Source organism: Haliotis asinina, chromosome 2 (genome assembly GCF_037392515.1).
Source record: "Haliotis asinina isolate JCU_RB_2024 chromosome 2, JCU_Hal_asi_v2, whole genome shotgun sequence".
Classification (NCBI taxonomy): Eukaryota; Metazoa; Mollusca; class Gastropoda; order Lepetellida; family Haliotidae; genus Haliotis; species Haliotis asinina.
Window position 1 is genome coordinate 47,981,199 of NC_090281.1, and position 59,710 is coordinate 48,040,908.

General features: G+C 40.4%; 2 protein-coding genes across 2 annotated transcripts in view; both read left to right on the plus strand.

Annotated features, from left to right (window-relative positions):
* Positions 1-9,249, plus strand: part of LOC137272596 (galanin receptor type 1-like) — a 9,371-nt gene extending 122 nt beyond the window's left edge. Inside the window, exons 1-3 of the mRNA XM_067804986.1 lie at positions 1-296; positions 6,260-6,377; positions 8,412-9,249. The exon at positions 1-296 is cut by the window's left edge and continues 122 nt beyond it. Coding sequence (XP_067661087.1) covers positions 1-296; positions 6,260-6,377; positions 8,412-9,249 — 1,252 coding nt within the window. The remainder of the gene's footprint in view (positions 297-6,259; positions 6,378-8,411) is intronic.
* A 25,988-nt stretch (positions 9,250-35,237) lies between these two features.
* LOC137271856 (polypeptide N-acetylgalactosaminyltransferase 5-like) lies at positions 35,238-42,648 on the plus strand. The gene is made up of 3 exons (XM_067804248.1): positions 35,238-35,389; positions 37,249-37,338; positions 41,682-42,648. Exons 1-3 carry the CDS (start codon positions 35,238-35,240, stop codon positions 42,646-42,648), a joined length of 1,209 nt encoding a protein of 402 aa, XP_067660349.1.
* Positions 42,649-59,710: the final 17,062 nt, after the last annotated feature.

The window sequence follows — 59,710 nt, forward strand, 5'->3', positions numbered from 1 at the left end:
CCTAAGCGCTTACAACGCCTCTGGAATCTATATTTTCAATGACAATGAAGACGAGCCTATGATATTTACTCCCGAGACAAGAATCGTTCCGGTGTTGTTTCTTATTATTTTTGTTGTGGGACTTATTGGTAATAGTTTGCTAGTGTACATCGTCGTCCGCCACGCCGCCATGCGCACTGTCACCAACTTGTACCTAGTGAACTTGTCTGTTGTGGATATTCTGTTTCTAGTAGCATGTGTTCCTCTCACCTCAGTTGCTTATGGAATTACCGACTGGCCGTTTGGAGATGGTTTATGTGAGTACTCTCTATGACATTCTATATTTCTTTTATATATGCATTCATTACTTATGGTAAAATGGTAAATTGCGTCCATATCAACAAAAAAAGTAACGATGCATTTGTCAAAGTGTTGTGCGCATGGATCCGTAAAAATCCAGGATAAAATTGTTCTTAAGCAACCCATGCTTGTCTCTGCGTGAATACACGGGTTTGAGTTGATTTTCAGCAACCCATGCTTGTCGTAAGAGACGCCTAACACGATCGGGTGGTCAGGCTCGCTGCCTTGGTTGACACATGTCATCGTATGCCATTTGAGTAGACCGATGCTTATCATGGTTAAGACTGTGTTGGTTGGTTGGTCGAGACTTGATTATTTACAGACCGCCGCCGTATAGCTGGAATAGTGCGTCAGTAAAGCACAAACAAACAAAACAAGCAAAACAAACAAAACCAGTGGCAATGAAACTGAATTCCATTAGACTACCCATAACTTTATGGTTCTTATTTTTAATGTCCAATCTCAACCAGCAAGAGAAGGCTGGCGATTTGTGTTCGTGAAGAGCTACACAAATTTCGTTATAAATCTTCTAGTTATTTTTTTCATAACCATTTTAATGTTTTAAACTATTAGAGCCAGTCCTGTTACGACTTCATAACGTAGATATAGTCGTTTTGATTTCTTAAGGATTTTAAATATACTGATATTAACTATATCAGATATATATCAGACATAAATAAATGAATATATTAGATATATCAGATATAAATAAATGAATATAGGTAAAGAGAGACTGGGCTGACCTTCATCAGAGTTAGCAGTATTTTTATATCATATTTGGGTATACATTTGAGAAAATGAAGACGGAAAAAAATATTTTATTTTGAATGAATTTTCAAGACGAGTGGGATTTAGCCTAGTGCGCACTGGTCTGGTTTTAAGATGACATGACACATGAGAGACTGTTTCGACCTGCCTGACGTAAATAGCACATGTCCTTGTTTTGGGTCATCTCTGTAACCAACCAAATATTTGTATAACCTTCTAACTTCCAGCTAGCGCTGCAATGATGTTTTTTTTAAAAAACAAAACAAAAAAAACAAAACAAAAAAACACAAAACAAAAAAAAAACAAACACGTAAAGTTCGTGGTCTTAATTATTGTGTTTTCAGTTTTAGCAAACTATGTTGTGCAAGCTACGCTGTCCCTGAATGTTCGGATAAACCGAATTAACTTTCAATACCCTCGTTACATACGGCATTGTACCGAGTATTTTCTTCCTCTAAGCCTCATACACTTAAACCTGCAAAGCAGTTGATGTTTGTAAGAAAATTAATGAAGGAACTTCTCAACTAATAATTGCAATCTGCTTCCCGCAGTGGCTGCGTGAGTTGTATGTTCCCCAAGGAGCTGAGAATAAAGCATAAAAAATCCGAGAGTGATAACATAGTGCCGTGAGTATATTTCGGAGTGGATTCGTTTTGTTGGTCGAGCAGTACTAGGTACACGCGACTCAAACGTGGCATTTCCTAAGCGAGGCCACACATCTCATGAATCTCATCAATATAAAAGGGCAGACAGTTTTCTGATTGTTTCTGATTGTTTGAGATTTATGCATAAGGAAAATGTCAAGTTTATTGGCGTGGATCGGCCAAAGAATTCCATAATGGTCATTTCCCATGCCGCCCACTACACAGTCTCTGTCGCACCAAGGGCTGACCACTGAGTCAAAACCAGAACCATGGCGAAGACGATAGTGATATCATCCAACCACGCCATTATGTCGCTGAAGACATTGTTTTTACCAAAGCTGAGCACCCTATGACATATTAGTATTCATAACCGTTCCAGGTCATCTTTCTTTGCGTGTTGCACTTAACTTTAATTATGGATTGTGTTCTTCCCTGATCGTGTACTGGCCATAATTTCGTAACAAGCTAAGGATCAAATCAATACCGTACTTTTAAAAGTTTTCCGTCTTATAACATTGTTCTGGTTTACTTCTATGTGGTGTCTGTTCTGGGCTGGCCCACTTCATTGGAGACGCAGTTTAATTGTACAGCGCTGCAGCAGAGATCATGATTATGTCCTTGCAGGCATTCAATCAATACATACGGAAGGCTGACACGTGATCGCGGAACATTTGCGAACGTGATGTGACGTCACAACTCCTGATATACACAACTGGGGCCCCGTTTCACAAAACTCTCGTAAGCCTAAGATCTCGTAACTTTTATCGTAGCATTTGCACCTCCTATGTTAAAGTATGCCTGGTACAAATGCTGCGAGAAAAGTAACGAGATCTTAGGCATACGAGAGAGAGAGAGAGCTGAATTTTCCAGAGGTTTCTGGATTCACGATTTTTTGTCACAATAATCGTCTTATGTAAAATTTGATTAAAAATTGTCCACGACAGGATAAAACCCTGTCAACGTCTGAAAACGTAGAGCTCTAAGATCGGTTGGTAGGCTGGTTGTTGGTCGGTTGGTCGATCGGTCGGTCGGTCGGTCGGTCGGTCGGTCCGGTTGGTTGGTCGGTCGGTTGGTTGGTTGGTTGGTCGGTTGGTTTGTTAGTTTGTTGGTTGGTCGGTTGTTGTTTAACGCCTCACTCAGCAATTTTCCAGCTATATGGCTGCGGTCTGTTAATAATCCAGTGATCAACATCATGAGCATCAATTTCCCCAGTTGGGATACGATGACGTGGCAAGCAGGTCAGCGAGCCTGGCCGTCCTATCCCGTTAGTCGCCTCTTGTGACAAAAACATGGGTTGGAGAGGATTAATTCTAACCCGGATCTACACGGGTCCGAGCTCTACGAAGATTCCGTAAACGATCAACAATTGTCTTGGTGATGTGTCGGACTCAGGAGTGAGTTTAGTTTTGCTCTGCTTTCAGTAATATTCCTGCCATATCACGTCGAAGGACATCCGAAATGGACCTCACGCTTGTACCCATGTGGGGAATCGAAACTGGGCCTTCGGCGTGTCGAGCGAACGCATTGACCACTAGAGATAGAGATATGGTGTTTTCCTCTTAAAAGCGGAAGGTTGTTGACCGAGTAAACAGATAACGGCATAGAGTTGTGAGGAAAACGTCCTCATTTGATATAAACTAGTGGGCAAAACAAAAGTGAACACTCATATTAGTGATCGAAGCGAATCATTTTGGAACATGGTGAATCGACTGTCGTCAGTACAAAAAAACACTCGCTGCCAGTTTTGTTGCATTCAGCGACGCACAGCCTTTGCCCACTGTAACCAACGATGACGATGTTCCTCTTTCCCAGGCAGGGGACGTCGAGTTGTGATGCCTGCTGCAAGTAGAAGTCATAGCCCTGTACGTCGATTGATGACATGTCGTTAGACGTTAGATTCGTTGCTGCCGTTTCTATTGTCGTCATTAACCGCTTGCGCAGATGAAGAATACGCACATGGTGGTCTTCCTATGGGGTCCTCACACGTGGTCTGCCTGATTGTGGTCTGTCTTGAGTACTGCCAATCTGCCTGTAACGTTGGAACAGCCTGATGTTGGTACCACGTGAACAGTTTATTGGCCCTTGCAACGTGGCCGTGGTTGGCGCCCATCTGCCTCATACCTATGGTCCTGTCTCTCATGTGCTGTTAGCCGTGGCATACCTTCGGTGGTTTTCTGTCAGCTGAGATGTGTAGCCATCGTTTCGCTGCCTTTTAGTAACAGTTCTCGACAAACCATTATCAAAATCTCTGAGATGACGTTTTTACATTTTTCGCAAATTTCGAGTGCTTCTATACAGCCAGCATGTTGTGTTTGCGAGAATGATTAGCAAGTGTCTGGGCAGACCGTTTCGTCCAAATGGATTTTACTGACTTGGATAACTTAAACCATAACCAAAGATTCAAAATAAAAAGTGTTCACTTTCTTTTGCCCATGAGTTTAGTTTGTGTAGTGGTGTTTTCAAAAATATGTTTGCTACTTTACCATTTAGTACCCGCGTTTATCGATTTAACACATCAAACCCTGACGATCCCTAGAACCAACCAATCAGTCAGCCAATCACATGGCCAGTCATTTAAACAAACCAATCACTTACCCAGTCGCTTAATGGTCATTCCGACTTTGGACCCGGAAGTCCAGGCTGCCCCGAAAAGAAAGCCCAGTGTTTTAGGGGTTAGACTGGATGATATCGCATTGCAGTATTGTGGATCGTTGGTGAGAATATCACTCACAGGGTGGTCTAATAGTCACGACCGCCTCGATGGTGGTGTGGTTATATTTTAAGTTAAAAAGTGTGGGGCAAAGTGTGGAGTCTGAATATCCACCTCAGTTCGAGTGATCTCCTCTTTTGGGTGGTGCTAACAAGCTCAGGGTCCTCTCTGAGTTGTGCGATGATCTCGTAGGTGAGATCTGATTTGCCATGTTTTTCTTAGTTGAAATGGATCACAACAGGTTTGTCCCTGTTGTGCATAATGTCAGCGAAGTGTTCATTAAGCCTCGTTTTGAAGCATCTTTTTGTTTCCCCTACGTATTGTTTTTTTTTTTTTTTTTTTTTTTTTCATCTTTTGCAAGTGAGCAGATAGACCACATTTTTGTTGGTGCATCTGTATTGTCGTTTACGGTATTTGACACAAGACACTGTACTGTGGAAAGTGTCTGAACGGTTTATTACGATGCAGATTTTGCAGTTGTGTTTGTTGCATGGGTCGTCATGGAATGTGACTACCCGGCCGCTGATCTGTGGCGTATTTTTGGTGTATTCTAAGTTGGGCTATATTATAAGCTGTTCACTGGTCGCGAGGGGGCAAGGGGCTCAAGTACCCTCGAGGTGTGTTTAAGTTCTCCGAGCCCCCCATAAACACACCTCGAGGGTACATGAGCCCATGGACCCCGAGAAACCAGTGAACAATGTATTTATCTTACCGAACACCTGAATTTTAATGTTGAACTGTTTGAAGCAGTTCTGTTGAATGCTAGACGAATCGCCATTTTGCAGACTACACAAGGTAAACATATTTAGAGTGATCTCCCTTCCATCGATTTTCAATCGCAAAACATCGGTAATTTCCGTGCTTGATGCGTGATTCAATGTTATTCGAGACAAACAAGTACTACCATGAGGCACCAGATGAGCTCGGAATTCCCAGCGGTGTGCATTGAAAATAATACACCGCCTGTATGGGGGGTACATCGAAAATAATAGAATAGTGCTTAGCCAGTCAGAAAGCGACATTCATGTGTGAGGTAAGATAAATTTCGATGTACCTGGCTGGGAATGCCGAACTCATTTGGAACTGATATTTGATAGTATTTCTTTATCGCGAATACCATTGAATCTCATATGAAATTACCGATATTTTGTGAAAGCAAATCGATAGAAGGAAGATGACCCAAATTCTATTTTTCCTGTCGCCTGCAAAATCTAGCGATACTTTGTTCACAGGTCCCTAGGGGCCTATGGGTCAAATTTGGAAGGTCCTTTTTACTGAACCTTGTAACATTGATCAAACAACTTTTACTGTATTTGAAATTTGCGTGACAAATAATAGAGCATCCTCAATGGCACTTATAACGCCGGAGCCCCTGTACATGCCAGTATGAGCGGAACGGGGACTCCTGAAACTTAGAGCCTTCATTATGCCATACAGACTAGTGGATGTATTTTCTGCAATGCTTGTTGTAAAGTATTTAATCACCCATAAGAGAAGCGCAATACATAGTTACTGAACACGATTTTGTGTCGCCGTTAGCAATAGTCCAGCAATATCGCGACTGTCGACACTAGAAATGGAAATGGACTTCACACACTGTACCCATGTTGAGAATCGAACCCGGGGCGTTGGCGCGACGAGCGGCTAAACACTCGCCCCTGAAGACGATACACTGAGACGTAAATAATAGTATTAATTTGGCCTCCGCGTGTTGATATGTTTCATCAAATGCACGGAGTAAACGTTTCCACTGTGTTTATAAATCCAGGGGTTACTATTTTTTATTTCTTTATTTCAGGTAAATTTGTCAACTACACCATGGGTGTCTGTCTTGCCGTCAGTGTGATGACCTTGGCTGCTACTGGCCTTGACCGCTACTATGCTATTATACACCCTGTGAGGTCAAGGACGTTTAGGTTCGTATATGAATATACATCTTTTCTCAATCATTTGTCACAGAAACATGACATCAAGCTTTGTGTATGGATTGTAGAATAAGGGATGGCTGGTTGTGGCTGGACCCTTTGAGTACCATGCATAGCTTCAACCCGAAACTGTTTCAGAGCTTTCCTTTTACATAAAGGAGATACGTTATAATTGTATCGGTAATAAAGTCACACCCACATGTGAACACACGCAAGCCCAAACTTATACACAAACACAAACGCATGCGCGCACGCATACACACGCAGACAAACACACAGACACACAGACACACAGTCACTTTCTTGTTGCGTGAGTGCTGACATTATTATTCACAAATATTTAACTATTCTACGGACATAATTCGGCGCCTAAACATAGAATGATTGGGTGCTGAATGGCTTTACGAACTGGTTATTCGATAGTATATAAACCATTTTGTCTACTGCTGACATAGATGGGACTAAGGGATGGACACTGGTATTTCTATCCAAAGTTTGTACGTGAGATCTGAATAATGATCACAGTTAACCAGGAAATGCAATTCGTCTTAAACAGCTTTGCTACTACAGCGAGTACAAATCCTTTCATGATAGCGAGAATGTTGTGTTTGTTTATCCGTGAAACATTCAATACAACTGTAATATCTTTATAAAACGGTGTAAGCCTACATTCATGAACTGATGAATGGCGCCGTTGCTTCCGTTTATACGTAAGGATGGCGTATAGACTGCGCGAAAGATTCATGGTAAGGAGGTTAACAGCAGAATGCACGTGCAAGTTGAGATATCCATATACAGTGGCAATGATTCTATACGTCAATCAAAAGTAAGCCCACAGTTTGTCACGTGGGAATATGCTAAACGCGTGACATTCAGAAGTTTCATCGTTCAATCAAATTAGATTCTGCATATTTAATTAACACATTAACATTGTAATAATGTATTTATATACCGTACAACAAATGCAAGTTTCGAATAAATGAAATCTCATAAAAATGAGTATTCATAGTTATGCCTTCTATTTAAAAACTTAACAAAAACCAGAGTTTCGTTTCTTTTACTGTTCAGTAAACACATCTCAGATGTAAGTGGTATGTTTACGACTAAAACGACTAAAACCTGAAGAGAATGTCTCCCGCGAAGTAAATTCGATATCAAATGCGTAATGCAATGAATGTGTACTATTTGAACTCAGCCCTTCAACTATAAGAATACAGCCAACAACTCCTGACGCCCCCACGTGTTCTCTAGTGAAGTTTGTATGCGTTATGTGTGGTACTTAAATCCATAACCCCTGCTTGTAAACACGAACGCCATTCATATAATCTGCTTACGACAAACTCTGGTTGTTGTTGAGACTCTGTCCTCGTATACTACAGGGAGTTGGATCTGACGGTCTCAACACTCACTGTGTTCTGTTGTCCTAATTCATTATTTTCAGTGAGCCATTCATATGACGTTCACCGATATTTTGCCTTTACGACATCGGTTCCCAATTGCGCAGATCGATACTCATGTTGTTGATCTCTGGATTGTCTGGTCCAGACTCGATTATGTTCAGACCGCCGCCACATAGCTGGAATATTGCTGAGTGAGGCGTAAAACTAAACTCACTCACTCACTCACTCATTGCTTTATCGGCGCACATCGAGACTGGTTTTCTCTGGCATTACCTCCTGTTAAGGACAGAAATCCAATGAAATGTTATACCATAGATATTGCAACTATGCATGAATTTCCCAGATAACCTCCTTTACAATTCATATACCAAATCCTGATATATGCAGAAGGCTTGTATACTCAGAGGGCGAGTGAATGTGGTTGTACCCCGTATTTAGCAACGTCCGGCAATATACGACGAGCAACCCCTGTAAGTCACACAACGTACTCACATGGGAATCGAACACGGATTGTGGGGTAGGCAAGCGAACACCTTAACCATTACAGTATCCTACCTGGAAGAGCGTACTTAAGTCCCTAGTAATGTGTATCCCTCTAAGATTGTTATTTCTCTTTCTGTTTCAGAACCTCAAAGCGAGCAATGGCGATAATGCTGGGTATCTGGGTGGCTTCAGTTCTCATCATGGTGCCACGAGCATTCCTATACGGACTCAGTGAACTGTGGCACTTCCACGACATGAGGATGTTCTGTAATCGCCACCAGGGGGCTCATGACCAGATCTGGATAATCCGGAGGAAAGTAGACTCCGTCTTGATGTTCCTGACTATGTTCCTGCTGCCGCAACTGATTCTGAGTTTCTGCCACTGCAGGATCGTTCGGAAACTCTGGACAAGCGTCAGACCAGGGTCAAGGCCGAACGACATTTCCCTGACTGCGCTCAGGGCAAGGAGGAAGATAGCTAAAATAATATTTGCAATTACTGTAGCTTTTGGTGTTGGTTGGTTGCCAATCCATATTGTGAGACTTCACGAAGACTTCATTGGCTCGGGAAACAAAATAATTTTTAAAGACAGGGAAGTATTTGCCCTTTGTTTTTCATATGGAGCAAATGCAATTAACCCAATAATATATTGTTTGTTAAGTGGAAACTTTAGGTACCATTTTAAGATGGCAATAATGTGCAAGAGGCACCCGAGTAGAAGGGTGAGGAGATTTCTGTCAACTTCACAGCGTCACATGCAGGAAATAAGGAACTTTGACGCCAATCCTTCAGGAAGGTCTAACAGACACAGAGACCCAACCATGCCATGTTGTCGAAATGACCACTTGTCCCCTATTGTTCATAGTCACAGAAGGAGTCGAACCCAGACCATGACCCGTATCGGACTGGATGGATGTTATGTTCAACAACCTCTGTTTGGCGTGTCGTTCCAGCGAATGGATTTACCATCTGTTGTTTAAAGTACATCATTATTTTGAAAATGTATATCAACCACTGGAGAACTGGTGCTTTTATATATAGCACCTTGGCAGTTGGGCGGGGATGTGTCTGCCGTGGAATATTGAGAATGCAATGAATATTACAAATGAAACACATAGTTCTCAAGAACAATCTTGTGAATGGTCCACAATTACAATCTGACTTGGGTGGTTTGGAAGGATTTTATTTACTTTATTTTTTAAAGATAAACTTGATTCTACTGTACCACATGACCTTCTCTAGTCACGATCATACTTTCGGAACTTAAAGGGACGAGTATAATTATGTTCCCTCCCGCTTACCAAAATCGGGTATGTTTTGAGCCAAAGGCTGGAATGCAGCGAGTGAGTGAGTGTGTTTAGTTTTATGCCATACTCAACAATATTCCAGCGTACTCAGCTATATGACAGCAATCAATAAATAGTCGAGCCTGGATCTGACATTCCAGTGATTAACAGCATGAACATCGGATCTACTCAACTGGGATACGATGACATGTACCAACCAAGTCAGTGAACCTGACCACATCGTACGCATGCATGTGTATGATTCCCAAACACATCTCAAAGGATTTCCCGTATCCGGCATAGTAAACAGCTTCAAACTGCTTATATTTGGTTAGCATATATCCAGTAGTCACAGTCGAATTAGTATACTTTCGAAACTTATGGCAAACGATAACCTCGCGTTGAAAAGGGACCGTCCGATTAATAAACCCGTGTAAAAATAAATATAAAATACCGAAAATTTGGGGGCTAGGCGACCATGTCATGTCATGGTTTATTTGTCTGCAATATCAATGAATCGAGAGACACTTAAATTGCTTAGATTAGAAACACAAAGATTAATCGAGTCTTGTAACATATGTCATATTTGTGATAACACTTTCATAGTAATGTGCAAATTGTAGTACTGTTTTGGTTGAGTCCCATCGAAACCCTTTGTATGCTGGCGATTAGGTGCCTGACTCTGAGGGGGTTCGAATCCCGGATGGGACTCAACTAAAAAAGCACTAGAATTTACATTTACTAAGAAAGTGTTATCCCAAATAGGGCATATGTTACATTTGGCCACTCCCTAAATGGCAGTGTGTAATCATAATGGAGCCTTAGAATGGTAATTGTGCTGAAGTACCAGAAGATCAAAGAGATAATTGGTTGGACACAACATACGACTTAACTTCAGTGGTGCCCCTTTGTACGTACAGTTTCTCGTGCGGTCATCCACTGGTTTGTATGGGACGGACTCGAACATCTTCATCTGCCTTGAAGATGATTACAGCTTACAGCGACCTCCAAGCCATCAGCAAATGTGAGAGACATTGTTTTGTCGTGATATACATTCCGAATACCCGTATGTAGACAAACAGTACATTCACCAATGAGTGGAATAATTTGTGTTTGTGACAGAGGATTGGGAACAACAATTTTGTGATGTTCATTGTGCATTATTCTGTTGTACCGAACGTTGAATATTGTTTTGTGTCGAACGGTAATAAAACATTGTCACCCATTGTATAGCAAGGCGCTATTGACTAACTAAGTGCCCATCACACATGGACCACTTGTCCCCTATTGTTCATAGTCATAGAAGGAGGCAGGGGTATGGAGTGTCATCCTGATTAGTGGAGTGTTGGTGGTCCGATCCCCGGCGACATTATAGCAAAGGGCGTTAAAAGATCCTGGTTCTTATTACACTGCCTGTTTCACGTCATATAGAGGATGATACAGGGCTGACTCTGAAACATTTTGGAGTTACTGAGTGAGTTAATCACATCAAAACTGCAACACTTCCATTGTGTGCCATTGTTGCTATGTAGCAGTTAACAGTGTTGTTGTTTCAGCGCTGCTATGTTACAGAAAATACTGATGCTCCATGTAACTCTGTTGCTAGGCTTCGTGAGATACTGCTGCTACATCCGTTCCTTTTGCTAGGTTACATGAGAGACTACTTCTGTTTTGTTGCTGTTGCTAGGCTACATGTTGCTAGGCGACACAAAAAACATTAGTATTGCTGGGATACAAGGGTGACTTCTTCTACATGTGTCACTGTTGCTAGGTTACATGAGACACCTCTGATACAAGTGTCAGTATTACTAGGCAACAAGGGACACATGTCGTACTTGTGTCACTGTTGCTAGGTTACATGAGACACCTCTGATACAAGAGTCAGTATTACTAGGCAACAAGGGACACATGTCGTACTTGTGTCACTGTTACTAGGCTGCGTAAGACACTACTGTCACATGTGTTGCTGAAGTACATGAGACACTGTTGTTTCCAGTATTTAAATAACATTTTTTATTTAGCTCCTTTTCGTTCGTATGATACCAAATCATTAGCTCGTTTAATGAAAAAGGTTTTAACACGGAAGGTCTATTAGTATCAGCTATTTACACCACAAGGTCATAGTGAGCCTTAAACAATCCTAATTTTCAGACCTAAGAAAGTATTCACTTGCTAAATCATTTTAGACTTGAGTGGGGCGCCAATTAAATGTATTTCCAAGAGTTTTGGAGATTCCAAAGGGTCTCCTCAAGCGGTTTGTTTGACATTTGTATTTTAGAATGTCCTCCCCGTTACATACAAGCCACTTCACCCCATCGCACTCACTGACTCGGGTCATTAGTCCACTTACATTCATACCACACACTGGCAACAACAGAACTTTCTGAGAACTGCCAGCGTTAAGAGCGCTCGCTCTGATTTACTCTCCTTTATCCCATCTCGAGCGGTATCCCATATCAAATACGCTGATTCGTTCCACCTGCGGAAAAAGAACCACAATTCAAGTGTGGAAGTGCTCTCTGTTGTGTAAAGCGGTGAAGTCAAATAGACCTAAACTGATGGAGACCTAGGTCAGCACGTTCTTGCTTGAGGCAGGAAATAATATCCCCGTGTTGATATACCAGCTGTAAATAAAACGAAATAATGTTAATGTAAGCTGTCTCAGGACTTTACAAAACGAAAGTTGATTATAGCACACAGGTTTCTGTTCCATGCGCTTAACAAGAAATAAAATCTAAGGATACTTTTGCCTTACCCAAACCTTCTGAATTTGCGCACCAACTTTTCAACATGGCTACCATGCCTCGCCTTCCAGAGATACAATCATTCATAGGGGGAATTATTGGAGAAATGGTTTTCTACAAACGCTTGGAGACGTTTCATTCACACAAACAGCACGTGTGGTGTCGGCGCGGAATGCGGGTGGCCACTAGCGTTGAAAATTAATCAAACAAACAAATAAATAAAACGCACTTCTCATTCTTTCGGAAGAACACGTCAGCTTGGATTCGGAACCGGGGATCCGGTAATACCAAGGGACGCAACGCTGAACATCCAACCGGGTGTATGACAACGGGCAACGTTCACGCTGATTCTTTTAGAAAGTGTACATATCTTTTATATTGGTTTATTTTCAACTAAAAATTAAATGTTGGCATGAGGAAAACAACCTGAAGTTACATTTATGTTTGTTGTATTACTGAAATATTGCTTCTAGTGGCGTAAAACGAAACGTGCTCACTCCACAACACAAAGACATGCCCTGGGGGCTTACAGTATGATGGACATTATCATACATAAACCAGACTTTGTACAGACAAACCGGGAATAATTCAAACATTAGATATAAAGCGAAACACTACTATTAGATACTGCAAAAAGAAAATAACGCTGATGCGGATTAGATGCATGTTACTGAAAAAGGTAATTTTAAGGTGTCTAAATTAGATAAAGTTTAGCTATAGTCTAGCAATATCACGACGGGGGATACCAGAAATGGGCTTTAAACATTCTACCCCTCTGAGGATTCGAAACTGAATCTTCGGTGTAACGAGCGAACGCTTCACCAAGGAGGCCACTCCACCGCCTCTTAGATTCAGAACAAACGACGAAGACAAACACGCTTACACAACTTTTTACAGCTCTCATCGGTGATATCGATGAACAATGTTTCCCAAGTCTAGTCATGTGAAAAGTAAATAAAAACAAAAAAGGAAAACAAACAAATATAGTATATATTATCTGCGAAACTTTATCAACTAACCATATTTCTCTATGTTAATTATTTCACACTGTATACGGATGATTGTAAAAAAATATCATACTGCAAACTGATCAACACATTGCCGTTACATTAAGAAGCGACATTGTATCTAAATGGGTATTTTTTTGTTTTTTTCTGTAGTTGAGGGAGCTTAGTGGTTATACAACACAAAGTCTGTGCAGAATGACAGCTGCGATTGGGTGATTTTGGGTAAGAATGTTCTTGTGTTGTTTAAATGTACATCCAGTAACTTAACTGACCATATTTTTTTTACAGCGCGGCCGTGTCTTACGGATGACTTTAACTGAATTTGACGACAGGTATTTTCAAGCAATGGACATTTGGTGCGGAACTGAGGTTGGTCTGCTTTGCTTCCTCACTAGGAAAAGGATCCGACTGAGGCGTTGATATTTTATATTTTTATAGCTTCTTTCAGGCCACATTATGCACGTATGTACATGTAACAGGTGTTGATATCATAGTTATGTTTTTTAAAAATATAACGTTAATATAGACGTCAACGGAAAAAATAGTTGGTTTTGTGTAGCTTTGAACTATAGACATAATATCGTATTGAATTATATGGACTTGCAATTGCACGTGCCTCTATGTCACGTTGCCAGAGACCACTATGAGAAAATATGGCTTTGTGTTTTCAGTCGTTTGCTAAATCCACATTATTAGCAAGTACCAAGCATAACACAGACATTTATCACCTCATTGTCATAATGGGATGTTTTCCTAACGACTGATCACACTTCAACTGGTAAATACTTCATCGTTAACGAGTCATTCGTATACAATAACGGGCACAGTTCAACAACGATGTCGTCTTGATAAGTGGATAATTTAATGTCCTATAAACATAAACGGTCATGGTATGTAAAAGTGGTTTTCATTATCCTGTGAACACATGTAAACACGAGTTCTCTCAACTTGATTCGAGGAAGTTATACTTAAAAGCAAAATCTCCTTATGGAAAAGGGATATTTTCATTATCCCATAATGTTTAACTCGTGAAAGATTATTTGGACGATGAACAGATGGAAACATATGTTTTAAAGTTTGGAGGTAAATTAACAAGCAGTATTTACCAAATCAAACTATTATTTTATCTGAATATTTCTCAGAAATTCATGGAATATCGGTATTTTCTGTTCAGAAGATATATTTGCTTTTCGGACAGTTTCTTCTGGAACAAGAGCCTCGACACATCTCTGCAGATTTATGAAAACGGAGCGTTTGGTTATAAAGTCCTGGAGGAGACAGCTGAAAAATCTGTCTCCCCAGTACTGATTTGGTTTGACACTATTTTTAGTTAGTATGATGTCTGGGGCTCATGAAAAGGCGTGTAATACTCTCAGATTGTGGTATCAGTTTTTTTCACAGGCCGTTTTGTGTGGTGGGTGTCTGTGAGCATTTTCATGACATTCGGTTTGCTGCCCGACAACATCACAAAGTTAATCATGGATAGTTTTACCACTACAATCTGATCACTTTCATTTTGACTTTTGTGTATTGCTAAAGGATGTATAAATTTTTGACATATTTTTGCTTTTGAAAATAATCAAAATGACCGCCATTTTGAATTGTCGTGTGTTACCTTCTCGTCAATTAAATTCACATAAAAATTAACACTGAATGTGTCCATTTACATCCGATGTTGATACTTTTGATGTTTTTTTACACTTGTCTCTTCATGAATGGTGGCTCGGGCACAAAACAAATAATTTTGTATGGTCATGTCGAGGTAATATATCGTTTTACAGCTTATTCTTTGAGACAAGTGATTTTGTCGATTCTCCGACTCTTCATGGACATGTGTGGTGGTGATTTATTTATTGAAAGTTTACATTATTCTTGTAAATAGAATCAGTTGTTTTTGTTTCTTCTAGAGTGACAACATGTTATTTGGAATTACTTCATAGTATCCAGAATTCAAAATGACTGCCAAGATGGCCGCCATTGTAGTTTTACTACTTATACATAGCAGAGGACTAAATTTGTACTGATATTTAAAACAAACAATTGATTTGATGTCGTATGTTTAACACAATATAGAAACAAAAATAAATTTCAATGTTATGGTTGATTAAAGCTCCTAAAATATTTAATGAAATAGCATTATCCAAAGTAATAGAAAGCTATGCTTCACGATCGATAACTGCGTCTAAGCTCTTGTTGTAGGTATTCAAATGGTCTGTCAGATAGCATTCAGAAGCTTCACTTTCTTTCATATCATGTTACATCATGTCAGCATTGGAGTCATCTACAAGCCAAAGCTGTTCGGGCAACAATCACCTGCCATACAAAAAGACATGTCTCTGTGCACAATATATCAGTTCATCTGCATTGACATAGGTCTCTCTGCTGGCATACTGACGTTATTGCATTTAGTCTATATCAGTTCAACCAATCCACGGGGAGCAGAATCTCTCTACATCAGAACACCAGAAAAGGGATAAGCTGACATCACAAATGCTCCAACCATGTCAACTGGTGAAGGAATATGACTGACCGGAGATACTGTTTCCAAACATGCTCTCGGTAGTTTACTTGCTCAATGTGATATTCTAGACTGTTGGATGTAGGTGGGAGCTTTTCATTTAATATCTTCTGTCATCTATAGACATCACTGGATTGTTTGGTACATACATTGAACTAAACGTCTGTGCGATGGGATCTGGTAATGTTGATAGGCTTTTTTGTATTTACGTTCTGGTTTGTGGATATTACAATACGCCTGTGTACTGATGTATTTTTGTTTTAATGTTAGAGATGTTTCCAGATGTGTTTCTGTGTTGGCAGTGTTTAGCAGTGTACGACAGTGTATGGCAAACCAAACACTCCTACAGAGCGATAAAGTCGGGCACATCCGATTTCCATGGACAAAAACCGTTCTTCTCGAGTTCACAACTTTCAAAAACAAAACAACAAAACAACCAAGTACAACTGGACGAGCTGTGCGGAATACGTTTTTAATGTCGTCATTCCCAACATGGAACGGTACTAAATCCTCGAACATAAACACCAACATTGTTGCCTCAGAATGTGTGTCTAAATTTACCCTGTTCAAATTTGAGATTTGAACACGGTCAAAGGTAACTGAAGCCCGACACGTAAAACCAGAGATAAAGACCCTGTTTTGAGAGAAAAAACTCTGGAACCGTGTTCCCTCAATGTATGCAACGCTACCTATTCTACTGGAGGGTTTACAGTAGTAGACACGCATGGTACATTGTCACAAAATAAAACATCCACATCCTGCTCCAGAAGAATCCTTGATCCACTTCTGTCCATGGAATGTCTTCTTGGCAGTCGTCCTGCCTCTGGGGAACTTCAGGGTCCATTTCCGCCCCCAGGACGATGGCATCCACTCTCCTGATAATAAAGGTAAACATATTTTACATCATTGGTACTGAGGGTATTAATGCAAACTATATGCCTAAACGAGAAAAAAGCTCAAACAGGAAACTAAAGTTGTGTGCAGTAGAGGTCATTGTAAACAAGGAGGTAATTCACGTTTGAAAAAACACAGCTGCTTTCGTGGGCGACTGTTCCACCAATAAAGGTACATAGTATTCTCTATCATTTACACTTCCCACACTCATTAAGACTGCATGAGTGTGCTTTTTGAACTTCTTTTAGCAATGTACCAGCTTTATCATGGTGGGAAAATACAAATCTATGCTTCGCACATCATTCCCATGTGGGAAATCAAAATAGGGTTGTTTAGAGCGTCACGAGCGTGATAACCACTCGGTTATCCCCATAGATTTAAATGCAAAACAAATATGTCGAATCGTGAAAAACAAAATTTAATCTAAATTTTAAACTGAAATATTTGAAATACTTTACCAGCAGGTGGCCGCAGAGTCGGCCAGTACACTGACTCTCAAAGTGACCATCCGGGACTTGCTTTGTCTCGAACTACCTACTGAAGGACGGAATGGTGGGTTAAAACTAAGTTATACTATCTATAGAAAGCGTCGTACAGGGCATGCACGAAGGGGGCCCTATCTACACTAACCCCTAAATCTACCAGTCAAGTGCAGTCAGCATTGGGTCTACTGGGGATGCTGAAAAGACTGGGGCCACAGAGTGTGCCAACCCTAAACTAGCTTGGTTGCTGTAACAACCGTCCTGACTGTACAGTCAGGCCCTAGCACCGAACCTACTCCAAGTACAGTCGGCAGGGGGCTACGCGGAGAGCGGACGTACAATGGAGCCACCATGAGACAAAAGCTCATCCCATCGGTCCCTTGGAACGCCAGTGTACTAAAGTCCAAGTGGAAGGGTTTAGAGTGACACAACACCAAATCCAGAGTGTGCCAGGGTTCCTGCGTCTGAAAGAAATGTGTCATCCATAAGCATTAGGAATCACATTTCTCTCGGATGTAGGTAGGTTTAACAACAGCGAGTAAGTGTGGTTTCTGCCGCTTTTGGCAATATTCCAACAACGAACCTCAGAAGTGGGCGTGAGGCATAGTATTTAAGTGGGGACTCGAACGTTGGCAATGAACATGGCGTGCCAACACTTCAACAACGAGGCTATACTACCACTCCGTTTACATGCAGAAACCAATGTCAACCTTTCCCATCTATACCTAAATGGCTGTATACTATCAGAGAATGAGTGTGTACTGTATATCAAACAAATATTCACGTAGACGCATATTTCTTCCAAACAGAATTGGAAACACCTGCCTGTCTGGTCCTCTGTCGCCCTTCTGAAGAATCCTTGAAGTCGCCCTACCTCTACAGGATTTCAAGACTTTCTGTCCCCACGACGAATATTTCACATCATTGTGGGTCGGTGCTCAGAGCACGTGCGGTACGTGATGAGCGTTAACATAGACCAACCCAACTTCTTCTCGGCGTCTTATTTAACGTTCATACCCGCCTGTAATACAAACGAAGAAAGTGATTTGGGACGGCTTTATATTTTAACTGTCCACAGGGTATAATGGCGGACAAACTCCTGATTGTCACCTAATTGTGTGAATGTAGTTGATGAGTTTCAGATGTCTTCAGTAAGGTAATTCCCATTGTCTAATGTTCTACATGTTCTAAAATGGGACAGAGTGATAACACACCCTAAACAAGATTGCCATATGACGAACGGAACCGCCGTACTTCAAACCTATTGGGGATGTGTACAGACATAATATAGTTAGACATCAGTTGCAATACGTTTGTGCACAGTTTCCACCAGGTCAATTCCGTTCGCAGACAGACGAAACTCGGCCGTGTTATGTTCTTAGTTACTTTGGTATTCTATGCAATATTCTCAAAACCAAATGAACTGTTCTTAAGAAGTTAGTACATTGTAGTACATTGCTACTCGGTTCTGAAAGAGCGCAATGGATTCTCATCAAGTACTACTCGTTCTGCTTTTATGTAGGTCTCACACTGGTCTTACTATGTCAACACTGTGTGCATTACTCTATGGCACGGTAGGGTATGCAGACATGCGTTTTTAACATGTCCTCCATTTGGGATACAAACATCTACCTGTGAAACATGAACAAATTTGCAGCTGTTAGCATGCTGAATGCTCATTTCCAGCAATTTGTACAGGAAGCAGAACAAGATTACAATGCGTTGGTAGAGCAAGAAAGGAGGAAACGAAGAAGAACTTGTTGGGTGAGAAACTAGCTTTAACCTGAGAGGCCAACAGCTGTGGAACAGTTCATCAACTGACACAGGATCTCCGCCTTGATGATCATGAGTCCTACAGTTTCTTTAGAATCACCCCACCCACGTTTGATGAAATTCTTGAATGCATCACCCCTTCTTTAAATAAGATGTCTTTCTTGGTCCATCCTCATGTTTCTGTGGAGGCATGGTGATGCCGAAAATTTCTCAAATAAGGGAGCACTATCAACATTAAAAGAGTGTTATATCAATACGTTTATGCATAAAAAGTGACCTGTAAAAATTTTATAGGGGGCAGCTGTACCCCTGCTTCCCCGACCCTGTATAGCTCTGCCTAGATGCAGTTATCGGCCTTGAAGCATAGTTTTCTAACACTTTGGGTAATGTTATTTCATCAACTATTTTAGGCAAATGACGCTTTCATAAACCAAACCATTGCATTTTGTTCTTTTTTTTCTATGCTGCACAGAACATTTGACATCAAATGAATTATTTGTTTACATATCAGTACAAACTTAGTCCTCTGCTATGTATAAGTAGTAAAAATACAATGGCGGCCATCTTGGCAGCCATTTTGAATTCTGGGTAATATGAAACAATTCCATATGACATGCTGTCACTCTAGATGTAAACAGGAAACAAAAACAACTGATTCTAGTTACAAGAATAACGTGAACTTTCAATAATACATCACCACCACACATTACAGGGACAGGGGATTTTGTCTCAAAGAATAAGCTGTAAAACGTTATTTTACTACATGGCCATACAAAGGTACTTGTTTTGTGCCCAAGCCACCACTCTAGAAGAGACTAGTTTAAAAAAAACAACATCAAAAGTATCAACATTGGATGTAAATGGACACATTCGGTGTAAATCAGTACTGGGGAGGCTACGACTAATATATATTATATCATACATCATACATATTATAAACATATCATTTATAAACATATCATACATATTAGAAGCATATATGCGAGCACGTCCAAAATACACGCCATACTTACTCAGCATATTCCGCTTGCAGATTGTAGTAAGTCGACATTCATAGCTATTCGTGTACATGCACTATAATTTAAGTAGTTCTGAATTTAAACAAGTTAGGCAATGTAGAGTAATAATTTATGTAAGGTACAGACCACACACTTCTTCTCTTAAGTATCGGTTCACCCATGACACCAAAGTCCCGGATTGATTCCTAAAATGAGAACATTGTGTGAAGTTCATTTCTGTAAGGTCTCTCAGTGGTACTGATATAGCGTTAAGCGCCGCTAAAACTCAATCAATCAATCAATCAATACCACCGTCAGCTATCTACGTTCAACACACACAATTTTTGTGTCGTTGCGTATCTCAAAACATATTCCTCACACAATAGTTAAATAATGCTACAATTCTTAAAATAACTCGATAAAGCTTAATATATAAAGAAGCGCAAATACGCTGGTATTAATAGATACGGCGTCCTCTCGCTAAATAGCATCTGTCGTTTTTTACTCGTCGTTATCAGGTAAAGTAAATGTAAACTGAGCTCATTGTCGGGTTTTGTGTATAAATGTTGAAAAGACTGTGGTCCTGAAACACTTCAGTGCGTTATGCTTCATAATTAGTTCAAAGTAAAAGAGAAAAAGTTTAAACCGCCTAAATCAAAGCCTGATTGATTGCGTGTCATTCTACCCCAATAGCGAGTGGCATCGATCACTGGTTTGTCTGACTCATCTTTCAATAATTACATGCTGAGTCATGTGGTTGGAGCTCTGGCGCTAAACAACAAACATAATCTCACAATGGGTCAAGGTCATTGTTTTAAGTATTCCCAAATTACATCAATACAACATAAAAGAAATCTCCATCTTTTCCGAAGAGCGGACATAAGTCATAAAGATAACCAATAACAAAATAACTCCCGTTTCTATTTCTACAAGTCACACAAATTCACTATATTGAACTGAAGCTTGCGACATCACACGATCGGAACTCACACACGGTGTCACTGGACCCCAGATGTCGTGGCGGATTATCTGCTGTGAAATCCTCTCTCTTCTGAATTGTTATAAACAGGCCACGCCAATTGTTCTAGTGAATTATTCGGCCGATCAATAAGAAAGCTTCGGATATTGCCCTCGGTTTACCCATGTGTCACAATACAATATACAATATAATATATAAAGATATGTGTGGCAGAGCTGCATCTGACGATATATCATTCAAATTTAATAAAAATAATTTCTTTACGAATTCCCATCAAGCGGAATCTCACCGCCGTCTCCAACAATCGTGAATAGAATCGTTTGTCATTGAGAGCGATTACCAAATTGTTATGTAAACGCATTACGCTTGAAAGAAAAAACCTCTACAACAAGTGACTGGAGATTGCCATGGTATTATGTTAGAAGCTTATAAAACCGAGTTAACTCTGAGTGTGTCTATATGGTCTTTGATGATACACAATCATAACTGACAATAACATTGACACGCATCTCAGTAGGAGCGCCCCGAGCGAGAAGGGCCTATGGCAGATAACGGTAAAGAGCGGTACAACGGTAGATATCATCTGGCACAGACTCAATGTCTCTGAGACACGCTATAGATTGACCTTCTGTGTCTGTGAGTTGGTTTTCATCGATATGAGGTCAGTGAGTTTAAAGTGCGTTTGATGTACCTTACTCGTATCTGTGGCCAGATCAACCTGTTTTGTATTTTTTCATATTTTTCAAACTTAAACGGAATAAATGTCGTTTTATGCAAATAAATAAATAAAATGTAAACAAATAAATAAAAGGAATGTATCAAAACAATGTGTTTATGAATAACTGATAGATACTGAAGCTGTTACACAAGATTATCAATCTGGGGGCAGTACGGTAGCTCAGCGCTTAAAAGGGTTGGCTTCTAACGCCGGAGACTCGGGGTACGATTCCCCACGTGGGTACAATGTCAGAAGTCCATTTTCTATTGTGATATTGCTGAAATGTTGCTAAAAGCGTAAAAACACACTCACTCACTAACTCACCGGATTGTCAGGTCGAGAAACGTAAACATGTACTTAATGACGCTTAAAGTAGTCGAATGAAGTTAAAATGACTTGTGCCATGATACTTATAAATATACTGCTATACGTTTACAACCTCTTAACCCTGTGTCTCGAGCAAATAACATAAATATCCGTGTGTGTGTGTGTGTGTGTGTGTGTGCGTGCGTGTGTGTGTGTGTGCGGGAGAGGGGTGGTCGTGGGGGGAGGGGGAGGGGGTGGGGGGCAGGACGATACTAGTGATAGGCTTCATACATTGCTTCACTCCTAAAAGAACATGGTGACGGTCATCCAAAATATTGGAGAAGGTCATTATTGAGCGAATTCCATTTAACCCATCCTTCCTGTCTTAAATCAACCGTTCCTAATTGAACTAATACAATAACATACAGGCATACGCGTTTGTGACTGTCAGCCCGATTCTGATATTCTAGTAGAAAAGGAAATGCCTACAACTAACAAACCCTTGTTCTACACTAACGTCTTGAAATAATGTCTTGAAAAAACACACATTACAGTAACAGCTGTAATACCGTTGAAAACAAGTATCTGCTCACGGTGCACTCTCAGTGTACAGTCGGCTCTGCTTTTAGCAGAGATTTCAAATGGACGTGGAAAGGGTATTGTTGTCTTCTATTCAAATAAATACACATGCAATCACCATTTATTTTGTGCAAGTTCTACACGGAACAACATGATATTTTGTCAAAACTGGGAAAAAGCGTGTTCAGTGGTCTTTTCAAATTTGAATTAGGAAAGAGAACAAAATACATTTGTTGTATACTAAGTAAAGAAGTAGTGAAACTTTTAGAAAATACTTTCATACAACCATGCTTAATAGCATTTGACGCATGTACTTGAGCCCTTCACAATCATAATTTTCTTGGGAATGCACACCCCACTACCTCTCGTCCGGGCGCAAAATGTTATTGGTTGTGGTTGCACTGAAAAGTAACCCAGTTGCACCCCTGGGTGCTTTCTTCAGTGTGAGATAGTGTCGTATGTACAATGCCAGACACCATGGTCGTCCAGCACTTTGGCATCCGAAGTACCGAACACCAGGTGGTCATTAAGAGGTAAGACCCATAACGCACACATTCCGTGGATAAAACTGCAAGCATCATGGATGGTATCCCTATGTTTGTACATTCAAATCCACTCCGCTTATTCCGGTACCTTCGTAATAACTTGTAGACGTATGTCCTAAGTACAAGTGTACCCAGACCAACACGTGCCGTGGAACATGCGCTCTGGTTGCAGTCAACTTAACCAAATCAGAACATCACCATAACAAGTTACTGACAGGAATTTGTCTTTCGCAGTATGTTATGTAAATCTTAACTAGGCAAATGAAAGTTATTGACAGGACTCACTTGGAAACACAGCAACCATTCACGGTGATACTGGTACAGACAGACAGACAGACAGACAGACAGACTGATGTATATGCCACAGTCATTTAATTCCGATACGTTATCATTTCTGCATAAAAATGTTCAAAGATAACCAGAGGACAGAAAATATGTTACAGTGATTGTTTGTACTTTAATCTTTACGCTTTTAGACATATTGTGCCCAACATCATCAAATGAATGGACAAGTGTAAGTACTCTACGTCATGATTTAAAACATGTTTTTTTGAACATATATCTGAGTTTTCAAAATGACAAGACAGATGGAGCTCTAAACTGTTCCTGGCGTTGAAGTAGGTTTGTCGTCGTTTTCACGTATTCTGTTTATGTCCTTCAGTAGGGCGAGTGAGCTTAGCAATATTCCAGCAATATCACAGCGGTGGAGACCATAAATAGGCTTTGCACACTGTACCCATGAGGAATCGAACCTCTCCAACAGAACAAAAACTTGGCCTTTGGCGGAAGGAATATCGTTTTTTCTTGCCCCTGCCCATCTGTTTTTTTAAAAAAAACAAGGGTAGAAAGGCAGATCTCCAGCCAGAACTGCTGTCTCTGCGCCACACATACAGTGTGCGGTTTCTTCGTGTGCCTTGATCCTTATGTCGTTTGGGTGCTTTAATCACTAATGTCATCTGAATGGTTTGTTTCTGTACCCTGATCCTAATGTCGTTTGAGTGCTTTAATCAACAGATCTCTTACTAACGTCATCTGAATGGTTTGTTTGCGTTCCCTGATCCTAATGTCATTTGCGTGCTTAAATTACGAGATCTCTTACTAATATTATCTGGATACGTTTTCTGTGCCCTGATCCTAATGTCAGTTGGGTGGCGTAATTACGAGATCTCTGAATGTTTCTAGGTTTCTTTTGTTTGTTTCTTTTGTGCGTCTGTGTCTGTGTCTACCTGCCTGCCTGTGTGTCTGTGTCTGTGTCTGTGTGTATGTGTGTGTCCTGACTGTTTGGGTGATCTCACGAGATCTCTTACTAATGTTATCTGGATGGTTTGTTTGTGTGCCCTTATCCTTCTGTCGCTTGGATCGTTTAATTACGAGATATCTTACTAATGGTAAATGTGTGGTTCATTGTGCAGCATGATTCGTATGTCGTCATAGTCTTTGAAGCACGAGGTCTCTTTCTAGTGTTGTCTGCATGATTCATTGTGTACTCTGATCCTAACCCCCAACCCCGATGTATGGTCCAGTCTATTGAAGTCAACTAAGGTATGTAGAGTTATGTCCCGTTGACACACCAGACACCAATAATATTTGGTCTGAATCCTACTTCAGCCCCATTGTCTTTCAACTGAAGCGGGCGTAAAATGACCGATAACAGTATTCCACGGTGCCGTTGCGTCAATGGTCAACAGAAAACACTTTCCGGAAAGGTTCATGTGATCAAGACTACATCGTTCAATGAATAATCGAATAGACCATGAATGCATTTCTAATTTTCACAGTTGTAGTTGGTATACAAGTTTATAAAACTCAGGTAAATCCTAAAGTCCATGACAGTTGTTGCAGTGTTTTTCATAATAATGATATGATGGAAGTTTACCGAAAAAGAAGGTTGGGATGTTACCAAGAATATATAATAATATTCACCTAGTCCCTTAGTCTGGCATACACACTATGAAACAAAATATCCCAAGAAATCCCACGTAAAATTAATGTAGAATATGTGGCAGCTAACAGGATTTCCACAGTTTCAATCTGAAAATGTGGAGAGTCCCAGGGTTCCGATTTATGATATCTTCTTATCAGTGCCGTAAACTCATCAAAAGTTCATCTGCGAGACATCTAAACAACTGGGCCCACTTGCACAAAACGATCTTACCTCAACGACTATACTAGAGAATGGGAGTTACAATCATTGTAGTGTCACGGTGTCACCCACCGTCAAGGGAATCTGGACGGAAAATGATCCAGTAAACGTTCCAAGAACAAAAACCCGACTGTGAGTTTAAAACATTTATTGAGTGCAGGGTACCACGCCAGCATAACAACAAGCTGCTAGATCAACAAGCATAGAATTAACTGGCCACAACAGCTCGCCTTAACAGACAAGGCCAGGGGTCGGCCCATAAATTGCTTAGTGCCCCCTACTGAGGGAGGACGTGGAATAAGTGTCGGACTGCAGCCTCTAACAGGGCGCGCAAGGGTCCAAAATAGAAATATTAATAGTAGTATCTTAGTAATAGTAACTAGCGTGACCAATAGACCGGACAGACAAAGACAGGTAGAAATACCATCACGAGATCCTGTCTTGGACTCCCAAGATCAGCCTCCCGGTTGTCTCCCGATGCAACTCTTGACAGCAAGGTAGCCGGTCAACCTGCGCGCAGCAGTCTAGTCTTCCCCAAGGTCCCGAGTGACTGTCCATGGTCGGCTATAGCTATATCTCAGCCGCGCGGACGTCGGAGTGGACAGTACCCAATGTGGGATGTAAAATGTCGGCTCATCTCTGACCTTCACAGCAGTGTGCTAACTGTTGGGTATATCAAAGGCTATAACTATGTCCTAAGAGTAGGTATAGGTGAAAGGGGCACCAGATCAGTTAGAGCGAGAGTCCTACTACAAACAGATGTAGGAGAATAGTTGGTCAATGGGTTCAGAACTTGTGTAAACAGCGAAACCCTGATATAATACATAGTATACCTGAGAATTTGGGCGGCATAAATGGTTTTATCTTTGGTATATTAACAAATAGAAAGACATAAGTTACATGTACTGAAGACTAGTGGACTCCTCTGCGAGAGGGTAAGCACATCGAAGGATGAGATGTTAATTACATGGTATAATAAGTAAGAAAATGAGTACTAGTCAAGCACGGCTCAAACAGCCTGAGCGGGGTAATGTGATGCGTCGGCACCATTGGCCAAGTTGCGGGATACACACGCGAGTCGCGTGACAGTAGCACTAAGATTGCTTTGTGCAAGTGGGCCCTGGTCTGTTAACTCTCTAAAGTTCCCAGACCAGTTGGAAATCTGCCAGTCCAGAATTGTCTGGTTTGATAAAACCAATAAGAACGCAAATAAGAGGAGGAAAACTGTATAATGTTTTCAAATCTATTTCAGTCAAGGCTTTAGTGATTATACTCATTGATTATAAGTCCAAGACCATCGGATGAACGTCCGGTCGCAAGACAGACCGTCCCGGACGGTCGAGCAGGGGGGAGTTTGCAACGCTGTTACTATGAACTGTTGTATATGTAAAATATGTACCAGCTGTCCGCGCACTAGTTTCCAAAATAGTCAAGCTACCCAGGCTTAGACTGGGTATCATAGTGGTTGCCCGTGAAAGGTCCGAGTTAGAAAACTGGCCTTCAGTAACCCATGCTTAAGCCTGTTGTAAGAGGCGACTAACGGGATCGGGTGATCAGACTGGCTGACTTGGCTGACACGTGTAATCAGTTTCCAAGTGCGGAGATCGATGATCGTGCTGTTGGTCACTGGACTGACTGGTCCAGACTCGATTGTTTATCATATAACTGGATTATTGATGAGTGCTGTGTAAAACTAACCTCACTCACTCATAGTGGAAGTATGATCTTCATCTCACAGCATGTTCCCGAGTTTCACATTGTGAATCTATGACAAACATTTCCTCGAAGTATTTGTATCACCACTACTAAATGATCCACGAACACATTCCCGGTATTGTAACAGTAGAAATATAATGTCACAAAACAAAGTGATGACAACCATGAACTGATATTTAATAACCTACAACCATCCCACAACTCAATCTTTCTCTAGGTGGCCTGTACCAAACTAGACATTCAACGTATGTTTTGTTGGTCTAGCCCTGTAGCAAACCAGACGCTCAGCGCCTACTTTTGTTGCCTTTACCCAGAGCGCTCTTTCTCTGTTTTGGTCCCGATACCACTGAGATATTGCCGTGGTGACTATAAATCTTAAGTCATCGGGAACAAATTCCACTATATCTGCTTTCTGTAAACTGAAGCGGAGGTAAAATACCAGATCCCGATGGCGTGCAGGCTTGACGCTGAAAAGGGTCGTGAGACTTCATGGAAACTGCAACGTTTGTTGCTATGGCAAGCGCAACAAGACGAGGTGGGGGGAAGTTTACCGATAAACGCCGGTGGGATGGTACCAGGAATACATGATAATATTCAGCTAGCCCCCAAGTGAAAGTGCCAAAAGTTGATATCGTTGACGGGATATCGTAGTAGAAGTGAGTGAGTGAGTGAGTTTAGTTTTACGTCGCACTCAGCAATATTCTAGCTATATGGTGGCGGTCTGTAAATAATTGAGTCTGGAACAGACAATCCAGTGATCAACAACATGAGTATCGATCTGCGCATTTGGGAACCGATGACATGTGTCAACCAGATCAGCGACCCTGACCATCCGATCCCGTTAGTTGCCTCTTACGACCAACATATTCGCCTTTTATGGCAAGCATGGGTTGCTATTCTATACCCCGGGACCTTCGCGGGTCCATAGTAGAAGTAAGCTAGTAAGCTCTTCACAAAGCGACTGGACTTGATATAATGTGAGATGGTATAGCTTATTGCTTGTTTTTGTACAGACTTTAAAAACCTTCAGATTCAGTGCCATCCCGGTTGGTTTGTTGGTCACCATTGTTCCAACCATATGGCGCCTCTCTGTAAATAACTGAGTCTGGACCAGACAGTCCAGTGATCGACACCATGAGCATCGATCTATGCAACTGGAATACAATGACTATCCGTTTACGACAAGCATAGGCTACTGAAGACAAGTTATGTATCCTGGATCAGTTTACTCTGTTCTTGAAGATGTTATATATTGTAGAACAGTGTTCCAAGTGTAATCATTTTAAGGATTGACAGTCGGTGAGGGGCAGCTGTGTGGGACATTTAGACTTAATTTAACCATTTTACCACCACTTAAAGCAATACATGCTGTACCTTGCAACACCTTATGGAGGATACACTGGAATTTAAACTTGATACCCATATTAAAATTATCAAAAAAAGACAAACGTAAAAATCCATCATGTGTCCAAAGGACGTGAAACGTGAAGAACCATGTAAAGTAATGCCCGCTTTGCTATGTATACCACAAACAAAAAGTTTGGGAACAAATTAAATAATCGTACATAAACTTAAATGTGGGGATCTTATTTATACACTAAGGTAAATGCAACGACATGTTGGAACATACGGTGAGTGAGTGAGTGAGTTATTATTTAACGTCACGTCGGCAATATTGCAGCCATATTGTGACGAGAACGTACGTGACATAAAAAGGAATATATAGGCATATTATGAAGAACCTGTCGACGAAGACAGTAAAACCACTAGACTATCACAGTTAGTATTTAAAACTAGCGTAGAAACTTAAAAGTTAATATTATCACTATTGGGACAGTGATAAAAACAGGCTATAGATCGCCAACAACCGAAGGTAGATCACCATACTAGGGACCATGGGGACTTACAGTACCTCAGCTACCTGCATGGTCCCTACTTGGATTTACACCATCCCTTCAGCTGCTGGCGACTGTATGCAAGATTAGCCACAATTTAAAATTACACATATTCTACGACTACAAAAGTGGAAGATTAAATCTGACTTCGACTGTTTTGGGGACTTACGTACCCTCTCAGGAGGACAATAATTTTACGGTACTTCAACACCCTTCGAGGATACAGCCACTAACAATCTTAGTTGCTAATTCAACTTCCAATCATAAAATATTTATCCATTTACAAGTCATGTAACAGGTCTAATTCTTTTCAAAACGCAATGATTAAATGATAACGAACATTACTAAAAAGATCCTTCATAGTTCTTGATTTTAAAAAGTTATCCCTTGCGATGGAATATTCAACACAGTCAAGCAAAACATGCTTGACTGTGATTCTGTCAGCACAAGGGCTACAAAACGGAGTATGTACGGTTTTATTTCATGTAATTTGTTCGTACCTACTTGCCTATCCCACCTCTTCTGCATCAGATCACGGATGTAAGACCTAATGATAGCTTTATAGTCAGTGTATGGAATAAGAAGTGGCGTCACAGATTTGTTGAGTGCTGCTTTAGCAGCAAGGTCTGCCATTGTGTTACCAGAAATGCCTACGTGGCTTGGTAACCGACAAAAGACGATGTTGTATTGGCCAGTAGCAAGATTCTTATACAATTCAATAATATCAATTAAAAGTGGATGTTTACAAGAAATATTTTTAATAGCCTGAAGGCAAGGAAGAGAGTCGGAATAGATTATATACTGTTTATGTTTAGGGTGTCTTTGGATATATTTAAGAGCTGTTAATATGGCGTTAGCTTCTGCAGTAAAAATACAGCTATTATCTGGTAAGCTATAAGATATTGTTCAGGATCCAATGACAGTGGCACAAGCCACTGCGCCACCATCCTTGGACCCATCTGTAAATAAGAATTTATAATTGCTATATTTATGTTTCAATTGATTATATTCTTGTTTATATTGTAATTCATTTCTTTCTGATTTTTTAAATGTAGTTAATGTCAGGTCGACTTGTGGCCTAAACAATTGCCAAGGAGGAGAAGAAAGAAGACGGGAAGGAGCTATGTTTTCCAGCTCAGTGCTGGCAGCAGAAGTAAGTGGTTTTATTCTTAATCCAAGAGGCGGAACAGGGTCGCAACCCACGGCCAACAGGTTGGTGGACGAAATATCACAACGAGGGGTTGGCAAGCACTTAGCGTTACCCAGCACCCACCACGAGGAGGTGGCTTGCCACGGCTGCCGGAACATACGGTAAAGTAAAGGATACAATATTCACTGAGTTTGAATGAAAACATTATCAAAACCCGTGAAAAATAAGGGTGCGGAAACAAACCAACTCGATGTTTGATTCAAACTCCGAAACTGTAGTGCATGTAGAAGACTGAGTTCCTATGCAGCTTGTTTCCCGCAAAAGAAGCTGCAGACAAAACTGAAGTCTCACAGCTTTTCATCATGGCATAGCTGAGACAGTTCAGCGCTCACAACAGAAACGGGGCCATTGCATGGTTCCAGGATGGTGAAGCCATAGTAAGTGTTGCTCGCTGTCGTCAGGTGTCTAAGGGGCAGGTTCCAGGCCACTTGTAGAGTACTGGACAGTAGAGCTCTGGAAGAGACAGAAAAACAACAATGGCCGATTACCGATATGTTTTGCTCCAAGTCCACAGGAACCGATTCACAACTGACAGTGCCTAGTTGTTACAAGCTGCAGGAACGTCTGTATGCCACATGAACTTCGATGTTTTGTTCCGGAGTTTGAATCAAACAAGCACCCTTGTTTTTCGCTGTTTGACAGTGTTTCATTTTAGTCAAACTAAATGAATATTTAATCAGTTGCTTCACTGCATGTTCCAACATGTCGTTTAAAGTGTCCATTACGCACACAAACAGTCGCATTTACCATACAGTATATATGACCTCGCCATGTCTAAGTTTATACACTAGCTACATAAAGAAACTGTGCATTGTCAAAATATTAGCCCAGTTGATAAGTACGATACCAATGTCAAAGGTACATGTAAACGTTAATGGAGGGATCATGAGACCATAACAAGTCAGGGGAGTTTCAATTGGACAATCAATCACAATGACGTCACGAGTCCACAATCGGGACAGGAGTCAAACGACCATGCCCAAAGCTCAACAACGGGTATGTCCTCCATCGGCATTGCCATTGCATCGACGACACATAGAGCCTTTCAAACGTGCAAGGAAGGCTTGTGAGATGTCAGTTAAGTTGCCCTGAACAATCACCAAAGGAGCTCTTTGGAGTGCTGTTATTTCACCCCACATCATCACGGAATCATCACCAAAGCAATTCCTCTCCAAGACACAGACTTGTGCATAACATTCTCCCACGCACGTTGACGTCCATCGTTATGGGAAATGTTGAATCTGGACTCATCTCTAAAAAGATACAGCATTGCACCACACCTCATTTAACTATAGAAATTTAATGGCGACAATGTATTTTAGTGTCTTGAAGACTTGAACTCATTCCTACTACTTTCTGGCATTGATAACAAAACAATAGTGAAACAGTTGTCTTTGTTTTCTAGTCAGCTTTGCCTAAACAAAAGTTAAAGTTCCCCCAAATCTGTATTGTGTATTATTCACGTCTATTAACGTGTTTATGCTGGCGACATGGATAAACGCCAGTTGGCACCATTTTGATGGAATGACTCACTCGGCGGGCTTCACGCAACAGAAAACAAAATCACGAAAACACCAACCCAAGTTAATTGATGAAATATAAAAGCATCCTGGATTATTCGTCGTGCCTAGTGTTTAAAGCGTTCACGCGTCAAGCCACTTGTCACATGGATACACTGCATGAGGTCCATTTCTGCTTTCCCCGTCGTGATATTGATGGAATATTGCTAAAAGCGGCGTAAAACTAAATTCACTCACTATCTTTCCACAACCACGGTCAACCACGGTCAACCACGGTCAGTGTTTCATGGTGGAATATATAGAGAATATAATATGAGTGCCCATGTCATACAATGTTTATGACACAAGTTCCTAAATGTTGATATTTCCCGAGCGAGAACAAGGAATATGCCGATATTTAGACACGACTGTCGTAAAGCTAGTATGATTGGGCACTAAGATGATATTCTGTTTATCACCGAAGCCGTAAGATTGGAGAAAATACACCCAAACTGAATGACAGAAATGACTGATGTTTTTTTTTTCCTGCTTCGATGTGTACCATATGTTCCTTATGTTTTATTGTTGTCATGAAATCATGACTGTGTATTGATTCACACATACATACATATTGCTTTAGCAAAATATGGAAAACGCGAGAGTCCATTATATTTAGCGGCAATTGATCTATGTGAAACGGTGAAAGTGGGCGCAAGACTTTCATCTACACAATTTCGTGGGTCTTTTGTGATAATTTGCAAGCTCTGAGAGTAACACAATGACATTTGTTGTGGAAGCTGAATATTTATTGAGCTGTTTTCTGACACAGTAAACCGGCTGTTACATGTTATATCAATAACATGACCACGTAGGTACCCATGCTGTTGCATTGTATGGTATTAATTTAAACTGTATTCCTTTTGGCAGGGGAGCTTCATATGAGAGGAAAGGTGTACATGTCCTAGAGGTTTACGAGTAAAGATCGGACCCGTGACGCTTCGGTTTGGAGGAAGGAATTGGTTTTCAGCGACCAATGTTTGTCCCAAGATCGGGATCGGGTCGTCAGGCCCGTTGACTTGGTTGGCACCCATTTGCACAAAACGATGCTCATGCGCTTCATCACTGGATTGACTGACCTAAACTAGACTTTTTTTAAAGATCGCTGAGACATAGCTATCTATTCTGTCGCCAGGTGTCAGTTAAACAACAAACAAATGAAACTAGAGAACGGGTGTAGTGGTGTCAGACTTAAAAACGTAATGTGGACTGGGATTCGAACTCACAATTGTAGGTGTTTGGCTCGCCCAGGGAGTCAACTGCCCTGTTCACGTATCAAGAAATAGCGTTGAAATCTGTTAGTGACTTGTGGCTTCTCCATCGTCTTATTTCGTCCGTTCGTTCGTTCATATTTTGTTGTTTGTATATATTGGTTATACACTGTACATACTACACAATCTACATCCGTGTTCTCTGTCATAGGCAATTTATAATGCACACGGGTTAACGAACATCTGTTCATGAACGTCATCATCATTTAGCTTTATACGACCGGGTGTCCCCTAAACAGTGAACCGGTTTTGACTCGCATTTTCTCAATGAATTTAGTTTCTCTCCCGCTGAGAAAATACTTGTCGTAAAACGGTTCACACCTGATAACTATTGGTTGTAGTTACGCGTAGAAACCGATTTCACCGAGCGTGTAAAGAAAATTGAACACTGTACAGATGTTTGTTAACCCACAAACATCCCCCACCCAATCTGCGCCTGGGTGGCCTGTATACAACCCAAATATTCATTTTGGCATGATTTTTCCAGAACTTTCTCTCATCGAATGAGGTGTAACATAATTCGACCGTCCGAAGGGCAGTCCAAGTTGGATAAATACAACACGCAGAAAACCAACATAGTAAAAAAAACCAAGTAATCAATCCTTTAACGAGGTCACCTTCTTCGATCTCTGTATTCGATTCAATCAGTACCCTTGCACTTTTTCAATTTTGCCGAGGTAGCAGATGTCAACCTCTCCTTGCGCATAAATTATGGTATAAGTAACAAATGGGTCTCAAGTTCAGACACATGCAACATAACATCATTTTGATTCTCACAAATGCCCCGTAAACTAGTTTTACTTGTAGGTAGCCTGACTGCCTTTACAGCTATATACCTGTCTGTTGCCATGCTTACAACTCCTTGGAACGTATGGGATCGTGGAGGGATAGAGACACGGACACACGCCACATTCCTAGGTACTGTAGCTGTGATCCTTTCAAACACTCATTACATGTCCTTGTGGCGAAATGTTATGGGTGATGAATGAATATTTGTGATACAATCTAACATTGAAAAATTGTATGAGATTTCGAAATTAATCTGAATTCTTTGTTCTTCCAAAATGTGTGTGAATACGAGGCGGTTGGCAAGGACAAGAATACCTTGTACACATATTCGTATTAACAGGTACTGTGTGAGTCTGTTTTACGCCGCTTTTAGCAATATTCCAGCTATTTCACGACAGGGGACACCAGAAATGGGTTTCCCACATTGCATCCATGTGGAAATCGAACCAGGGTCTTCTGTGTGACGGGCCAACGGTCTAATCACTAGGCTACCTCAGCGTCTCCTTAGAAAGTAACATAACATGTGATATAGATATTACTAACTGGTATTTGAAAATAGCTGTGTGCTAACGGCAGTCATCTAAAGGAAGAACGCGTGTGTATGTAGTTCGTAATTCTAAACACACCGTATAGTTTGCCTGTACCGATGACAGTTAGGTGACACACTCCAGCCGATCACTATTTGTGTACGTGAATTTCATCTCCGCGTTCCATGTGCACGTTCACGAGCATCCAGATTGGCGCTGATCCTAGGGGAACCCGCGTTTGTTGTACGAGCTAACAAGTAGGATCTCTTGATCGCATTCCCCTTTTGTATGGACTGATGCTCTGCAACTTGATTGCTTGGTCCATCCCTGATTACCTTCAGAAAATCGAAATGAAGGTTGATAACTGCTGAGGGCATTCTTTAATAGCAAACAAAGAAGCCTCACTATTCATGATAAGAATGATAAGAAAGACAATGATAGACAAGGAAAATTGCTTCACGCATAAAGCGTTACCCAATACATATCATTCTATTGTAAATTAGCCCTTTAACAGTTTGGCGCAAATCAATACAAATCAATCAAATATTTTGGCGACTTTTCAGAATACAATCTTGGAAGACAACAGATCAGCAGCTATCTGGTTCCGACCTTCCTTCAAACAAAAGTCTGTCACGTCTGAACGATCTTCTTCATAAAATCACTAAAAATCATTACCTTCCGAATGATACCTATTTTGGTTACAACGTTTCCGTGAGCGACAAGTTACCGCTGTATAGAAACTTAAGTGATAAACGACACTCCAAATGCCGTGACATAAAATATAATTTCACGGGTGAATTGACTGTGTCTGTTATCATTCCATTCTATAACGAAGCATTGACGCCCTTACTACGCCATGTGCATACACTACTACACCGAACACCTTCATACTTGTTGAAAGAAATACTACTGGTAGACGACAGAAGCACATTTTCGTATTTAGGAGCCGATTTAGATCGTTATTTTGAAATACTGGACAAGAGAATAAGGATACTTCGAAACAAAAAGCGAGAAGGTTTGATAAGGACCAGAATGAACGGTGCCAGAGAGGCCAGGGGAGATGTTCTTGTGTTCCTGGATGCACACATGGAAGTTGGCGTGGCATGGCTGGAGCCCCTCCTGGAACGAATAGTCAATCAACCACAAATTGTTGTTCAACCCGATATACCTGATATAAAATACGGGTAAGTTCAAGATCCTAACAATTGTTTGCTCAATTTACTTTATAGCATATAAATATAGGTATCGCGGTGCATCCGTGGGAGATATTTTAAAATGATGAAACTTGATTCTTACAGAGAGTTATCCTGGGGAATATCAGGAACCTTTTAATTGGATGGCAAATGGGTTTTAGGTTGATTGAGCTATGAAAATGTTTTGGTTTATTAATTTGGTAGTATCGGTAAGGATAGATACCACTGTAAAACAACATGTGAAGGTGTCAGTAGAGTAGATTATGTCATCTCTTCACCAAACACATTGCCCTTATTTAATGATTTTCATATTGAGGAATTTTGTCCAGTGTTATCTGATGTACATGCACCAATCCCTTTCAGCCTATATACATCAGATGGTCATAATACAAACCTGTCATAATTATATCCCTGATTATAGCAACACTCACAGCAAAAATAAGCTGGTTTCCGGAACACTGAAACCGAGAAGAAACGTCATGGAAACCAACATTTCCAGTTGGTTTCCAGGGAGTTTCCTATAGTTTCATTGTGGTTTCCATGCAACTGAAACTGCACCATTTCAGGATGGTTTCCAGTTCGTTTCATTACCCACTCCTCCAAGCGGGATCCAGTTGGTTTCCATGTACGAGTTTATTGTAGGTTTCAACCTGGTTTCCATGTATGATTTTTTTGTAGGTTTCAACCTGGTTTCCATGTATGAGTTTATTTTAAATGAACACTTATGGTCATCTGTATCAAAATTGCCTCCATTTTATGTGGAATATTTTAACTTGGGACTTTAATATAAACTAGAACCTTGCCGGACGCATGGCTTACTGGCAAAAATTAAACCTATCTATAAGAAAACAGGAAATCGTATGGACCCAAGTTCATATAGGCCGATCTCCACCTTGAGCTGCTTTGGCAAACTTTTTACAAGTATCATTAATGAGAGACTGAATAAATGTTGTGATGATAATGACATTGTCTACAACAGACAATGTATTTGTTATTCATAATCTGATAAATCGTATGAAAAGGTGCAAAAGAAAACGCTTTTGTGCTTTTATCGATTTTTTACAAGTATTTGATAGAGACTGGAAAATTGGGCTGTGGACCAAACTAAGTCAAACTGATATCAAGGGTAAAATTCTGACTTTAATTCAAAACTATGTATAAGGACATAAAATCATGCGTTATGGTAGATTCTCGAAGATCAGATTTCTTTGATTGCCTGTCAGGAGTTAGACAAGGAGAAAACCTGTCCACTCTCTCATTCTCCATTTTTCAAAATGACCTAAAATCCCACCTAATGGAACAGTCTTGTGTTGGTGTTCAACTGGAAACAAATGATGATCATTCGATGAAGGTTTAAATATTAGCTCTGAAACAGTCGTGTCGTGGTAAAAAATAGAAGTTGTTATTCATAATGTAGTCATGCGGTCGTATTCGTCCAAACTTAAAATGTCTTTAAAGAACTGCACCAAAGCCATAATAGTGTACCAGCATTATCACATTTTCCCTTCACTTGTTCTTCTTTTCAGACATCCAAAAACAAATCAGCATTCAGTTGTCTGTGACGAATCTGACAAGGAGGAATATATCTCAAGACCTGGCATGTCTTCGGAACTGAGGTAATCAAATTAATTAGTAATCAAAATAATTGTATCAAAGAATAAATAGAAGGTGAAATCCAATACATTCTTCGTTTTCATCCAAAAGTATCTTCTAAAAATCCAATCAAGGATCTAGTTTACATGTTGTTATAACAAGTGATATACATCAAGAGACGAAAGTATGTGACTGAATGACAGGTTGATAGTGTACGAGCATTATCACATTTTTCAATCACTTGTTCTTCTTTTCAGACATCCAAAAACAAATCAGCATTCAGTTGTCAATGACAAGTCTGACGAGGAGGAATATATCCCAAGACCTGGCATGTCTTGGCAACTGAGGTAAATTACACTATTAGAAACCAAAATAAGCAGAGATGGTAACGATAAACACCAGTGTGTGTGTGTGTGTGTGTGTGTGTGTGTGTGTGTGTGTGTGTGTGTGTGTGTGTGAGAGAGAGAGAGAGAGAGAGGAGGGGGATTTGGGGGGTAGGGAGGGGGAGGCGGTAGTTTTGAAAATCTTGCTGATGATCGGTCCTACACTTATCTTGGAATGCAAGTTCAAGAACTCCATAATGTCCAGACTCAAGACAAACTTAAGGCTGGCAACCTGGAGCTCAGAGCTATTGCTTCAAATAAGATCAAAGTTAATCCTTCCCTATTCTTTTTAGTAGATGATTGGACAAACAAGTCTTGATATTTTAGTGAATGCAATTGAGAAGTGACAGAGACTTCCAACACCTTGCCGATGGTTGGCACAAACGATATATCTTAAATTACAAGATGGCATAGTTTCGACAACGCTCGTTTCATATAAGGTGACTCCGAGGTCGCATCCATGGAATTCCTTGCTTCATATGCACCACCAAAGCATCATCTGATGAAATAATATGTGCAAAAGTACACAAGAAAAGTCTCTCATGAAGAAAAACAACCTTTCCGAATTGGGATATATAATGACAGTCACTTCCGAATTGTATTTGCTAAAGTACCATTCTCGTGGAATGTCGGTTGTGCAATAAGACTTCAGTGGATGTCACAAACAGCATATATTTAATGACATGATACCACAGCTTCAATAACCCTCTTTCCAGCCATGTGGCGTAGACTCCGCGATTCATGGTACAAGCTTAAACATGTCCATGACTTCATGAAAATGATGCTTTTAAATTTCTTTGGAATGAGCTCATATACAGCTTAGGTAGAATTCATGCCAACTGATAATATTTGTTCCTGTTTTTTTGTAGCCAGTGATTACATTTATGAAACTGCCTGTCCCCTTTAACTTTTGTGATTGGCACGATTCAGGAAAAGCGTGCTGCTGAATGCTGACTTCGTCTTTGAATCTTTGCATCCTAAGTACACTATCGTCCTGCTCCCATTACCCCAGCTACCGGACGCAACAACCATGTACTGATGAAAGTACAAATGAAACAATGTCTGAAAATGGCATTGAGTAACATTTTTTATTAAGGTTTTATTTTATCGTCAAATCGTCAAATCGGCAAAATTTCAGCCATACCGTCACGGGAACAATCATTTATAATTTGTTTACAATAAAACCGTACCGATGAATTTCACTTTAAACAAACATTGTATACAGACTAGAGTGAAATTTAGATTGCGAATCCTCATAATGTTACCTTGTTAGTTGAACAAGTAAATGTCAAAATTTTAGTCATTGTAGGATAAAAGTTGTTAAACAAACGATCATAGTGTCACATCCCTTCTATTGCTCTTTATTGCAAAGGGGTTTGCACATTCAGTGAAATACCAAGAACAAGTCGGATTGGTCTCAATTAACGCTCACCCTAGCTAGATGAAATCACACCTTCATGCACTGTTCATTGTTTAACAAAATAGCCATACATTTTAAGAACAAACTAAAACAAACTTAGTAGTAGCATTTGGGTAGCTTGGCACACCCACACCACGTACCTAAAATTTGCCATCTGTAAAGATCCGGGTTAGAATTGGTCTTCAGCAACCGTCTTTGTGACTAACGGGATCGTGTGTTCAGATTCGCTGACTTGGTTGACACATGCCATGGCATCCCATTTGCGTAGATCGGTGATCATGACGTTGACCACTGAATGATCTGTTCTAGACGCGAAAAGTTACAGACCGTTAGTATTGAGATGGAATATAAACAACATACTAAACAACCTGAGACTCGCCGATTCTTATTCCTTGCAATCCCGTCTCTTTTGTTCTTGTGGTGTTTGTGTGTGTCTGTGTGTGTGTGTGTGTGTCTCTGTGTGTGTGTGTGTTTTCTCTGTGTGTGTCTGTGTGTGTGTGTGTGTCTGTGTTGGCGTGGGAGAAAGGGTGTGTGGTGGGGGAGGTCTTTACACGGTTTGTTGCTAATGAAGTCGTGAATGGGCTGCTCTTCAAGCATGATCGCAAGTATTAGTGTGGTCTGATGTAGCGCTCAGGTGTAATATCACAATTTTGTAAATTGCAGGGATAGCCGCTTTCAAACTGTTCCGTTATTATTCGTCGCATATTCATATCTCTGACCATTATCCAAAGACTAAATACCCTGGGCCCTCTTGCACAGAGCAGTCTTAGTTACAATCAATCTTAGGCCCCTACAATCAACTTTACAATCATCGTACAATTGCCCTAATCCACTTGCACAAAGACGATCTTAAGACAGCATGGGCTTAAGATCGCAATCTTAACTAAGATCGAACTCTTCAACGTTGGAGGTAAAACTTTCTTAAACTCGACTCCTGTCTACAGTTGTCTTCAAGTGCGCAAAGAATGCAGCGCAAGTAAAACGTGGAACTGGTTACTGCACGCACCTGACATTCCTGCCTTAACCGCACCTTGCAGATTTTTCATAAAAACAAAACAAAAAAAACAAAAAAAACAACAAAAACAACAACAACAACAAAAAAACAAAGCAAAAAACAAGCAAAAACACCCCACAAATCTTTGTAATGATAACGTGGAAGATAACATATATGGTACCTCGTACCTCGTGGGCTATTCTCTAATTTTTCTACATTCTAATATTATTTATGAACTAAGAATGTCATACTGCAACCACAGAAATATCACGTTTTATGATAAAATATTGAAATACAAACAAGTACATTAACAAATTTGGGTTTTGAGTTACTGACCTAGTACTCATGAAAATTAAAAGATAACATAAATTATAAACAAAATGTCCTTATGATACAACACCTAATTTACCATGATTTGTCAATGGCTGTCAATGAGTCTGTGTTTGGCATCTGGTTGGTGTTATTTGGAGTAAAATCCCAAATATATCCCACAAGCATTAGATGTGTAAAGATATGAAAGTGTGACATGAAAGTGGGAGTGATGAGGAAAATGCATGACAGGGAAATATGAAAACGTTATTATTCAGTGTGTCTTGTATGTGTTGTTAAATACTTATCTAAAGTATGTTAACTGCGTTACGCTATTTTGTTGATAATTATTTTTTCTTTTTGTCAAAAACCTTTTTACGCAAATTTCACATGCCTCAGCAAGTGTATTTTGAAGAATACTTCAAATTGTATTATATTTAAAATGCATAGATTAAAACTCTATTCTCTCGTCAGAAAGAAACATAAATTTGTACGTTAACCAACTGTAGATTATTGACACGTCTATGATCGAAAAGAAATATATGTGGAGATCTGTGCTGTCACAATATAACATACACTGTATTTGGGCATGGCAGATTTTACAGCAGCGGTATAAAACGCAAAGGGAAACCACTCCCATCTTGCGTGAAAATCAAGATTAGCTGCCCTTGAGTTATTGCAAAGATCATGGCCACTGCTAATCGCATGCAGACACCTTTCGTTACTATCCTTTCCTTGTTTATCAAAAAGGTATGGTGTTCATACTTTTTCCAACACTGAATCGGGTGAGAATTGTACTCAATGATATGGACTCGATAATGATGTTGTTCACTTCCGCAAATAGCGATATTTCTGACGTTAAATCGATGTTCCATTCTCCGTGTCGTTGAAGTGTCGAGGCGAATCATACAGTTTTATGCAATATAAAAGCAATCCCCAAACGTAAAGCTAATTATTTGCGTGAAATTGACACCAGCTTGGACGCCATTTTGCTACTGACAACAATGATCTTAGCTCCTTACAATTGGTTCCGACCAATTGTAAGTTTTGATTGTAACTTACAATGATCCTACCCTACAATAGCTTTGTGCAAGTGGATTGCGATTGTGACCGAAGCCTCAGATCGCGATCTTAAGGATTTACAATAATTGTAGCTCTAAGATTGCACTATGCAAGTGGGCCCTGAAGTAGGTACAATTCCTAAAGTTTAAAATCATTGGTTGATGTGTTCTGGAATAATTTTCTTTCAACTTTCAAAATATCTAAATATCTACAAATCAAAACATCAATTTTCAAACATCGGTTTTTGACTGAAGGTTTCAAAATTACCAAAAGCGCAATGTAACGAACTTGATGATGTACTGAATATAATGATTTTAGACTTGTAAATGTTATTGAAGAAATAATTTTCTCTCCAAATGCCATCGTATACTTCATTTAACCTCTGCGCTACATTTCGGACAAGATCATATCTTCAAATCATTCACATATATTGATGGGATTAAACTATCACGTCAACACCCGACAATGGAAATGTAAATTTAAATGTAAATGTAAATCTACTAATGATTTTCATCTTTCCAGCCAGAATTGGTTTCCGTTCCCACCCTACCTCTACCAAGTTGGCTTTCACCAAACTAATGCCTTTCCATCACCAGCACTACAAGGATCGGCAATTGTGGTTCGTAGGTCTTACTTCATGAGTATCAGAGGCTTTGATGAAGGACTGAACATCTGGGGAGGCGAGCAGCTGGAATTGGCTTTGAAAGTTTGGATGACAGGAGGACGAGTTGAGACAGTTCCATGCTCTATCGTTGGCCATGTTTTTAAAGATAATCCGAATGTTAAAACACAAAAGGAAGATGATGTACTTACCAAGAATGTTTTACATATTGCTGAAATATGGATGGATGAATACGCAGACTTTGTGATTGCAAATTGTAGAGCTGAATCTCATAATGGACACTTGCCAACTTTTACGTCAAAAGAAGATGAATCGATTCACGAGGGAAGGATTTTCAGGGACCGAATGGGGAGCAAGAGCTTTAAATGGTATCTCGATCATGTATTTCCGGAACTACAAATCCCATCAAGGGAAGATCTATTGTGGGGAGAAATCATGAAGGATAACGAGTGTCTTTTTGTCGTGGATGATGCCTTTGTTGCTCTTGGCAATGTGTGCGAGTCATACGGAATTTCATTTAGAACAATTTTTTCTCTCGACAAATGGGGCAGACTTCGTAGCAATGGCCAGTGTTTGGGCTTGGATGAACACACTAGGAACATTGTCACGATCCCGTGTTACAAAGAGGATATGGCTGAAGCTGCTGGTGAATGGGACTACACAGAACACGATCAGTTGATGTATCGAAGTCCCAGTGGAACATACTGCTTAGGTTATGTTGAGTCAGAGGAAGCCGTTAAAATGGAAGCCTGCAAACCTACAAATGAGCAGCAGCCATGGTCCTTTCAGATACAGTTTGAATGGGAATCAGGAACTGAAGAGCTAGATTCGAAATTAAAGGGTAAAGACATTGATTTTCGATTTTGATATGCACCCTTCTTGACGATCGTAATAATAGATATAACATCCAACCGACGGGACAGAATATCAAAGGGAAGGGCCCATAAACATTAAATCAAAGACCACCCGACCAGGAGCATAGGGGTGGAGCAGGAAAGCAAACATAATTCACGATATGTTCAATGAATACAATTGAAACTATGCATCGTAAGGCTGAGGACATCTATTTCTAAATTCTGTCTATCTCTGAATAGGTCAACATATCTGAACTTCATATTTACCATTGTCATGGCAGACAGCGGACTGATAGACGGATGGACAGAGAGACTGACTCGAATCTTAGAAGTGGCCAAAAAAATACGTTCGTGGGGTCGAAGATAAAACAGCACATGATTAGGTGAAAATTCTCTTCACAGAAACGGTAAACCCAAATTCTAAAAGATATCCTCAAGTAATCATTTGCTTAATAGTGGTGTTTGTTATCGACACCGAAACATCACACTCATTACAATAAAAAAGTTGACGATTGAACTTGGTTTTCCTCCCATGAATTTGGTGAGCTAAAAATCAGTTGTGAAAACTAATTATCTTAGTGAATTCTGATCAGTCAGGTATCAGCGATATGACTAGGCATTCACCTACATTGTTAGATATGAGCTTTGAGGGATATACGTACAAACTGATCAAGAGAAAACAAGAATATATTTCCAGGTACTGCATTGTCAAGAACTGTGGATCAACAGCTACAGCATCGAATGACATCATCACATTGGTTGGCAATACCCACAAGCACCCATATTTAAGGTACATATGGTATCCTACAAGTATTATGAAATCATATATATTTGAATATGAATACATTGTACCATATCCTATAAGAACGTGTGAATATAAACCATTTGATTATGATGATGTTTTTGGTTAAGGCAACAGAGGTTCTGAAGAACAAATATGAGACGATTGTCAAGCCATCTCTCGAGCCAGTGCCATCACTTTCGATCAACAAGATGAGAGGAGATCTAGCAGTGTCTGCAATGCCATCGAATGACACCCCGGGTGTTCAAACAATTGACAATGAAAATTGCAGAAATGTGTATTTTTCCCTTGCCTCTGAAATTTGTGAAAACCATGTTAATTTCAACCTAAACTTACCCGTGAAGGTTCCCGGGTAGAATAGGCCTTCAGCAACCCATGCTTGCCATAACAGGCGACTAACGGGATTGAGTGGTCAGCATTGCTGACTTGGTTGACACATGTCATCGGTTCCCAATTGCGCAGATCAATACTCATGTTGTTGATCACTGGATTGTCTGGTCCAGACTCGATTATTTACAGACCGCCGCCATATAGCTGGAATAATGCTGAGTGCGGCGTAAAACTAAACTCACTCACTCACTCTAAAGAACAAGGAGATCTGTCCAGCCCCAACTTCCAACAAGCAGACAAGATCCTGTAATACCGCCAGAATTCCAGACAACAGGGACAGATCAGATTTTGTTTAGTCTGTACTTTATCAGGCGATAGTTTGCATTTTCGCATTACGTCACAACTTGGCATCACTGCGCAATTCTTGTCTGCCACAAGGCCGTCATCGAACAAATTTGTACGACATCACAATGTAAACTGACTTCAGTACGCATGTCAGTTGTATCGCTGCATATAGCCGTCTCCAGCAAACTACTCCATTGCATGCCGTTTCTGGTTTGCAGCTGCGTCACTCACCTAATATCACTGGTGGAAACATTACGCTTTTCCGACGGATAGTATGTCTCATAGTTCGAGTCAATAATTTTACAGTGACACGGTAACGTTTGCAATGTTTACGTTCAAACATACGCAGGATTCTTAATTTAGGAAGTATGGAATATAGCATCTCAGAAAAGAAATACAGTTCGCTCTACCACCATGGATAGTTATTATGCACGCACACTTTCGCCCTGAACTATTATAGTTAAGGACGAGTATGCTTATGAAAGTGTGCTTTGTTTCACTATAAATGGTGTAGCGCGAACTGCATGTCTTCATTTAAGTAGTCTTAAATCAACGACAAAGGACGGCAAAATTGAAAACTGAGTAATTGTTACTTGCTTGGATGCGATCAAATGATATCTCCTAGGATTTTGTACATTTGCACAATTTTGTACATCACTGAACTGTCTAATGGCAGCACCTTTTTCAGAGATGTATAGTGTATTTTCACTGAAAACTTGAGAAGAGTGATTTTTGATGGTAAATAGAATCCCTATCCTAATGTCTTCGGAAGTCAAATACATCAGCACTCGTTGATAAAGATAAAACTAAATTATAAGACATGATATCCAAAGACACTTGAGTGAGATTATTTATAGCCCTTTGAGTTCGCAATATCTGTAGCTGACGCCACACGAAATTAAAGCCTAGATGCAATCAAAAGTGAAACATAATTAAAAAACAGTTATCATTTATTCATGACACATAATATACATTGCTGATTATGATAAAAATATAAGTGTATAATCACAAATCAAAAGTGAGAAATGTTTTGTACTTGGGTTTACTACCCTCGAAATGAAGCACCCGATATGCCGAACCTAGTCAGAATGGGTCGGCGTGTAGGTAAGGGAAACGAAAACTTTCATTGACTGGTTTGTTTGCGGATACACTCAAGGCTCTTTGTTTATGGTGTATAGCTTGACAGGTGTTAAGTTCAAACTGCATATGCTCTATGACTGAAGTTGTGTATTGCATATTATCATTACCAAGACAGACACACAGGTGTTAAAAAACAGACATTGAGTTCTGTCTGTGACAGATGCTGATTACCACAATGAACATGTTCTTTTTCTGTGTCTCCATGTACATGAATTAAAATATTGGAGTTTTCAAACTAAGTAGTTTCTAACAATAAAATTAGTACAGTTAGAAATATTGACAATGCTATGTAAACACTTTGCTGTTTACTATGGAACTGAGAAAATGACTTGGTAAGAAGAACGTGTGGTGAAATACTAGTGCATGTAGTCAAATGAAATTATATTAACAGTTAAATCGGTAATCTACTGTCATCATGTAGGAAAAGCTTGTGCATGTGAAATATCAACAAAATCGCCTCCTCCCAGTATTCACCGAAGGTTTGTTGACACATAGCTGAGTAGATGTAGATCCTTAGCAGGGTTATTTCATGTAACGAGTAGATTATTTACTATTTGTTGTTTGTGTACACTACCCTACCATTGCTCACGACTTTATAATCTGGGAATCCCGCTTCAAGCTCCGCAAACCTATTTGCGCAATGCCGCTATTGAAACAACTTTTCATCCCAGCCAGGGTGAAATTGGTGAATCGTTTCTGATTTCGAGGTTCATTTTTCAACTTTATAAGTTGAATTTGCATTTTTGATAACTTGTTACTGCAAGTTCACACCAAAAGGTATCAGACTCTGCAGAGTTGTGTTTTACGTTACATGTAAGGTTATGTTTAGAAATCAAAAGATAAATTCAGTGCAGTGTCGATAGGCCGTGTGTAGATCTAGCGTTTAACAGGAGCTTCACAAAAGAACCCTGCTTAACCACTGCAGTTGGCATCATCCCATCTATACTGTCTGTCTCTCCATCGATAGGACAAACAACAGTTTGCAGGCCATCCATCCGTCCTGCTGTTCTGCCAGTAGAACTTGACAATGGGTGTTCCGTCAAACCAGATCCAGTTGATCTTCCCCTTGCCTCCAATGCACACTGAACGCTCTGAAAAATATGGTTAGTTCTCAACAATATATCAGCTATATGGCGACTGTCTGCGTATACTCGAGTTTGGAACATACAGTCCACTGACAAGCAAGAAGAGCATCTATCTGTGGAACTGGGATACAATGAAATGTGTCAAGCCTGATCTTATGACAAGACGTCTCTTACGTCTCTTACGACAAGCACGAGTTACTGAAGATCCATAATGATTCTAAATCACATCTTCACATGTTTATCGAGAAACGAAGTGATCTATTGATATCTGAAGGCTTGGAAACCGAGGGTAACATGAGCATCACTGTGCATTTTCCTCTTGTTTCAAATGACGCTATTTAGGGTGGACAGTTTCAGCAAGGGAACATGGGGATTAATAAGTAATTATAAAATAAATCAATCTTCTAATTTTCCTTACATTTTTCAGTCACAATTCTGTTTGGAATTGCATTTTCTATACATGTCCAGCACGACATTAGTTGTTCATACATATTTTCATACTTTTGAAACCCATCAATTCATTACATGTGATAACAAATTTGATGCGATAATCATTTGAAAGTCCATGGTACCTATTCTACAGGTTGCAGTGGAATTTATGAATTTGGTATAAGGTTTCGGGAATTACACACGCCTTGTGTGCGTGCGGGTAGCATTCTGAATATTTTTACTGGCAATATATGATAGTTTTCTTGAAAGTGTATGGTTCCAATTAGTAAATGAAAATATAGCCAAATGACTCACTGAATAGAGAGCATTCATATTGATCTTTTATACAGTTGTCACATTTGGATAAGTAATTCTTAAAATTCTCGACATTTCATCAGAACAGTTTTGGTTGTTTCATCTCAAAGTTTGGTTACATTTTGGAGATAGTTATGAAAGATTATTACTACTGAAATTACTGGGAGAGAGGTAAGCTGTATATACGATTGGGGTACGAGACCACATTTGACAAAAAGTCTCTGTAAAGCTTGATCTCACATTTTCAGAGACTTTTTGTCAAACGTGGTCTCGTACCCCCATACTATTTACTACTGACTTATGCCGGGGGTCGACACTCCCTTCAAACAATTATATCTAGATAAGTATGTACAGATACATGCATGTATGCTCATGACTGGACATCAGAGCGTTCTCAAAATCATGTGGGTTTGAACTGGTCTGCTTGTCATGAGAGGTTGGCTGACCTGGCTGATGCATGTCTAAGTTATGTAAATTGATGCTTATGCTTACTCAGTTATGTCGATTATGTCAAAAATATTGCTGACTGCGGTGTAAAACTTAACTCACTAACAACAGTCATGATATTGCAGAAATACTGTTTGATATAGCGTAAAATATTGGATTTTGGACCTTCTGCATCGTTTCTGTCAAACATTGTCCAGGCATCGCTGGTGTTTCATGTGTTTGCCTGCAATGCTGAAGATCCATAACTGTGGTCACATGGTTGAAAGGGTAGGGTAGGTAATGATTAAAGTGACCGTCCCTCAAGCTTCCTCACAGTGGGTACAATGTGTTAGCTCATTCATTTTTCGTGAACACTTATGTGACAAAATATGTGAATACACAAGACTGAGCAAGTGGGCAAGTTTTAGCAATGTTCCAGCAATATCATGGTGGGGTCACCAGAAATGGGATTCACACATTTTAGCCATGTAGAGAATCGAACCTGAGTCTTCAGCGTGACGGGAACACAATTGTACCATTAATCTACCCCATCGCCCTGTTTGGCTGACACAACCAGGGAACCATTCTGCAAAGTGATCTTAGTGTTGCTATGCTAATGCTATGTTAAAGAACAGTAATTACGATAGACTTAGAGCTAAGATTGCTTTGCGGAATGGGGCCCCCTTCATGAAAGATAACATAAACGTACGGGTAGAATCTCCGTAAGTAACCATGAATTGGTGCTTTTCTTCTGAATCAACCTTCATCAGGAACCCTCCATCTGCCTTGCACACCTTAGAAGCCTTGTACCAAGTATGTCTGTCAGCCTTTCTGTTCCGATAACAAAAGTTGTCCATGGGATGGTAGACAAATCCTTTCACACCGCACCCCTTCGGGGCATTCCCTGAAAGCAATATCAACTACCATTTTTAATTATTTCATAAAAAATAAAACTGTACAGTATGATATCGAATACAGCTCTACCTCTTGACATACAATATGTTCTCGAGGTTGCTATTGACTTGCCTATGTATGTATTGGATTCCACCGAAAGAGCAGGGTACGCTCACCATTTCACAAAAATATATTTATCATTTTTTCCCAAAATTCATCATACCATATCCTTCACTAAACAAAGAACTACTTTCGTTTCAAAGAATAACTTTGATCTAAAAGGGAATTTATAAAGCAAAAAAGTGGCTGCCTATAGGTTTCATCTATTGTCCAACACTGTGTGGTGTACCTGTTTCCTCAGTGAGCCATCATTTGTTTACATAATCAATGAAAAAAGATAATAATGTTCAGTATGTTTACAATAAGAACAGTGGATAAATCAAGACGATTAGTGTACACCTTATATAACATTTTTGAAAACGTGAATTATGGTTCTGATAGAACTTTTCCTTTGCTTCTTCAGATTCCTTTGAAATGAGGGAAAAAAATGACGTAACGTGAAAAGACTCGAAGGATCGAGAAAATAATTAAAATAACCCGATGATGATCATTGCAACGACAAATTCCAGTGAAACCCCATTAATGTGACAAAAATGGCACCAGAATGCCAGGAGTTTTCTACTAGGCATCTGGGTCAAATGATATGTACCATGTTGAGAAAAGTTTCTAAGAAATAATAGAACTGAGAGGGTCATCATAATTTTTAATGTGTTAATGTGACACCTCGTGACATACAAACAAGAGTTTCAAACAGTACCAGCAAACATCAGTTGTACATATTAACCATTTGTAACGCAATGTATCGGACGTTAAAGAACGTAATAATGACATTTCAACGGCCAGAAGTGTTTTTTCATACCTTTAACAAAGTTTGTAAAACATTTAGTTGTTTCAATTACAAGCAAACAAGAAGATTTTACCATTTTCATGAAACAGCATTACCAATAACCCGACCCTTCGTTAATGACGCCGGATATATAATTATTGACACACAGTTCATATATTTTACTCACTTGAACAAGTCTCCTGATATACCTATGAGTGATACCTATGAGCTAATTATGTTTTTATGTTTTATGCATTATGTATTTAAAAAGCTCAGAGTTCATCTTTATGGACATAAAATGAATTTGTAGGTGTGCATTTGCCTGTGAGAAAGATTGTGTTTTCATTTCCAGGTACAGTCAGGCCGCGTTAATCCGAACACTTCTGTTTTTCATCAAAAACGTTCGGATAGTGAAACGTACGGACTACTCAAGCAAACACCACTTCAGACGAGTTACTTCCCTTTGACATACTGTACACTCCAGTCGAAACTGAAAATCACTTCGCACCTATATAGTTTGTTTGTTTTTTATTGTTTGCTGTATAACGCCGCACTCAGCAATAATACTTCTATGTGGATCCGGTGTGTAAATAATCAGACCAGACAATCCAGTGATCAACAGAGTCAGCGTCAATCAAAGCGGCGGGTATACAACATGTGTCATCTGAATTAGCGAGCCTTAGTGCTCGATCCCGTTAGTCGTCTCTTAGTGGTACAAGAATGGGTTGCTAAAGAGCAATTCTAACCCGGATCTTGGAGGGTCAGATTTACTTCTAGCTACAGTTCAGGTATATGTAAGAAATTCAAACACTTCAAAGGACACAGAAAAGGTATCGTTCACATTTTTATCAATAAAGGAAATAAAAAATCTCTCTTTACGTCACAATACTACAACTGCCTTTTCACTGTCATCCTACCCCAAATGCCCAGATCGATGCTCATGATGTTGAGCACTGGATTGAATATAGACCGCCGTCATATAACTGGATTATTGCCGAGTGCTACGTTAAATAACAAACACACAAATAATTTCACTATGTACGTCTAAAATTGTTAGCACACATTCAGATAAATGCCTGTAAGAGTTACTTTGACAACATCACCTTTCCCAGATACCTGAAACAAGTTAATGTGAAAATCTGAAAATTATGGTTATACTTCATGCCATACTTCAGGTTATCAAAATCATGTTAGGCCATCGCAAGACATTTATATCACGTAAACATTATTTCTAAATATTGTAGATAATGGAATCAAATCACGACATTTTGAAACATCACAATCTTACATGGGGGAATCCACTACATTTGTAAACTGATGGTGAGGTTCTATGGCTTCATTGAATGTCATGTTCCGCTGTAACAGAGCTTGATTATTACTGAGCGTTTAATTAAACTAACTTCATCATTAATAACAGGGGCGATCGACACACAGCTTGGCACAGGCTATCTCTGATACAATATTCATCTCCGGAGTAATTCCTAATAAAATGTGATCAGAAAACAAAAATTCCATGGCGAACACCCCAATAACGCAACCAGCACACATTGTATTTGAGAAATTTGTATTTGAGAAATAGGAAGAAGTTCTGTACGAGATTTATGAACAATTGAAAAGGAATTTGAGAGTTGGGCTCTCCACTGTTACCAATGTCAGTTGTGTAATGTGCAGTGTGTAATGAGCTCACTGGGTCTTGGTCTTGTGATACGCGTCAGCTTTCAACTCGTAAAATCGCGGCTTCAGGTTAACCCCACCGAAAACTTTAATGCAATGAGTGAGTGAGTTGCTTTTAGCAATATTGCAGCAATAGCACGACGGGGGATACCAGACATGGGCTTGACATATTGTACCCATCTAGGGAATCGAACCCTGGTCTTCGAACAAACGCTTTAACCACTAAGTGTCTCTACCGATGTCGAAGGCTTATCTGAAGTAAAATGGTGAAGGCCTAACAGACACACAATTTATTTATATAACATTTAAGAATACTTGCGGTTAACTCATGGCCATGATTTTCCTTTCTGTAGCTGGACAATCAGTTCAAAAAAATGTCTGAGAATATTTTAAAGTATGCAATTGATAACTGATATTGTAAACACAACTGTCCTGAGAGCAGAAAAGGGCAATCATCAATCATATGAGCATGCTACATTACATGGAATTCTTCCTAGATGTCATGGATACCTGACCCTTTTGCTGGGGCAACATAAGATGTCTTGCAGACAAAACAAGAAACCTCCAGGAACATTGTAAATGCCACTTCCTAAACAAATCTGACCCCTGAAGCATTAAGAACTAGATAGACACTGTCACTGGTGCAAAAGGGCAAGTCTAATCCTGGGTCTTTGAGGTTTCATTCTGTATACATGTATGTTGACGTCTCTGGTGAGACGTGCTACCAATTGCTGCATCACTGAACCTTGATTTCGATATCCATAAAGCTGGTATTCGCGTTGAGATACCAAATTAAAGTGTAACCGGTGTAGTTGTTTTTCCTTAAATGAAAACGATTTACGTTATTGAGGTTCTTCTATTTAGGTTATTGTTATTACAATGAGTGTTGTTGGTGAATGCAGACAAACGGATTTTGCAAATTAATGCTCCGTCCTTATTGATTTGACATAAACTCTTAATTCAAATTATGTGACAGGAACATCATGTTCTTGTTCTTATCATGGAAGATATACACATGTCAGCGTGTACAAAATATTCTGTTACATAATATATATAGTGTGTGTATGTGTGTGTATTGTTACCACCCTGCAAATGGTTGATGATTGGCGCTAGTAGGTAAGTAATGCAGCTGGTGGTTTACAAGTGATTCTGAATGAGGAACACGAAGTGGAGTAAATTAAACTGTGAAAAGCCGCATGAAGTGATTCTATTGTGTCATATATATTACTACAAGTCCGAATACAAACTGCAATGTACGTGAAAGTGTACTTCATCTTTAATTGTATTTTCACTGCAAGATTTGCAAATACGGGCACACAAAGGAGGTTTCGGACGAGCATTCCCGTAGAGACAGTTGTGTTTCAGGCTCGCACACGAGCTTGCACCTTGGACCTGACCTGTCCTTAAACAATCATCATTCTGATGTATGTGTTATGTTTTGAACTTTCGCTGGGCTGAGCTGAGTTGTTTGTTTCTTTGTCATTTTGATTTTCATAATATTTTAAGTTCTTGTCACAATTTGACTCGAAGAGAGTGGAAGTGGAAACTCAGTGAGGAGTAATATGGCGCTATTGGGATCAAGACGCAGCAAACACCCCAGTGGATGGTGATACTCTTAGCCAGAAAAAGTCTAGACGACGACTCGCAGATACTCACAAGAAGAATATGGCTTAACAAACAAGCGGCTGACATTAACATGTAATGCTGCGAATATTAACATTTACTATGGCAAACGTAGATACTCCATGCTACCTGAACCTGAGAGAGAGGTCCTCCATTTAGTTGTTGTGCTGGGCAGGCTTGGGGTGAGTTCTTCACCGCATCACAAAATTGTCCAGCTCTTCTTAACAATTCCATGATCTCATTAACTTGAAGAATGGCATGTCATGAAGAATTAAGCATGAATAATGACTTGATATCTACAGCAGAGGTGGAGCGATTTCCAAGGTAAGTGCCGCGGGTCAGGTTAAGAGTCATACATGAACTGCAGAATCGTTAACCCCCCGCACATTAGCGATCGTGAACTATAAGGAGGATTAAAGTGGTCTGAAAGCAAGTCTTCATGTGATTAACGCTGACTGTAATTTCTGTTGGTGAACATTCTATTGCAACGGATGGTATGACTTGGTGATGATCTTGACCTTGATGGGCTTAGACCGAGCAGCAGGGCAGTATGCATTTCCTTTGTGTGCCGAAGGATGACACGCACGGCATGTCTTTGCCGGCCCATTTGATTATTCTCAAGGAGATATGAAAAAAACCTCTCTAAATGATACAGAAAAATGCGGACAAACTGATATATGGCGCCCACCATTACCCTTTTTATTAGACATTCCAGTCAATAATTACATCACTGATGTCCTCCATCTTCTTCGAAGAGAGATTGGCGGTCTTGAGAGAAACATCATTAATGAGGCCATGAGGTTGGACGATTCCCTGTCTTTCCAAAAGAAACCCAAACGACACATAGACGACTGTGGGGTACCAATCAAGTTGTGGAGGTGCAAATATTCCAAGATGCTCATATGGACAACACTCTCAGGTCGTGACAAGAAAACACTTCTTACTAAACTGCTAGGATGACTTGATGTCATCCTTGGTTCCGAGACTGGATCTACAGTGTTTACATTGTGGACAATATTTGGCGAATACATTCACATCATCACTTCTGACAATCCATCCATATTTTGTCACGAAGACGTTGATTTACAAAAATTTACAAAAAATAAATGTCACATTTACAAACATTTACAACGATTGTAAAGGTGCTGTCCATAAAGAATGTATGTAGAGATGTTGGGTTTTGTAAACCCATCTCTGAATTTGCGTTCGATCCAATCAAAAATCATCTCAGTAGAGATGGTGAACGACTGGAAACTGTAATTCGTCCAAGTACAAAGCAGGACTTGAAACTGACAAGCGTTTGCACCAGTTTCCGTGAGATCCAGTCATCCCAGAAAAACTGTCATGTGTAGTTTCTTTGCAACCCATAGACATAAAAACATGTCATATGTACAAGTATCACAACTGCTTTATTACATAATGTGGCTGAGACAGGACTCGGATGCATGAGTCATCAATCAATTTATTTTGTTTATGGCGTATAGCCTGATAGGTGTTAAGTTTAAATCGCATGTGGTCAATGATTGAAGCTGTGTATTGCATATTGTCTTTAGCAGACAGGCAGCCATACATATAGGTGTCAATAAACCACACATTAAGCTTTCTCTGTGATAGAGGCTTCTTCTTACAATCAACATGTTTTTTTATGTAACGAGTAGATTATTTACTTGTTTGTGTACACAACCAAGATTAGACTACTGCTCACGATCTCATACTCCGGGCATGCATACTGTTTCAAGCTCCGTGAACCTATTCACTGCGCATGCGGTATGGGCGCAGCGCAGCACAATTGTTGAAACAGCCCCAGCGCTGGGGGAAATTTAGTGAATCGCTTGAACTCCGAATTCGCGGGTTTTATTCATCGCGTTTTTTTTCTTTACAGGTTGAATTGGCATTTTTTATGATTTGTTTCGGTAACTGCATACCAAAAGGTATCAGAATCTGCAAAGTTGTGTTTTCCTTTTTCATGTGACCTTTTAGAAAGTTTCGTTCCATGAGATAACCTATCAAAATAATACAACATATCAATAATGCCCTATGTTCCAGGGTGGGCAGTTCTCTCTGGAGGTCTTGATGTTTCTTTTTCTTTGGGAGCAGTGTCTGGCCAGCACTATGTTGCACCATGTTCAGTTTATTAATTTGCGTCTCTTGTCCAACATGAAATTTATCATCTCGAAAACGTTGGGATGGGCTTTTCCACCAAGTTACTTTAACCTCCCATGCCAACCTCCAACCTATTATTTGTCCAGGGCACATTTCTGTCATGGGCTTCCATTCCTGAAGGTTATTGTTTAGTTATGTTAAATATAGCAGTATGTGTTAACTGCAACTAGCCCGTGTACAACAGGTGTAGTCCCACGAAGCCTAAAATTATTCAGTTGGCTTATGGGACTTCATGCCTCAATGATTTTATGGGATTGTGGTGGATTGTTGCTTGGCTGACCACAGAAAGGAAGAATCAACAGAAACAACAAAAATCAAATATGATTGTGAAATATTTCAAAAGGTGACCTATCCCATCTGTATCACTGGTACTATTGGTAAAAGTTGGATCGACCACATGATTCATAGCAACATATACTGTCATGTGTTATGTTATTACAACACAATCTCTATCATTTCGCATATTATCAGAGGTGACAAGGTGATGTTGTTTATGGTTATTGTTATTCCCTGTTCTCAAACACAAAATGAATGGGATACTGAGTCGGAATTCTTTTCTAAACAGCTTGCGCATAGTGAAAGACACACCCATGCATTTTCACTCCACCGAACACTGTAGTAAGAGCATCAGCATCCTACCCCTAACAGAGTGACCCCTATCCACTGAACAGTGGTCTGTCCCACTCTTATTTCACGCCCCAATTACCTCATTAATTATGTCGAGGGGTCAAACTGTAATTAGCCTTTGGGATTTATTAGTTGTGAATTTGAGGCCTTGCAGACCGTTTTACCATCACCCACCAGTTATCTCCCCTTGTGGATCTTTACAAATTGTAAATGTCTTGTAAACATCATCTTTCCAAAATTGTAAATGTCTTGTAAACATCATCTTTACAAAAGATTTACAAGCTTGTAAAGGTGAACCTTTTTTCCAGTGATGTATGCTGGTGACGGTGCGCCATGCATTGGTTGATGTTGTGGTGTACTCATGTATGTCGGTGGCGATGTGCCATGCATTAGTGGATGTTGTGGTGTACTCATGTATGTCGGTGGCGGTGTACCATGTGTTCGTGGATATGATGGTGCCGTCTCATGTATAAGGGTTGTGGTGCCCCATGAATTAGTGTATGTGATGGTGGTGTCTCATGTATGCTGGTGGTGGTGCCCCATGCATTGGTGGATGTTCTGATGTCCTCATGTATCTCAGTAGCGGTGTGCCATGCACTGGTGGATGTGATGGTTATGTCTCATATATGCCTCTGGTGGTGCACCATGCATTGGTGGATGTTGTTATGTACTGTTGTATGAGGGTGGTGGTGCCCCATGCATTGGTCGATGTTGTGGTCTACTCATGTATGCCAGTTGTGGTGCCCCATGGGTTGGTGGATGTTGTGGTGTACTCATGTATGCCGGTGGTAGTGCACCATGTGTTGGTGGATATGATGGTGCCGTCTCATGTATGAGGGTTGTGGTGCCCCATGAATTAGTGTATGTGATGGTGGTGTCTTATGTATGCTGGTGGCGGTGCGCCATGCATTGGTGGGTGTTGTGGTGTGCGCATGTATACCGGTGGTGGTGGACGATGCATTAGTGGATGTTGTGGTGTACTCATGCATGTCGCTGGCAGTGCGCCATGCATTGGTGTATGTAATGGTGGTGGCTTATGTATGTCTGTGGTGGTGCCCCATGCATTGGTGGATGTTTTGGTGTATTCATGTATGCCGACGGCGGTGCAAGATCCCTTGGTGGATATTGTGGTGTGTTCACGTATGCCAGTGACTGTGCGCCATGCATTGGTGGATGTGATGCTGGTGTCTCATGTATGAGGGTAGTGAAGCCCCATGCATTGGTGAATGTTGTGGTGTACAGATATATCCCGTAATCGGTGCGCTATGCATTGGTGGATGTGATGGTGGTGTCTCGTGTAAGCCGGTGGTGTTGCCCCATGCATTGGTGGATGCTGTGGTGTACTCATGTATGCCGGTGGCTGTGCACAGTGCATTGGTCGATGTGGTGGTGTACTCATGTATGCCGGTGGCTGTGCACAGTGCATTGGTGGATGTTGTGGTGTACTCATGTATGCTGGTGGCGGTGCCCCATGCATTGGTGGATGTTGTGGTGTCTCATGTATGAGGGTGGTGGTGTCCCATGCATTGGTGGATGTTGTTGTGTACTCATGTATGCCGATGGTGGTCCCCCCTCTCGGTGTCGTTGTACCATCCATTGGCGGATGTAATGGTTAGGTCTCATGTATGCCTGTGGTGGTGCCCCATGGATTGGTGAATGTTGTGGTGTACTCATGTATGGTGGTGGCGGTGCCCCATGCATTGGTGGATGTGATGGTGGTGTCTCATGTATGAGGGTGGTGGTGTCCCATGCATTGGTGGATGTTGTGGTGTACTCATGTATGCCGGTTTCGATGCGTCCTGCATTGGTCGACGTTGTGGTGTACTCATGTATGCCGGTGGCAGTGCACCATGCATTGTTGGCAGTTGTGGTGTACTCATGTATGCTGGTGGCGGTGCGTTATGCATTGGTTGGTGTTGTGGTGGACTGATGTATGCCGTTGGTGGTGCGCCATGCACTGGTAGATATTGTGGTCAACTCATGTATGGCGGTGCGCCATGTGTTGCTGGATGTGATGATGGTGGCTCATGTATGCCGGTGGTGGTGCCCCATGCATTGGTGTATGTTGTGGTGTGCTCATGTATGCCGTTGGTGGTTTGCTATGCGTTGGTGTATGTGATGGTGGTGTCTCATATATGCCGGTGATGGTGTGCGATGGATTGGTGGATGTTGTGGTGTACTCATGTATGTCAGTGATAGTGCACCATGCTTTGGTGGATGTTGTGGTGTACTCATGTATGTCAGTGATAGTGCGCCATGCTTTGGTGGATGTTGTGGTGTACTCATGTATGCTGGTGGCGGTGAGCCATGGATTGGTGGATGTGATGGTGGTGCCCCATGCATTGGTAGATGTGATTTTGGTGTCTTATGTGTGCGTGTGGTGGTGCCCAATGCATTGGTGGATGTTGTGGTGTACTCATGTATGGCTGCGGCGGTGCCCCATGCATTGTTGGATGTTTTGGTGTACTCATGTATGTCGGTGGTGGTGGTGCGCCATGCATTGGTGGATGTTGTGGTGGACTCATTTATGCCGGTATTGGTGCCCCATACATTGTTGGATGTTGTGGTGTACTCATGTATGCCGGTGGTGGTGCCCCATGCATTGGTGGATGTTGTGGTGTACTCATGTATGCCGTTGGTGGTGCCCCATGCATTGGTGGATGTTGTGGTGTACTCATGTATGCTGGTGGTGGTGCCCCATGCATTGGTGAATGTGATGGTGGTGTCTCATTTACATGTATTGTGGTGTACGATGTTGAGATGATTTTTTTTACTTTAAACAAAACGTAAACCCTACATAGTGAAATTAATATTTCGAATCCACGTCATTTTATCTTGCAACTGAAAATTTAAGTCTTAGAATTTTATTCAACTTAGGATAAAAGTTGTTTAACAAGCGATTATAGATTCAAATCGTTATTACTGGTTTGTATTGCAAGGAGGTAAGCGCAGCAGTTAGAACAGTGAAACAAGTGCACGTGCGGTACGTGATGAGCGTTAACTTAGACCAACCCAACTTCTCGACGTTTTATTTAATGTGCACCCCAAACCCCATGTAATACAAACAAAGAAAGTGATTTGAAATTATGATCGTTTGTTTAACAATTTTCATCTTAAGTTGAATAAAATTCTGAGAATTAAATGTTCAATTGGCAAGGTATAAAATTATAAGAAATTTGCCATCGTAATTTCATTTTATTCGATTTACGTTTTTGTTTAAAGAGACATTCATCGGTACGCTTTCACGACAAACGGACTGTAATCGCAGAATAACACGAGTGAGTCACGAAAGCGATGAGCAGTGATAAGCACATCACAATTTACAACATTCGCACCCACGGACGACAGTTTGTTTTAATTCATTTACATTGAATGTTCCATACACCTATGTCACTTTGGGTTTAACTTGTAATTTTAAATTTACAATGGGTTATACCAGTATTGTATTAGCCGTTGATTATGTTTTAGCTATATTGTCTTACATAAATAAATCTGTAATTAATGAAAGAAAATTTTGTTTCCTTTTGTTTCAATAATGAATATTACCAGGTCTTACTTGGCTCACGCTAAATAAGAAAACATGCCTCTGTGCAAACACTTGTGATTGAGGTACTTTCAATAGCTCTAATCCTTTGTTTCGGGTTCGGCGACTGGGATTAGGTTGCGTAAGCGAGCGACCCGAAGCGAGCGACTGAAGCCCGCTTGGAGTTTGAGCACCCACCTATAGTGATGTGAAATATTCGTCGTGGGGACAGAAAGTCTTGAAATCCTGTAGAGGTAGGACGACTTCAAGGATTCTTCGGAAGGGCGACAGAGGACCAGACAGGTAAGTATTTCCATATCTATTTGGAAGAAAATATGCATCTTCATGGATATTTGTTTAATATACAGTGCACACTCATTCTCTCATAGAACACAGCCATTTAGGTATAGATGGGAAAGGTTGATACTGGTTTCTGCATGTAAACGGAGTGGTAGTGTTGTCTAGTTATTCAAGTATTGGCACGTCATGTTCAGTACCATTGTTCGAGTCCTCACTTAAGTACTATGCCCCACGCCTACTTAACGCTGGAAAATTGTCCAAAGCGGCAGAAAACCACACTTACTCGCTGTTGTTAATCCAATCTACATCCGAGAGAAATGTGATTACTGATGCTTATGCATGACTCATTTCTTTCAGACGCAGGAACCCTGGCACACTCTGGATTTGGTGTTGGTCACTCTAAACCCTTCCACCTGGACTTTAGTACACTGACTTTCCGAGGGTCCGATGGGATGAGCTTTTGTCTCATGGTGGCTCCATTGTGCGTCTGCTCTCCGCGTAGCCCCCTGCCGA

Coding starts and splice junctions, on each gene's coding strand:
- LOC137271856 (XM_067804248.1), top strand. CDS start 35,238: ATGAACGGTGCCAGAGAGGCCAGGGGAGATGTTCTTGTGTTCCTGGAT. Junction 35,390..37,248: donor ATACCTGATATAAAATACGG/GTAAGTTCAAGA, acceptor TCTTCTTTTCAG/ACATCCAAAAACAAATCAGC. Junction 37,339..41,681: donor GGCATGTCTTGGCAACTGAG/GTAAATTACACT, acceptor TCATCTTTCCAG/CCAGAATTGGTTTCCGTTCC.